The sequence below is a fragment of the Pectinophora gossypiella genome, chromosome 4 (genome assembly GCF_024362695.1).
Source record: "Pectinophora gossypiella chromosome 4, ilPecGoss1.1, whole genome shotgun sequence".
Taxonomy (NCBI): domain Eukaryota; kingdom Metazoa; phylum Arthropoda; class Insecta; order Lepidoptera; family Gelechiidae; genus Pectinophora; species Pectinophora gossypiella.
In genome coordinates this window covers 908,479-969,426 of record NC_065407.1, presented here as the reverse complement: position 1 = coordinate 969,426, position 60,948 = coordinate 908,479, and the positions used below count along the sequence as shown (strand labels likewise).

The 60,948-nt window shown below is 37.5% G+C and overlaps 1 protein-coding gene across 1 annotated transcript; it reads right to left on the bottom strand.

The window, feature by feature from the left end:
* Positions 1-3,633: 3,633 nt before the first annotated feature.
* On the bottom strand, positions 3,634-33,114 carry LOC126366127 (zeta-sarcoglycan-like). Its single transcript, XM_050009071.1, has 6 exons — positions 33,032-33,114; positions 6,896-7,121; positions 5,839-6,028; positions 5,255-5,447; positions 4,891-5,014; positions 3,634-3,828 (listed from the first exon to the last, which is right to left on the bottom strand). Exons 1-6 carry the CDS (start codon positions 33,112-33,114, stop codon positions 3,634-3,636), a joined length of 1,011 nt encoding a protein of 336 aa, XP_049865028.1.
* Between the last annotated feature and the right edge of the window lie 27,834 nt (positions 33,115-60,948).

Here is a 60,948-nt window from a genome sequence, read left to right as displayed (position 1 = left end):
GTCGGGGGTTAAAAACCAGATTTTTTAAGAAAGCATACCACATTTATTTTGATAATTATATTTAAAAGCACGTGAGTGTAATTGCGCCTCAGTCGCCGGTTGGATTGCGAAAATGTGTCTTAAACCCAAATGAAATGATAAAGTTGCAAAGTTATTCTCAGTTCGTTTATAATACAATTAAGTACTTGCCTGTTTGTGTAGGTAGGATTCAATTAAGAAGTTCTCTTACATTTAATATGAGAAATGGTTGTCTTTAAATAGTTGTTTATATTTGTCAGTATTAAATCTAATTATATGAACTGGATTTTAAAAGAATGACGGAAATAAATATATGAAGAGGTAATACGCATATTTATATATTCATATTTTTCTATAAAGTATATTTACAACAATTTCAACAAATTCAACACAACTAATATATGCATATTTATAGGTTTGGTGTAACAGAACAGCTATACATCCTTCATATTTATAGACCTCTAAAAGAATTCTAAATGTACATTCATAGTCATGGCTGGTTTAGCAAACATTTATATCATAAATACTCTATGTATAAAGATAGTGATCCCTAACAACACGTAAGACTCTTTCATGTACCCTTTGTAACATAAATACATCGAAACACAGGAATATTTTAGAAAGAAAGAAGCATTTATTATATAGGGACACCACAGTAACAAATGTAAAACAATGTTTTTAGTTTACGCGGTTACTTATTATCATAATTAAAACTCATAATTACGGGTTCTTACCGCGTTTAAAGCAGGGATATGAGACCGATATTTCGACACTGTTGCAAGTGCCATGATCACGAAATATCGCGAGTCTCATATCCCTCCTTTAAACGTGGTAAGAACCCGTTATTATGTGTTTTAAATGTAAAACTAAACACGGAATAACGCATAACTTACAATCAAAACACGTAATAAAAATAACTTAACACGAGAGAGTAGAAATAGATAGACAGTAAACTCACTCATCCCTAGCATTATCCGGTTTTTCACAGGGTCCGCTTACCTCCAACCCGCGAAGGGAAACCAACCCAATACAGATTAGGTCACATACCACCGAAAATGCATTTCTCGGGAATGTGGGTTTTTTTTTCTAAATATATCAATGGTACTACGGAAAATTTGCCTTAATGTATGGACAGTAAACATTACTGGATTGTCTGTTAAGTTTTTTTTTGTAGTATACTTTCTTTATCGTACATCAATGTATATTACCTATCTATTTGTCTTTATTTCAAACGATTTAAAACTCATTCTATCAACTCAGATTCAAAATTAAAGAAAAGGAAGTTGGAGGTGGCATTGCACATTACCATAGAATAAAGAACAATACTACGTGAACAACAGTAGCTTTCCCCTCGCACCAATTCGTATCGGGCGCCTACCTCACCCCCTCTGCGTCATTCTTTAGTCTTAAATAGACGTAAGCCACTAAGGCAGTGGTTCCTAACCTTTTTTAATTTCACTGCCCCTGTGAACAAGTATGTAAATTGAGTTTACCCCTAATTTAAAATAATTAAAACCACACAAAGTCGAATGAATATATGTTAATATGTAAGTAAGAAAATGCACGTTTAAGTAACTAGTAAAGTAATATATAAATCTCGGAGTTAACTGTGAAGCTTAAAATTGGTTTGCATTCGCAAGTTTGACAATATTAGGTACGGTTTCACTCAACGCGCATCTCATGTCATGCTCAACATTCAGACGGTTTGTGGGTTTTGTTTTTAATGTAACAAGAGTTATAATACTACTTCGTGCCATCCCGTGTTACCCCCCTAGATTCTCCGTTTTACGCCTGAGGGGGTAATTACCCCCAGGTTGGGAACCACTGCACTAAGGAGTAAAGGAGAGAGCGTGCGGACTCTGTTTCGCTCGCATTTACGCGATAGATGGCTCTCGGTAAGAATGTTTTTTTTTTAATGTCCGGGGTATATCATTGCAACAGTTTTAACAATAGAGAAATTATAAGCTAAGTTTAAGTAATCGTATATAATATATCCGTTTACTTAGTAAATTAACATTAAATATGCAAACATTATTAGACGTATTTTTATTTCAATCATTGCCTTTTTCACAACAGTGAAGTGATTCATACTGCATTCGTTATCCAACTTTATTATAAAATATGCAATTCCGAAAGGCACTAGTCATATTTATGTAATATTTTGATACGTTTCCAAAAGTCGTTGTAGTTAAATCGCCAATGGTGCTAATTCCCGAGTACACCATCTAATTCTATTTTATGTTATACTTGTGTATGTATGTGTGTAAATTTAAAAATGAATGAGTGAATGAATGAAAATTCCGGGCGAATCAAATAGGTATCTAACCCGTTTGACGTGTGCTGTGAACTTAATTCTGTCGGGTTATTAAAATTTCTGCCTAAAATTAACGTTACCCGTCCCTTTCCATTTCGGTGGATAAAAAAAATTATAGGTACTTATAACCTAAAATAAAATTACAGATGTGTACTGGAATCAGTACCATTATTCGGTTAATTAAGTAAGATAGCATTCACTCCAAGTCAAGAATACTTATAATTATCACAAAATGTTTCTAAATACAAAGCTACAAGTAACTAACGACATCGTTGTAACTAAGCTTGTTAAATAAGTTTCAATTTAAGCCCGACAACCATAGAGTTCTTATTATAGAGAGGCGCCGCGGGAGCATATCAGTTGGGACCGCAATATGCACAAAACGATCATATTATACGAGGCGACGATCGTATTGTTCCAATTTAAACATCGTTTATTGCTTCTTTGGTATCACACCACCTCAACTAGCGCTTGTGTTACTACGCAATGAACGGCGGGTAAATCGATGTAGCCGTCCAGTTCGAGTTCACACGCGACATGCGGACTCGGCAATTTAGCGAATGGGCATATCTCCCTTGTTTCTATGATCTGTGACGACACTTAAGTAGTTAAAGGATTAACGAAAGCATTTTATTGGTTCCATATTAGTCGTATAATGGAATTCATTTAAGTAAAACGAATAAAAAGCTCAGTAAATTCGGACTTAATTCAACAATATACATGTGACACACTCATGGCATTTTTTACACATACATAGATCTACATAATATATAAAACTTAGGGCAATATTGTATTTATAAATTCATTTACGTTTGATATGACCTCGATACGAGAAGATAAACTGACACTTATGTTAAAAGCACATTGCATCGGAGCCGTCTGTAGCTTCTTGTGTGCTTCCGATTTTTTTGTTAGCATGCAATCCCAATTACTATGTTAGCAGAACATGGATCTTTTGGCACGCAGCCATAATCGGAAATAAAGACGTAATAAATGTATGTAAGTAGAATGTATATGGAGCTGATGCGTACGCGCACCAACAGCCCCTCCTGTTAATGTCGTACAAGTAAGTACCACAAGATCTCCGAATAGAAAAGAGTCTAATTTTTATAAATTACTTATATTTGAAAAAAACAGCAAGTTGCTTACGTCATCGAAATTTCGGTGAGAAAAAACAAAAGAATATCGACCATATCTGTCCTGTGGTAAATCTTGCCAACATCCGGCTCCGATGTATTCAGCGCACACGTTTAAATTGTTAAACGGAGAGCTTCTCCTATCGAGACTGCATTGTGACGTCATCATCGACAGATGAGGCTCTCCTCTCTGGCGGCGCACGCGCCGTGCGGCGGGGCGAGGAACAGCTTCCCGTTCGCGCAAGCGCATAACTGGTAGATGTTCTGGTGGTGGGGGTCGTGCGAGTGCGGTGTTGAGGGGGGCAGCGGCAGCGCTGACTTCAGTTTCGGCATGTATATGCTCGGTGCGTCTAGGCGAATCTATAACAATAGTACAATAGTCATTTTGATGCGAATTAAAAAAATATAATCATAAAAACTAAAACCGTTTATGGAAAAATCACGGTCTAAAAAGTATAAAACAAGATTCTCCGAAATTTTCGGATTCCGAAGAAGTAGTGATGTTTAGAAGATAGCCGTGGTCGTACGCCAATCTGTACCTGTAACTTTCTGTGGCTGTCCGTCTGTAATCTGTAATTCGCTTATCAAGGCACGGCAGCTTTTTGCTTCGCCGAAATATTAAAAAATATACAGGGTTGTGAGTACTTGTGAGGTGGAGTACTAACGAGAGAGTTGTGTGTGTGTTGTGTTGTCGTGTGAGTTGTGTTTATCGTAACGATGACTATGAGGGTTGATTCAGACCATGATTCTGAGTTGATATCAAGTGGAATTTTCCGTCGCAAAAAGTATGGAACGGAAAATAATAAAAAAAAAACACTAAAGTTTTCATGAATTTTTCGATAGGAAAACCCACTTGATATCAACTCAGAATCATGATCTGAATCATCACCCTGAGTATGTCATTAGACCCTGTATTAATAGTAGAATATTCTTACTATCTCATATATTGATGTGGCCTGCAATTCATGTATCAAGTTCTTTCAATCGAAATGCATCAGTTGGGATTGAGGTTGGGATAAAAAGACTAGGTACAGTCATGAGCAATATAATGTACCCACTTTAGGACTCTGTCGCACTAACATATTTGACATTTAGTGAGACTTACAGTTCAATTTGTCAAAAAAGTTAATGTGACATGGTACTAAAGTGTATACTTATTAATGCTCGTGACCGTACTAGGTAGGTACCTAACTTTCAATATTCGTACTTAAGGTCTTATTTTAAGGTATATCCTCAACGTTCTCCATTTGTTTGGCCATGTCGTTAATGCCATATGCAGCAAAGCTACAATAAGTAACGTCAAAAAAGTTTACCCTAACATTTCAAAAGTACGTTTATGTAATTTAATTAATTTGAGGTATTAGTCTAATAAACGTATTATATTTTTTTAATAATATAGACAAACAAAAAAAATACGCTTACCGCTCCAGCGGTGGACTTCAATCTGAAGGTGGAGAGGCAGCTAGCACTGATGTCTCCGGCTCGCGACTCCAGTGCTATACTCTGCGCCGCGTGCATATCCAGTGACCGCGTCGGAGACTCCAAACTATGGGTAAAAAATAAATAATACTCGTAATATTGCGTAGAGAAGGAACACTCTCCGCCCCGTACCGATCCAAGCTACCTCACCCCACCCCCGATATTGGTTACAGCTTGCGTAATCAAAACACAAGGTCACACACACAATTGCAAGTGTACGAAACTTCATCTATGTAGTGTCTGTGTAAGAACGACATTTTTGTTTTGTAGTGTCTAGGGTGTGCTGTCTTAACCATAAAAAACTTACACTAATTGTTTGGAAGGCGGTGCCCTAACGAGGGGCGTCTGGGCCGCAGTGTGGAATGTGGCCCCAGCAGGGCTGGCCACAACCAGAGTGTCGGCCCCCACCGTCACAGAGTCCTGCCCTGCCCCCAGGATCAGGGCTCCCCGCGAGTCGCGCACTTCTAACCGCCCTGCGTTCACCTCCAGGCGATCATGACCTGATGACAAAATGTGTACCTTTATGAAGACCTGCGCAGACGAAGGATAATCCCCGAAGTTATTTTTTTGTTCGTATGTAGATATATCGTAGCAGGATTGTATAATCCGCCGTTTTACATAACGGCTAGCCGGCGGCTACGCCGTTTTGTAATGCGACGGGTCAATTATTAGCCGGATTGAATAATACTTACGTTCTTCAATACTGCTAGCCTTGTAATGTAGGCCGGGTCAATAGCCGAGTCTTTGTAAATTTTTAGTTAAATTTTTTGACACTTGCTGCGCTTTCTACAATACCTTACAACTACAGCAAGCAATACTTACTCATTCTGATTCCAAAAATACTTGCAGATGCCAGATACAGCAGCCTTGATATAATAAGAAAGAACTTACCTAGAAATAATCTACTTTGTAACATCCCATGCGAGTCTCGGGTGGAAACGGAGAAGTTTCTAGAAGACTCTATGGAAATGGGTTGTCCGCGGCGAGACTTGATGCTGGATGTAAACAAGGAGTCCAGCACCAGCGCCTGCCCCAGCAGCTGCAGCCCACCCGGCACTATACGCAGCTGACCCATGCCCTCCTGGTGGGAAATACACAAAGAATACAACGCATAGAACGGTGGCTATCCGCCTCGCACTAATTTGTATCGGATGCGGACTCCACCCCCTCTGGGTCTTACTTTAGTCTTAAATGACCGTAAACCGCTAAGGAGTAAGGGAAAGAGCGCGCGGACTATGTCTCGCTCGCACTTACGTGTTAAGCAACAAACAGTAAGAATGACATTATAGTATGGAGTGCCCGGGTACTGTTAGTTGGTGGCTACTGCCTGCAAAACACATCCACCAAGAAAAAATGTAAAATGTCGCCGCGTTCTACGCTATTTCGTTCCTTCTATAAATATATTTGTTTCAAAATCTTATCACTTTTCTAAAATTGTTTTTAGACAAAAATGTAAAGTTTTTTACTTGATTGGCCTTGTGTCAGCAATTTTGGTTTAATTGAATTATGGCGTACAGCGACTCTCCGAATGGCGATTCCCGCTACGGCGAGTCTCTTTACGGCGGGTGGCTTGCCGTCGCATCTGTCATTTGCTTGTACAGTTCAAAACACAATTTTAATCACGCTACATTGAATATTTTTTTCCACTGAAATAATTGCATTTTCGGTTCATTTTCATTTCATAATATTTTTAGAAACTTTCCAGCCTATTTTATAACTACAGTAATCTTAAGCGATTAAAAACCCGAATAGTTAAATATTTTTCTAAATTAAAATTTTGAAATAAAAAAGGCTCTCTCTCTGCCCACAAACTGCTGTGCAGTTTCGGGGACGATGCCAATGTACATACATACACACCAACATTTATGAAATAAATAATTTTAATATACTTAAGTACGTATTTTTTAACGTAACAAAAACCTTTGCTTTCGATAGCAAGAACACTTACCGAATTGAAATCCAAAACCTTGAGAACCCATAAGGTCAGCGCCAAGTTGATAATCATCATAAGCATGAGAGACATGACGAGGATATAGAGACATTTCTTCCTCCAACCATAGATGCCGACTTTGAACTGACTGTTGTAACTATTTCTGATCGATTCCGCCTTTGTGTCCCTGGCTGTGTTGTTGTTCAGGATTGGCTCCGGAGTTATTTTGTCTGCGTATGGAATCCTGCAATAGAATGGAGTTTTTAAATAAAATTTCATAGCTCGTATTATTTAAACAACTACACTACCCTCAGCCCCATTTGTACGAATCCACACGAAGACAAGTCTATCATCTGGTGTACCCAGGACAGTACGTCATTTTACGTCCCGTCTGGGTGAATTTGCCCCGTCTGAGTGAAATTTGTCCCGTCGACAGGAGCTCACCGCGCCCCAAGCTCGCTGTTTCAAACACATTTTGCTTGCATAAATCAAAACTTTATTTCCTTTAACCCTCACAAGAGGACTTTCCGAGCACTCGGGGACTAAATCGTTCAAAGATTTTACTAAATCATCCAGCAAAAGTGTTTTACAAAAAGGGGATATGCTCGTATATTTTTTATAAGTATATTAGAATTTCTTGAAATAATGGCGTTTTAGTAACTAAAAGTAGCATGGAGAAAGCTAGAAGAGAAGAGCGTGGCTCTCATGATGATGAACTTGTAACTGTGTAATGAAGATTTCATGGGTAGAAACAAGATGATATTAAAAATAAAGTCGGTTAATAATAATTAAAAACTGTTTCGGTCGACGAGTGGTTTCGAACCCGCCCGAGATTCGAACCCGTGATACTGCGATGTAAGTTACGCGTTCTCCAAACAGAACTATCACAGATTTATAACACAAAACAAAATAATATTTGCTTAATACCTTTTAAAACAATATTCTGAAAAAGAACCGGTATGCGTTATTTATAAATTAAAACCGGTTTCAATTAACACATTCCATTGTGATGGAACAACGGCCTCTATGGTCCAGTGGTTGAGCGTTGTGCTCGCGATCCGGAGGTCCCGGGTACTAATCCCTGTGGGGATAAATCACAGAAATCACTTTGTGATCCCTAGTTCTGTTAGCAATCGTATCCCCAAGTGATTTCTCAAAAAGACTCTTACACGATTTTCTCTGTAAGACGTCGAAATTCATATCTATAGGTCCGCCAGCCGCGTCATCAAACGATCAAATGTAGTACCTAGTATCGAGGCTCTTCATCACAGATTTACTGCATTTTTTATAAAAATATAGGACTTCTTCTTCTATCGTGTGGGTTGTGAGGTGGATTGCCAACGTCATCAACTCTGGTGTCAGGGTTACTATTGAGCCTCCAACGCCCCTCAATGATTTTAGGACTGTACAGTCATGAGCAATATAATGTACCCACTTTAGAACCCTGTCGCACTATCATATTTGTCATTTAATGAGACTTACGGTTTAATATGTCAAAAAAGTTAATGTGACATGGTTTCAATTAGTACTCGTGATCGTACATTTTACTTGCGTTATCTTGTTCTTCACGTGGTCCGTCCGGTCTTTTCCAGAGGATTATCTGGATTGAAACTAACGCGTCTATTGCTAGGTTCTGTTAACAAAAATCGTATGCCCAAGTGATGTCGATAGCCATATCTATAGGTACGGTCACGAGCGTTAATATGTATACACTTTGGTACCATGTCACATTAACTTTTTTGACAAATTGAACTGTAAGTCTCACTAAATGTCAAATATGTTAGTGCGACAGAGTCCTAAAGTGGGTACATTATATTGCTCATGACCATGACTGTACGCCAGTCGCGTTACCAAACGATCAAATCTAGTATCTAGTATCGAGGCTTTACATCATAGATGTACTGCAATTTTTATAAAAATGTCGGTAACAGTTGGTTATGCGATGTCGGACGTGTACTTGTCCGTTTTCGCAAGTGGGTAGCGTCAGCACAGAGGGTCATAAATTTGCAAGGATCCCGCGCGACAGGAGCATCGCTTGGAAAATTCTGACCGTCCTTACACCGACATGCGGTTTATCTGTCGGTGTAAAGTGTTGTCCGCTATAGAAATTTGGTAGATTATCGTCAACTACTTTTGTATTTAGTCGTATAATACTTATTGTACGATGTGCAACCGCACATGTCCCGTGTCAGCTATTTTACCTTTTACGCAATTGTATAATTAGTTCACGACTCATCAAGGTAGCATGTACTTCTAGTTATGTATTTATGTAATCCTAGTTATTTAATCTCATTTATTAATCTTGAATATTATTCTTCTTCTTATGTCGTAAGAGTTGTGAGGTGGATTACCAACCTCATTAACCCTGGTGTCAGGGTTACTATTGAGCCGCCAAAGGCCCCTGAGATGACTCATAGTAACGACTACGTACTTACATCAGTAAGTAGTAACCGGGATCAACGACTTAACGTGCCTTCCGAAGCACGGATCATCTTACTTTTGGACAATCAGGTGATCAGCCTGTAACGGTATGTAACCAAACTAGGGATCACAAAGTGATTTTTGTGATTTGTCCTCACCGGGATTCGAACCCGGGACTGGACCACGGAGGCCAGTAATCTTGAATAAATTACACATAAACAAATACATTCCATTCAACTACAATTGTAACAAAACACACATTATTAAAAACAATTTTATATGATTAACTTTAAGAAGAAAGTGATCAATAAAACACACATTTTTCGCTATCAAGATTGTTCTCATTTTGGCTCCACGTCAGTTTATCAAGATTATCAACTTATCATTAAACGGTCATACACGTCTAACAAGAGACTGTACACTTATAGACGATCAAGCCCGTAATCCAAATTAATATTATAAATGCGAAAGTAACTTTGTCTGTAATTTTCACGCTCAAACTGTGAAGCAATTGAAATGTTTTTTTTTTATCCCGGAATTTTCCCCCTAAGGGGATGAAAAGGGGATAATACAAACCTGTCACGTGTAACCGAAGTCCACGCGGACAAAGTCACGGGCGGAACGGCTTGAAGCTTGTCTTTTATTTATAATTTTACTCACCTTACAAAGAAAGAAAAGAAATCAACTTTCTACTTTCTTCGCTTGAAAGAGAAGTAGTCTCGAACTGTAATCAATTCTCGAATTTGAATAATCAAATTCATAATAATATTAGAATGCATCATAATGATTTATCAGGTGATCAGATGAATTTATCAATTCAATCAGGTGGACAGGGATGGCTGTAAGGGGCGGTTGGAAGCCATTCGCGGGGTTTTACCCCATATTCTAACATCGTGGTCAAAAAGCAGACCGTTCGTCCGTGGGTAAAGGTGGTTTTTTACCCACGATGTTAGAATATGGGCAATGCGGGCACGTTGCCCATTTGTGGGTATTTTGCCCTATAGATATTCATATAACTATGACACATTTCAGATTTGGAATGTGATTCAGAATTCAGATAATTCGTGACCTTACATGATTATGTATGGTTTGCGACAACTATTTAATGATAAACTAACCCAATAATTACCAAAACTACAATATTAATTCCTTTGTATATTCAAATTATTTGGTAGATATCATGTAATCCTCGTGTAGCAATGTACGGGGTGTTGTGTGAGCATTATTTTTATCTGTTCTGACTCGCTGCGAGATATTACAACGAGTGTCAACGGTTGCGTCCATCGACAACACTGCCTCTAGACTCCTAATAACAACACAAACGGGTTCTGTAAACACATCTGACTAATAGATTGTATATACGATGCCGCTAGACAATTTTCGACCAAAAGCGACCGCGAAAAATGACAATCAAAATGCAGCGTTCCGTTTCCCTGCACGCATGCATTTTTTGCAAAAATATTAGCCGACTTATTACAAAGCGAAGACTTAAGATAAAACAGATTTAAAATATGGCCAGCACCACGAAATAAATTGGCGGTTCAATAGTAACCCTGACACCAGGGTTGATGGGGTGTCCCTCATTCAGCGCTTATCGCTATCGACCCACTAGGGTCGATTAATTCTTTCAAATATTTTTTTCCTCTCAGACGACGCCCTGAGCGAGAACCTCAGTTCGCGCCCAACTGGGCACCCTCAGGCCTGTTGTCTTAAACGTTGTCCCGGGTGAGAGCCTTCAGCGCTCCCCATTTGTCCGGCTATGTAGTTAATGCCATCTGCGGTAAATCTAAAATAAGACACGTCAACAAAAAAAAAGGTTGATGGGGTTGGTAATCCACCTCACAACCCACACGATATAAGAAGACAGACAAGTCATAATAATTCTAACAGGCAGAATCTGCGGCACTAGCGCCTCGGGCGTGGGACTTCTCTCGTAGTGCGGACTACTTATATTTTAAACCTGGTATTACCTTTGTTTTGTAAGGCGACAAGTGTCTACTTGGTCGTATCGTCGATGTTACAGAGTGTCAACGGTTGCGCCATTCCGCGGGGACACACTGAACACGTTATTGTTATCGTTTTGGCTTCACCTGCATGCAAATTTTATTCCAGAATAGACCACATTATTTGGTTTTAAAAACAATAGAAAGTACAATTGTAGAAGTGCGTTTTAATAATAATAATAATAAAACACTTTATTGAACACAAATTCACAAAACATTTACAGGGTAAACTTATTCTAAGGTGGGCAAAGGCGGCCTTATCGCTAAGAGCGATCTCTTCCAGACAACCTTCGGCAGAGGATATAGTACACTTGTACAGCTGCAGTGTAGCGCGCAAAAAAGTAAAATAGCATAAGAGAAAAAACATAAATAAATAAATAAAATATATATAAATATATACATACAATGATACATATAAGTAAAAATAGAATATTAGTTGCAAGACGATGATTGCGTTTTGTGTAAATGAAAATTATAAGGCGGTACGTAATTGCAGTGTCGTAAAACCTATATTATTTTATTGCTGCAAAAAATACTAGGGGCTTATTGCTTAGTATTAATTTCTCCCAAGTCACTTTATCTTCTTATTGTGACTAGTAAAAACATAAACAGCCTATACACGTCCCACTGCTGGGCACAAGCCACACCTCAATCAACCGGAGGGGGTATGGAGCATACTCCACCACGCTGTTCCACTGTGTCTAGTAGTAAAATATAAATATATTTCATTACCGTTTTGTATAGTTAGTAGTACAATAAGTTTTGTATTATTCATACTCAAGCGGAACCTGTGAAAAACGGGATAACGACGGAGATGATGATGTATTCGACACCATCTTGAAATAATCTTATTCCATTTGAATACCAACCTTAAACAAAACTAACTGTAATTGAACTGTTATTTTTTTTTTAACAAAACGCCGATAATATATTTAAAAGAGTTGACTTTTGCCCGATGTTTTCTCTTTCGGCTTCAAGTGAGCGATTCCTTCCCTTGTTCAAATGTAAACACCACACCGAGTAGGAGCGTCGTGCGCGGGATTTACCTAATCCCGATACAATAAGAGAGTCTGAAGCGAATTGTACTCTTAACTCTCCCCGCTAAACCACCCGGATTTATGGACAAACAAATAATTCTGATTTTATTCACTTTACTAAATTAAGAAGCCTTTTTGTATATAAATTATGGAATGGAAGATAATTAATGGAAGTGTGTTAGTTGGTTTCATTTACTAACGAGACCGCTCGCGCGTCGCTTTTACGCTACTGTTTCACTAGGACACCACGATGGCACCACTAACAAAATGCGCGCAGTTGACGCAATGTACAATTGCACATTTTGTTGCAGCCACGGTTGCGCCACCATGTCATCCTAGTGAGATATGGCTCTTAGTATGTCTTAAGAAAAGCAAATCAATTTATATTTATAGTTTTCTAACCCATAGTACGTTAGTATTCAATGATCTGTGTCCATGGTTTACGACATTTCGTCACGCAAGACCGAACATGAAGACGTGGTCTTAGGAATCTTCCACAACATGGACAGGTTAATGAACTGGATTCTAGAATCTAGATTCGACTTTGTTTTATTCTTGTGAGTTTGTTTTCTTTATATATAATGAGTAATAACGTAAATACGTACCACAATAAAGATTACGAACTTATTATTGATTATAGCAGACAAAAACTGATTGAGACTAAAATTGAAAATTTTTGTATCATTAAATTAAGACCCCTTTTTATCAATTGCATTTTTAAAACATTATTTTCTAAAATATTTTCCATATCGGTCACGAATATAAAATATCGGAAAAATAATACGAATATAAGTACTCGTATAAACCTTACATGTTTGCCAAAGAAAGATGGTTGAAAAAAGGAAATATAAAATGTTGTCGGGAGCTGAGTGCGGGCGTCCGGGCACTTTATCTCACAGTCCACTCTCCCAACACGTTTGGGGGGTTTACGCGGCATTAGAAACCAATTACGCCAATCACGTTATTTACCCAATACAAGATCCATTTTTTCGAGTTTGAAAAAGACTACTCCAACAGAAAAAAATAGATAAGGCGAAAAAAATTAAAGCAATTTTAGTTAGGACGATTCATCGTATCTGTATTTGGACTAAGTGTCATGAGTGGCTAAAATTTGTCTGTTCATTACTTAAGACTCTGCCCGCCCCATGAGGGATTACAGGCGTATTATGTATATAATTTATGTTAATTAGAAAGAGTGTGAACGCTCTAGTAAGGCTAAATAGCAGGCGTAAACGTTACGACGTGTCAGGAATGTAACGCCGTTACATTTAATACATAATAGAGATAAAAGGTAGAAATGGGGGGAATGTAATAAATTCTTGGCGCGGAAGCGCAAACGATGTACGCTGAGACGGGCACGTAGCAGCGTACCGCTCGTAGCCGCGTAGCCCGTAGCTGCTACGCCGGCCGCGTACCACAAATGAGCAATATTAATCATCCCCATCACGGCACGACTTCTGAGCTTCCGTGTTCCCAGATTCGCCTTAATAAGGCCGGACCTCTTTACACAAATAAATGTGAATCGTATTTTGATTTACCTCCTCGTACATTACGAATGCTAAATCTCAAATTTTATTATCTTTTTTTATGAAAATTAGATTTTCTTTAGACCATAATCTCACCTAATGGCATCTAATGATAAGGAAAGATGTGGCCTGATGATGTGGTCAGATGTGGTGGTACACACTTTTCTAGTAAATGCCCATTCGATCTAGTTTTGAATATTGCAAGATTATAACATCGATTGCGGTAGTCCATTCCTTCCCTTTTAGTTCTTTATTAGTGCCAAACAGTAGTTTATTTTTAATATTAACAGTTCATAGTTTTCAATTTTTGCTCGCTGTGACAGTTGAGTGAATTAGCCAACGTGTTGGTGAACACGTATTAACGTGTATGTGTTAATTGAGCGTTTCACCGCGCGGGAGAGCGCCGCCGCACATTCGTTAGCAATATTCCGCTAACGAACCAAACTAATGGCTATTAAGTTGAATAACGCAGCACTTTGCATAGCTTCAAACAGCGAGCGACATATCATTCCCTGCTTACTCTCTTGTAGAACAACATATTATGTTAAGTCAGACGAGAGTTCGCAGCTTACGTCGCGAGACACTCTTGCGGCTTTGCGCGCTCATGTGAGCTCCGCTTAATAATAAATAGTGAAAAAACGTAGTCTCGTATGGTCTAGGTTTCCAGGCATAATAGTTAAACAATGAGGTTTCGATTTTAAAAGAACATTCGGTTTTACGACTATAATGAACTTGTAGTATTAACGCCTTACCGTGGCCTTACAAGTAAATAATAAACAAGCGGTGAACGTGTGTTGTATTTGACGGCCAAGCAAAAGTTAATCCAATCATCAAAAAATTAGATTGAACTTTGTTGGGTTGTCAAGTAAATGTACACACGTTTACCGCTTATTTAATTTTTGGTAAAGCGTTTAGCGTTTCTTTACAGGAAACTCTATACCCAAAAGGTTCGGCTCTATGAATATCATTATACATGGACAATTGGGTCGTGTACTAAGTTCCAGATAAATTATGACATTACGATTACTAAATTAAACAGATATAAAAGTAACGAAACACATTTTCTTTTTTCCATTTAAATAATTATTGTTTTTTTTATATCAGTTATCAACGAAATAAGTTGTAATATCTTTAACAAATAAATTATTATAAAAAAAATAATTAATAAAAAATAAATATTATATAAATATATTTATATTTTTTTCATGATAATTATTATTTATTTAAATTATTTATGATATTTAAGTTTGTATTTGTGACGTATTGTTATATTAATATTTACAATAAATACCGTTTTAATCATTTATATTGACATTATGTATATTAAACATATATTTTTTAAATATAATATATATATTTGATTTTTAATCAAGAAAACCTTAATAATAAGTCCGACATTTTATCACGTTTTTCTATGACGTCACAATGTGCTATTTCGTACAAATTCCATAGTAATCTCGTGTTTTGACTTTTAGTAAAAAGTAACTCATTTGACTGGTTGGAAACTAGCCTATTCTTATTTGTGAAATTTTGATCGCACGAAGGAAAGTGTGTGACTTTCGTATACCTATAAAAAAAAAATAAGTCTATATTCGTTTATAATTAACCCTTGACAATCAACATTAAGTAAGATGGTAAGTATGTAGTCGTTACATGAGCCATGTCAGGGGCCTTTGGAGGCTCAATAATAACCCTGACACCAGGGCTGATGAGGTTGGTATTCCACCTCACAACCTACACGATGGGAATAAGATCAACACTTACACAGCGAAAAATAGAAAACAAACATTAATGAAACTAAAAAATCTCAGTTACTTATTTAAGATGTCCAAAATATTTCCACAACGGTAAAGACAGTATAATCAGCTGTTAAAATAATCCTCGCAAGATAAAACACGAATAACGCAGCATAAATCAAATTACCATTCAGTCTGCACTTAAAATGCAAGAGCAATAACTATAATTAAGATGAGACGATGAAATATTCAGAGCTAATCTATGGGGCGTCTGGGAGCGGCGAATCTCATGTGACTGATTTACAATCTCTGAGGGTTTGAAATTTTGCAAGCATAAATTAATTTTCAATTTGCCTTTGACGTTTCGCTGAGCCGGCCACGTCTCTCGGCTCCACGACGAGGTATTAACTGAACATGACACCCAGATTAGATGGTACTATACGACCTACGCAGCTGCAATTCTTGTAAATAATGCGTGCATAAAATCCTCTTTTGATATGCTCTGTGTACGCACAATTTTTTTTGTGTATTTGTAATATAGCAACACCGCGGTATTGTCTCGGATGGCGCATTTAAAGTATTACACATTTTAAACCGTAAGCATGTGTTTCCGTTTAAATAGAAATAGAAATACTCTTTATTTGCCTTTGAAAAGGGTGCATTAATAGATGGATGTAAGTACATAGAAGTTCCTCCTTATCAGCTATCAACAACAGCATGCAAATATTGTTACAATTTAGGTATACTTGTATGTCATGTCATTTAAATCAATGCAATTTTCTGTTTAATATTAGACCTAAAGATATTAGGCACCAGCTGAGTTGTGGTTTTTCTGAGTAGTCTAAGCGGGTTCCAAATGGTGGGGCGTGAATTTTTTTGGCGAGTTTGCTGTTCTCTTCTCATATAGTTATTATATTTTTATTTGCGAAAACCTACAATTGGCTTATTGTATAGTTATAACATAATCTATTATTTCTTATGCTGTTGGTTTTCCGAAGAAAATAAAAATAAAATAAAATAAATAAATAAATATTACCTGCGACGCACATAGGGCTCCACGATTGAGCAGATTGACTATTTGGTTCCTTAAGTAAGAAAGAAAGAAACATTTACATATTATTTTTGGACACCACAGACACAGACAGACAGGTACATTACATTTTGACCGCCACAGGACATAAACCATACGGAAAATAATAAAAAAGATCACTAAGATTAAAAAAATATTAAAAAAAAAAAAAATAAACCAAAATCATAATATAATAATAATAACAGTATTTAAGTAAGTCATTAGGGTTTTTATACAAAATAAGTGTGCTTAATGTTTCACGTCTATTTATACAGGATGTTAGTGACATCGTAACAAAAACTTTGAGGGATGATTCAGATTAAAATTCTGAGTTGATATCAAGTGGAATTTTCCGTCGCAAAAGTATTGAACGGAAAATGATTAAAAAAAACATTAAAATTTTCATGAATTTTCCGACAGGAAAGTCCACTTGATATCAACTCAGAATCATGGTCTGAATCATCCCACTCAGTATTCGTTACGGTGTCACTAACAACCATATCTGCTTGTATAGCTACTGTATGTACTTGTACAGGGTGTAAGTGCCATCGTAACGAACACTGAGGGGTATGATTCAGCTCATTATTCTGAGTTAATATCAAGTGGAATTTTCCGTCGCAAAAGTATGGAATTGTAAATAAGTAATTAAAAAAAAAACACGAAATTTGCGACGGAAATTTCCACTAGATATTAGCTCAGAATCATGGTCTGAATCATCCCCCTGAGTATACGTTACGGCACTAACACATTACTTAAATACAATCTTAGGTACATTTTAATTTTACTTAAGTACAGGTATATTTTAATGCATTAAAAGCTACACTACCCTCGAAGTGACTCGACAACACCAACATTCCAGCGCAATTACAGACAAAGGGAATGCAGCTACAAAACGCAAGAACAAGTCTGCACAAGTTTACTTCAGAAAGCAGTTTCAATACGTGACTACAGGCACTTGGCACTTGTAACAAATTCAGTATGTCGATAGAAATATAGAGAACTGGGAACACGGCTGTAGTTTGGGTGCAACATGCAAAAGCCATTGAGCGCCGCTGAATGGATGTTCCTCCAGTGCCATCGACCGCCATTGTGACGTCATGTAACTTATGCATAACTCCCGTCTTGGACTCTATTACCTACTATTACGGAGCAATGCAAAACCTTAGTATTAATAGCCCCTATTCGAAATATTTCAGCCACTATTATCTGAAACGAAATGAATATTTTATTTTGACATGGGCCACTCAATTAAGTCTAATATCCATAGCGCACTTTAAAATATGTTTTTAACTTTATTCAGATATAGTATCGGATTTTGAACCTAAAAATAGTTTCATTTGAATTAATAATTCATTGTATATTTTTTTTACAAATAAAAGAGGCGTGGTTGGCTAGTTGGAAGTTCGAAGAACGCTTCACACAACCAACGATTAGCGAATCCGTTTTTGATTTATATTTAGATCTACATGATTATCCGAAGGTTGTCTGGAAGAGATCGCTCTTAGCGATAAGGCCGCCTTTGCCCACCTTAGAATAAGTTTATCCTGTAAATGTTTTGTGAATTTGTGTGCAATAAAGTGTATGATTATTATTATCATTATCATAATATATTGTGCACAGCGGTGAAGAAAGGCCGTGAACTCTGTTTAGTACAAACTACTTTAATGCAGCCATTTTTTAAATATTTTCTGTTTTTTTACTGAAATAGATTATCTTAATTAAAAGCTCACTAAATTGTCTAATTGTTTAGTTTTTTACCAAATCCGTAGTTGGACTAGCTTTGCCTTCAAGTTGGAAGGTCAGACAGGTAGTTGCTTCTGTAAAAAACCAGACCTGACAAATCTTTTAAGTTAGGTAAATGTAACGAACTAATGTATCGTTCTGTATTGATTCCCGCGTGAGCAAAACAACAATAAAGTACATACATACATACATAAACTCACGCCCGTAATCCCTAATGGGGTGGGCAGAGCCACAAGTAATCAAAGACAACTTGCAGCCACTGTTGATACGAAGTCCTAAGCTGGATATGATGAACCTTATGGTGATAAGGGATCAGCCTATCGCCCATAACATTAGTCCATCATGTTAGAGGACACAATCCCTCTGTCGGTTTTTACGACATGCCCGGGAAGAGAAGCAGCTGAACGTGTTCTATGTTTTTTATTTGCTCCCAGAACAGCATAGAAGCAACAATAAAGTATTTGGTTCCGAATTCAAATTCTGATACTCGATAAATCTAATAATTGATGAGCATGGAAATTTGCTTTCGTTTGTATTGGAAAATGCCATGGTAGCCAAGGGACATTGAGAAAATTGAAGCACTGGATCATATACCGGTAGACCGCCGGTAGAACATCGTCCAGTGGTCAAGGAAGGAGGCTTCAATGCATTTGATTTATCGCGCATGTAATGGGCCGCTGCACCGACATGCAACCGGTCCTACATTTCGTTTATTAGCGTTTATGAAGGCTAAGGTAACATTCCACGTGCGATAAAAATGAACGATCAATTTTAACTTCCTTTATGTAGAGAAAACAAATTATGGTCTCAATTTTGCAATGCCTACATGTAGTTTCAAAGTACGTATCTACATTAGAAGTAAATAATAAAAATATATATCTTCTCTACACACATAGATAGATGATCCGTGCTTCGGAAAGCGACGATTGTTGACTTGATGATTTGATGAATCACATTTTATGTATATGTCGCAGGGATATTCCCTAAGGGATTTGATCAAATCACGGAGGATGTTAAAATAACAACACGATTTTATCTTTTTCCTAAACAAATCTAGTGAATTGAACAAATTCCTAAATTGGTTCAGTGAAATGACAAAAATAATTTTTCTTTGGTATTTTAAAAGTTTATTTGTTAAGATATACCTACATAATTATGATAATCAGGTGTGTGTAATACAAGGAAATATTGATATAAAAATCACCATTACTTAGAACAATTATTTTTTTTGAAAGAAAGAACATTTTCTTTAAAAAATAAAAAATATTTTAGTTGCGTGCCTATTTGTAATGAATCACTTATTTAAAACATGTAGCTGATTTGTGGCATCGTGAATTACAAAAAACATTATTTTCTTGGAATTGATCAAATCCCCGTTTTTATCATATCCCTGCGACATACGAGTATATTATACAACAAAAATTGTGCAAGTTAAAATTTCTGGTGCTGGAATTTCGAAACGAGAACAACAGAACTGCGTACGATATACTCGTAGTGGCCGTGCCAGTCCCGGCGGATCCGAGTCTTTGCGATACGTCATTGGCAAATTGAAAAGTTAATTTATGTCTCTCGGTGTGAGCTTACACAGCTTACGCCGTGACACCCCGCTGCTGTGGATTTCTTTGCTTTTACTGAACCGATCGATGCCTTTACGCACAATGCCGATGGTTTTTTGATCATATTTAAAATCAAAAGTCGAAACTTTCAAAATATTGCTTTTGAAAGTTGAATAAAAGAAATATAAAAAATATTCAAAAGAAAAATATAAAAAATATTCCTTATTTTCCTTTTGAATATTTTTTATATTTCTTTTTTACGACTTTCAAAATAATAATAATGACTATATTAAAGAAATTGCACTTGCAATTCAGACCAATAAGGCCGCTTATTTGTACTGTTCTAAATATGTTTTATTTGTGTGCAATAAAGGATATTTGATTTGGTTTCAAAAATATCATGTTGTTGAAAAGTTATTTTTAAGTATATAAAATTTTGATTTGCATTTGACCACAAACTAGAATATAAGAATTATAAGAAAATAAAATATAAGAATGAGAATTTTTAGACTGTGTATAATCATTTTAATCATAGTAATTTCTTAATAACGATATTGCATCACGCCTGTATTCCAAGAGGTGTAAAGTATATAAACCCGCTCCCCGCCAGCTATGTCCAAGTCCCATGGTGAAAGCATAGATGAAGTATGAGCATTATTGGCCTAGCTCAATTGGGAACATAGTCGTATGTGTTACGTTGTCACAAATACCTTAATCGAGACCCTATATCGTTCGCATTGTACCTCTAGACGGGGCAAACTGACACGCCACGGAATAAGTGTAACCGTCTGAAAGCACTCGCGGGAGGCCGGAAAGAGTCGTAAATACAACCTCCCGCCACTTATAAATTAGGACTATAAACCAGTTGCCGAACTTTGTTGGCGCACGACGACCATAAAACAGCGCTTACGCTGGATACGCCACTTGTCCCAGTGTCGCCCCCGGTTGTCTCAGTCTCGCCCCCGCTTGTCTCAGTGTCTCCCCTCGCGATCTTTCAATTTGGCAGGATTCTTAAAATAAACAATAATGAGCGCTTAGCATGGTTATGATTATGTTTATGAGCTTGGTGTAAGTTATAATGATTGGAAGTGAACGAAATAGGAGTTTTTTTAATGGGTTGGTTCATGAACACAGACAGACATATATGGAAACAATGGGTAAAATGGGCCCTTCGGCCGCCATGGCAACCACTTTGCAACTGGTTGCGAAACGTGGTTGCGATGGCGGCTGAAGAGAAAATGGGGGGATACAGGGGTGTCCAAAGGGACAGATTGGCATACGACCAGGGTGTCTTTTGAATATCTATACCTAATACGTGCCTATTGAATTAAAATAAGTAAGTGAGATAAAAGAGAGAGTTTCATAAGAGAGAAGACAGAATGATGAGAGTGGAAGAAGCGAAGGTGGTGTGTCAGTATCGTAGTAAGTAAGTGAAATTCCGTGGGCTCTGTCTACCCCCGCGGGATATTAGCGTGATCTTATGTGGGTATGTATTAAATAAACAAGAGGTCTACTTATTAAGTTTAAATTAACGTTCCTTTCGGATATTTTTTTTTTAGCATTTGGATTGTGATTTTTCCGTAGTCTGGTTTTAGTTTTTAAATTATATTTTTTTTATTTTATAAATATGTACTTAGATTTTATAAATACGTACAATAATAATAAAATATTTTAGCTTATATTTTCTTCATAAATAAAAATAGGTTGCCGAACACGAAAATATTTCTGCAAACGCTCCTTAATAAAATGGCGGTTATGAAATAAAGAGACTATCAAATTATCATCTTAATAATTTCCGTGGTAACGTACGAGGCCATAAAAGAGACAGGAAAAGTGTTAAATTTAATACAAGCGCTTTCTTTGAATAATGACCGTGTGGCGAATTATTATATTATTTATGTTGATGCAGGCTGCCGCGTGCGAATGTGAATCAAAATTTCAACAATTCACGCCAATTTTCATATTAATTGCGTTTTATTGCGAACCATGGTGCTTTTATTAAGTTAGTCATTTATGCATCGCACCGGCTATGAAATTATGTTCGTCAAATTGTCAATACCTTGATGCAGGTAGCGAGTATGTTGTACTTACAATGAGAGTTTGTTTCCGTAAGTTTCAAAACATGAATTTGGTTTTGGATAATTTACCATGAGCGATGACCTTGACTGTATTCGGAGGAACTCGATACAGTTCGCACAAGACCGAGACTTGTGGAGTGATATTCAAGAAGCCTTTTCCCAGCAGTGAGATGTCATAGACAAATAATAAATATATAATGTAACTCTGTACAATAATAGACTACTCTGGGCGCCATCCCACTGGCGTCAGAATACTGCGGACCGGTAGGCAAGAGGGAAACCACCGCCCTATTTTTCCCTAAAAGTAGCATGGAGAATGCTACACCGACAAGAGCGTGACTCTTAAATTAGTGATGAACCCTGTACAAAGCCCTATTCTCAGTCTTAAGTACCAGGCAGGAAGATACCTATGTCCGGCAGCGGACTGGAATGAGCTGACGATGACGATAACCCTGTAACAGCCTAGCGGTTAGAGTGTTGGGCTCAGGATCTGGTCTGGTCCGGGTTCCTTTCCCGATGAGGATTGTCGAAATCACTTTGTGATCCAAACATGCAAACCCCAACTTGAAAATATTGACGCTGGATTTCAACCTGCCACCCCACAAGGAGAGTCAAGCCTTTTTCTACCACGCGTCCCTCACAAACTATTTGTATTTAAAAGAAAATAATTTTAATATCTTTTACTTACGTGATTTGAAAGTGATCACGCATATACGTGTACTAACTAAGTAAGTACCTTTCCTTTTCGGTGGATAAGAAAATGAAAGAAAGAAAAATATGTTTAAAATTACTAGGAGGTTCCTGCTGAAACCAGCACAGCACCATAATCCGCATAACTTTGCCGGCGGTATTTTAATCAGGGGCTGATTTGTCAAAAGTGACGTTTATTTAATTAATGGGAATTTCATTAACAGCGCCGACCAAAAATGCCGATACATAAGCATTACACGATTAATGAGACCTGTTTCAGTGTCTCTCATTGCCCGTTTATTAATGAATGAAATATTTTACTTTTAAATTGTATGGTAACTTTTAATTATAACGGTTTATTGCATACGTATTCGTATTTATAGTCTGTAGCGAAGCAAATTACAAAGAAATAATACTTCGCTGATTATTTTTTAATTTTTACTATTTCTCCTGTCTATCTACGTATGATGCCCGATACTTAGTAGTATCCATACTTAATATTATAAATGTGAAAATAACTCTGTCTGTCTATCTGTTACCTTTTCATGCTTAAACCACTGAATCGATTTAGATGTTTGGTATGGAGATTCAGAAACTTAAGAACATAGGATACTGTACGGTTTGCAACCGCACATGTCCCGCGTCAGCTATTTTACCATTTACGCAATTGTATAATTAGTTCACTACTCATCAAGGTAGCATATACTATTTGTATAATTAACTTTAACAAGAAAGTGATCAATAAAACACACATTTTATGCCAACAAAATTGTTCTCATTTTGGCTCCACATCAGTTCAGTTCATCAGTCATCAGTTATAGTCATAAGCTTAGGTTATGAATTCATTACAACAAATGAACTAAGTAATTTCAAACGTCTCACTCATATAACGTTTCAGTCCCATACGAGCAAAAGCGAGTAAGTTGTCGTTGAGTTTATGAGTGGTACAAGCCAGAGTTGTGAACAAACTTCAGTGGTAACTTGAAGTGCGCTGCGCCGCGGCCGCCGCGAATTACTTCCGAGCGATTTCGCGATCTCTGAATGATCAGTTAAACCGGAGCATCTGTGCTCTCTATTAAAAACTTTCGCCAACACGCAGCCCCTGAAGCCTGGATTTCGGGACAAGGTGGAACCCAAAGTTCAGTCTGAATTTTAAGTCGAATAAATAAGCTTCATTTTTCATTAAATTTGTATTATTTTTTTGGTTTTTATCCTGGTAATAGATGAATGGTGTGGAGATGGTGGTTAATGGCATTAGAGAGAGTTTATGTATACTATACATCTCTGCCTTCTATTCTCCTTTGACTTGTTCGGGATACAGGTGATAAGTACTATGTTTATGCTGTCCTGGTATAGAAAATTGAAAAAATCTTGTCGTCATGCATAACATACTATTATTAAACAGAATGAGCAGTTCAGTACAATTATTGATTCTATTTCAATAAGATAATTTACAATTGATTCAATGCGCGCTAAGAATTCGATCTGTCAAAGCATGTAAGCTAGTTTTTTTTTTTTCTTTTTATTTATTTTATAACAATATAAGTAGTACCGTTTACAATTTTAAACACATTCGCCAAACTGAAAGACAGTTTGTTGGCGAAATCATGCAGTCATTACTTACTTACTGATATCTATTACAGCAAATTTTTAATTCTTACATGCTACAAACCTACCAACTATTCAATATGTTCATCAAATGAGTTCAATAAAAACAACTTTCATTTAGTATTGTGACGTTTATATTATTACAGTCGATATTAGGTCGAACGATTCTTTTCTATCTAACAATACCTACTAACTTAGTAACTTTTAAGATTTTAAAAACTTGGCTAAGTTTGGTCTGTGATTTTTGGCACTGTCCATACGACTTCGGATTAAAAGAACAAGTAACATAAAACATTCATAAGGAAACAAGCTTAAAAAATAATATTGGAACAAAAGAAAAAAGACACATGACAACCAACGCATTGTTTTTACATTTTTATCGTAATGAATTCTGTGAGACATCGTACCGTGGGGCACAAGACGCAGATTGCGACATGAAGATATTTCAATCCAATCGACCTCCATAGGGCAAGCGTCGAAGAATAAAGATTATATTCGGAGGCGCGTCCCCGATGGTTCCTTTCATTCCTTTCGTCAGTGCCGGCGTGCGTGTAAATAATTCAGTCGATGCGAGCTGCTCTCTCGGGCTTTGGATGGAATACCAACATCTGATCCGTGATTGCACACGATAAATCCGTTCCACTCAACACTTGTATGTATCTATCTATAGTTATAATAGGCTAGTTTCCAACTAGTCAAATCAGTTACTTTTTACTAAACGTCAAAACACGAAATGACTATGGAATTTGTGTGAAAAAGCACACTGTGACGTCATAGAAAACGTGATAAAATGTCGCACTTATTATTACGTTTTTCTTGATTAAAACTCATAAATAAGTTAAAAAATAAAAGACAAAAAATAAAAGAGAAAATAAGAATAATAAAGATAATAATAATAAAAGATTAAACTGTCTTAAGGGGCCTCTACGTGTTGGCTTGGGCCCCACGCACGCCTTCCAAAAGTCCGGGCCTCCATAGGCCCGAGATATGAAAAAGGCATACAATAAAAATAATAAAATAAATTGTTTTTTTTTGTGAATAATTGTTTAAGTAGAAAAAAGAAAATGTTTTTCGTTAGTTTTAGACGTGTATTTAGTAATCAGAATTTCATAATTTATCTTGAACCTAGTACACGACCCAATTCGTATCGAGTACGCTTATCACGTCTAGTTTGTCGTGAAAATGGCGGGACGAATTGCTTAATGTTGAAATTCCATACTATTAGATATAGTACTAATCCAGTACTATTTTGTTCCCGAACTAAAAAATCTAGTACCTTTCTCATTCAAAAGATGTACACGTTAAACTGTGAATGTTAGTAGGTACTAGATGTTACATCGTATTTAGTAATTATGAAATTCTGATTCGTAAGTAAATAAAGACAAGTATAAAACTTACTAAAATGTACAGTCATGAGCAATATAATGTACCCACTTCAGGACTCTGTCGCACTAACATATTTGACATTTAGTGAGACTTACAGTTCAATTTGTCAAAAAAGTTAATGTGACATGGTACCAAAGTGTATACATATTAATGCTCGTGACCGTATGTAGTAATAGTGTAACTCCAGTTTGCTCGTTTTGTCTGGTGTGGCCATATTTACGTCACTATGGCGGGACCACAGTTTTAACGTTTAAATTGTTTTGAATGAGAGAGATACTAGATTTTTTAGTTTAGGTACTAAATAGTACTGGATTAGTACTATATCTAACAATATGGAATTTCAACATTAAACTATTGGTTCCGCGATTCAGGCGCTAATAGGCAAACGCCGTGTGTTGTAAAAAGCGTTTGTGGTCTTAATGAGCGCATACGTGAAGCTTCCATTAAGTAGGGGCGCTATCTTGTGTGGAGAGTAAAAAGGCAACAATAATCTGCGCCGCGGGCGCCGGGCGGCGGCAAACAAGCCTTGCACGTGACGTGCACCGCAATCGGGGCCCACAGACCATGCGCCAACATTATCGACAACTATTACAGGAACTAACGAAACAAGAATCAAATCATAAAATCAAAATGTTGTAACTGATGTCCAATAATTTTGTGATCGATTATACAAGTGCCGGACTTCTACCAATGTGTTATTAATGTAAGTTACTTTTTGACTAAAACAGTTAGCTCGACCATTGTAGACGGCGATACGGCTCACCACCTATCAAGTTACGTTAGTTAAGTCACTCTCCTTCTTTTCTATCGTGTGGGTTGTGAGGTGGATTACCAACCTCAGCAACCCTGGTGTCAGGGTTATTATTGAGCCGCCAAACGCCACTGACATGGCTCATGTAACGATTACTCATTTACACCAGTAAGTACTAACCGGGACCAACGTCTTAACGTGCTTTCCGAAGCATTGATCATTTTACTTTCGGACAATCAGGTGATCAGCCTGTAATGTCCTAACCAAACTAGGGATCGTAAAGTGATTTTTGTGATATGTCCCCAACGGGATTGGAACCCGGGACCTCCCGATCGTGAGCTCAACGCTTAACCACTGAACCACAGAGGCCGGAAAGCTCACTAAAGCGTGGGTACGTAGTTCATCTTGTGATGGACTATACCAATTGAGATATAGTCGTGACCTTATGTTATATGCTGGTATATTATACAAATAGAACTTCCGCGTTGGAACTTCGTGACTGCAAGCTGTCTTCTGATCACCTGTGGCTCTCCTTTAGTTATTACAAGCGCGAATTACGTATGTATTAAGTACAAATAAATAATACTTATAATGCCACGTTGCAATTAGCATGCAATTAGCAATATAAACACGACCAACGCATTCATAAATCATAACAAACTGTAATTTGCTATCTCTTGTCGAGTTCCCGGAGTAATCAAATTAACCGCCACTGAAATGATTTCAGTGATTCCAAATAATTTTAATTGACAAACAGAAATTTTGGGCAGAAAATAGCGCTTAAATTGTGCTTGCATTGCGGGATGTTAATTCAATGAATAAATATTGCGTTGGAACCGTATAAATGCTACTTTTCCGCATTTTGTGCATCACTTGGCGAGTTTAAACGATGCGTTATAAAGATTCCAAGCTTGAACGTTAAGTTGGACTTCCCCGCGTTGTGCCTTTGTTTCCAAATTTGAAAATCGTGCTTGCCCTAAAGCATCGTTCGCGTGACTTTCTCTAATTATCACAGATTTCATAAAGCAAATTGTTAGTTTTAGTAAAACTTTCATTCGATTGTATTAGTCAGAAATTGATCGCTAATGTATTTCGAACTTTTGATCATTACCACAGAATAAAGAATAATACTACATATAGAACGGGAACTATCCGCTCCCCACCAGCGACTTAGCTAGATTTACCTCCCCCCGCCCCTCTCACATACACATACACACACACACACACACACACACATATGCGCGTGTACGATAACGTCAATGTGTAGTGACCGTGTAAATCGAGATGTTTTGGATAAAGTGTCCAGTGTGTGTGATTACTCCAGTTCGTCAGGAATTGATTATTTATTATTACGAGAACATTATGACGATATGTTTTGGTTATGCTTTTAGTTTTGAAAATAATTCCATGAAATGTACATGTATGTACTTATGTTGATATTAAACCGCGATTGCACGATTGAATTTCACGTTGTTTATGTCGTTAAGCACCATGGTACACAAGAACATAAAAATTTACATATAACTTATTTGCGCTGGAGGTGCGTCGGCTCGTAAATCTCGCGACGAGGGGGTTCTGTTTGTGAAGTTTCTTTTTTATTTCCACTTTATCTGTGTGAGGTCTGAATACTCCGGCGCAGCCCGCGCTCAACTTCAATAAATCAATTTGTACACTTACCCCTTACTTATAATGCTCGTACCGAGTCGAGCCGGGACGTGGCCCGCCAACTCCGCAAAATGTTCAAGTTTGTCTCAGAATGTACCTGCCTGCGTAATCCAATCCATACAAGGCTCGGCGAAATCCTTCTGTTTGTGAAAACACTAAGCAGATTTCCTCATTGTCTGAATATTAAGTTTATGAACAATCCGCTCTCCTTTTGTGCACGTATTACTCCGACGCTCGGGAAATAAAGCCTATTATCAAAACGTAAAAATTTAAGCTTTAAAATTCACAAAATAATTAAGAGCGTCACAATGGCCGACTGGCCGAACGTCCCGCCGACGTATCCATTTAGCATCACAAAGTTAGATGTGTTTGTCGTTCTATTTCAAACGCGATAACGCCAACTTTCCAGTCCTCGAAATGTGAATACCTTGTTGCGAAAATGTGACTAACGGAAACTGTACAAGTAACTCGGCTGTCCTTCCGCGGCACACATTCAGTCGGCTAACTCTACTCTCGCATTCCTTCTACCCAATTTCAACTTTATACCAAGTTAATATGGTTCCTTCTATATGCCATAAATTGTGCAAGTACACCATAGCCCGGCGGTGGCTCGCCTCGCCGCGGTGGACCGCGGGACCGGTCTATTCAAATTTATTTATTATAACTACTCACTTGGGTTGTGGGAAATGTATTCAAAGTCAAAGTATTGTGATTGCTTGTGTTCTTTGTTGAACATGCTTTGACTGGTCACTTTGTACGACATCGTCGGCTCGCCCTGCCATTTATTACGAAAACTCAGAAGCTAGTTATTTGTACGGAAATACACGATAAAACCACCTAATTTCGTTGTGCATGTAAATAATTCCTTGAAAATGAAGATTATAATAGTAGAAAGTTTATGGCTTGGTTCATACCGACTATAAAACTAGTAGTTTCAGCGACTGTGTTATGAATGAAAATCTCAACGCGGGAATAAACCGTGGAACAGCAACACGTCACAAGATGGCCGCAAATGTAAATGTTCCGGGAGTTATCACGCCCTTCCTTCCACTGTTACAAACTTTCTGCACTTAATTTATATGAAAATTTCTTTCGCTATGAGTTCAACTCATAATTCATACTCAAATAGGAAAAGATTCGTACTTATTCGAAAAAGAACCGCCACTATCTGCCCGTCGGAATTACGAGACGGTATCATTCGCTCGTCATTTTACACATTCGAACATCATAAACATTGTAATAAGTATTTGGAACTATTGGGAGTCTCATATCCCTGATTTTATCGCTTCAAGAACCCGGTATTATGTGTTTTAATTATCATAAACAGATTCAAACATTATCACAGGTTTTAAACCGTTCATCAGTTTTAATCTACAATATTAATTGAAAATTCATACACACCAAATGATATTACATTTTTACGCGCACTGAAAAAGTATTTAGCAAAAACTTTGGTTGCCTATTGTTCACATTACAAAACAGAGTGACTAATGAACTTTGTATGAGTGAGTACCTAACATATTATGATATTTTATCAACGTTTATTAATTGTTACTAAACAGGTATGTTACTTGGTAAAGCAAATATAACATCAATTATATAACAAAACAGTATAAAATAACATTTTACTTAATTATTATACTATATATAGCTGCAAATAAATAAAGTTTAAAAAATAAAACTCGACTACGGAAAAATCGCATTTTAAAAAGTATGAAACAGGAAAATATAATATCTCTGTAATTCTTCCGAATAGTGATATTTAGGAGATAACCAAAATAATAATATAAAACAAAAAAATATAAAAATAAATGTAAATATAAATGTATTTTATATATAAAGTCGTGTATTATTTATATTAATTTATTTATTTATTTAAATTTGGAACTGTCCTATATATTATTCGTGCAAATAAGATTTTTCATTGATTGCAGTATGTTCTGTTATTTGTATTAACAAAGTCCAGCAATCACTCTGTTCTGTAAACAATAAACAAAGTTTTGCTAAATATATTTTTTATGTAATGTGTACAGGTTGGATGTACCTGTAATGAAATACCTGTGCATATACTTGTATGAACGGGATGAATTTTTGAAACTTTTACGGTTTTTCAGTAGCGCAAACTGCATTTGTTTCTTAGTAGGCAACACTAAAGTGTTGGCTAAAAATTAGGGCCTACTCCGGTAAAGGTATCCACAATGCACAATTTCTCTCGCTTTATCGTAAAATTGCGCCACACTAAATTGCATAAAAAGGCACTGCAAAAGTCCACCCAACTCCTGTTTTTGAATTTTATTGTTGAAAGAAAAAAAGCGTATTTTAGTAACTAAGTATTTGTAGTTATATATTTTCTCCGATGATTCAGACCATGATTCTGAGTTGATATCAAGATTTTAGTGTTTTGTTTTTAATTATTTTCAGTTCCACACTTTCGCGACGGAAAATTCCACTTGATATTATCTCAGAACCATGGTCTGAATCATCCCTCAAAGTTTTCGTTACGATGTCACTAACATTCTGTATTGATGCTTAAAATAGCAAGGGTTTTTTTTTGTCCTAATACCAGATCCAATTCTCTGACAAATTCCCTACAGATATCATCGTTTTAGTAGTGACTCTTATAACCATAAAAAGAAAAACAATTGCATAATGTAAGTTAATTTATATTTCCTTTCTACACGAAATTTTGAGGATCTCAACAGGAAACTCCACCACATCAAGATTTAAATCTGTCGCAAATTAAATTCTCTTCTCTTGCAATCATATTTTACTAAACGAAAAAGATTTTAAAATATTTATAAACAATATTTTAGTATTCAACGCGAAACCGTGTAGCAGTAAATTAAAGCAATCTGTCGTACTTCTGAAAAAGTTAAGCCACTAATTTAAGAGCAACAGAAGTGAGTAGGCAGAAAGTGAAAGTGAACTTCTGGTACCAGTGGAAATAATGGAGATTACAAATTCACGGCCATTGAGTGCGCCCGGCGAACCTTCGACTTCGCCATTCGCTTGTTAGACTAAATTGAGAGAAATAATAGGACTCATTAGTTTGGTTTAAAGGGTTATATTGCACCCCAGATAAATTAGTCCGCGATCAAACGTTTAACAAATTTATAGAAACAGTGTATATTGCAATTGTTCGTGTTATAAATCAGTTTGTAGCTCATATTTTTTGAAGACATAATTGGAGAGAGATATGGTGAAAAAAACGATATAGTGACTAAGATTGAGAAGGGAATGTTAAGTTGGTTTGGACACAGAGCGGATGAAGGATAATAGGATTATGAAAGCAGTATATAAAGCGAAAGTTGGTAGTAGGGCTGGCATAGGAAGACCTAGAAGGACGTACATTGACCAAATTGGAGATGTCCTTAGAAAAGGTTCAGTAAGATCTCCTTTGAACTGGCGTGCATGTATGAAACAATTGATGAATATGGAGGAAGCAGGAGAAGTATGTCAGGATCGAAGCAAATGTAATTCCATAATCTCTGCTTCCTCGGTGGGAAATAGGCGTGAGTTTATGTACTTACATACATACACATACATATTTGGAATTTTTAACACGTAACACTAAAGTAGATTATTTTAGTGTTACACAGGCGGCAATAAATCCTAAAATGTCTTCGATACGGACAGACAGTTAACATCAATTGAGGCATATAAACGAGGTACCTACTTAAAAAAAATGTTGATAATATACTAAAGTAGGTAAGAAAAATGTCAATAAAATTCATATAAATGTTATTTTTTGGACATTATTTTATAAAGGTAAAAAAATATTACTATTTTAATTTTATTTTACTATAACATACCTATTCTAAAATATGAAAATATTAAATGTATAAAATAAAGAATAAAATAACTTTAAAGAACAAGTAAATATGTTTTCTCTCCAGCACGAAAAGGGTGCTTTTTTGGGTAAATACAATGAGGTAAAACCGCAATTTTCTTTCGCTTGTGAGACAAAATACATTTTTAAAATAAATACTCATTAATTTTCTTTAACTTTATCATATTTGGTAAACATAAAATATTAAATGGCGCCAATCTAACTTCAAATGCTTTCTTTAAAAATTTTTTTAATCAAATGGGTTTCCTGTTGACTTCATTCTACCCCTCAAAGAGGTTAAGAAACATTATATTGTTTGAATTTACGTAACGAAAGTCTCATCCGCCTAAAACTACTGCAGCTTCTCACAAACTGTATAGCCGGGGCAAAAAGTTGCAAGAAAAACCTCGGCACAGGGCCCTAGATGTTCTTCAAAAAATACACAAAATGTTATGATGCAATTTAGTACCTAATAGTATTTGGCTGCCTGATGTCGGTTCCCAGACAGTTACCTAATACATGCATTCATATCTTCCAAATAATCACTCACTTTATAATAACCACTTTACAAAGTTTCTTTTTAATCACTGTCTTAAAACTCTTCAAAGGTAAGTACAAAAAAATGAAAATGTCAATGAGAATCTCATTGTTAAAAGGCATATATTGCCCCTTACTATTTAGTGATCCTATGCAGTCGACTTACATGTAAAACAAGTTTATTTTTATTCCGGATCAAATCACTCACTGTCTCAATAGTCTATTTTAATCTAGACTACTGCTCCAGTTCGTGATTTAAAGTGGACACTTGCAGAATCTTTTTATCTTTGCCTTCTTGTTGAACAAATAACTATTACCCCTTGCAAACTATTATCAATTACAAGTAAGTCGCTCTACGTACGAAAGGTACAAAAAGGTTTGTGAACATACATAAAAATAAGAAATATTTTAATTCGAAATTGGAAATTATGGTCGTTATGCCATAAACTAAATTCTTCTTTTTAGAAACATTTGAATGTATTCTAAATTTAAAATAAAATAAAAGGAATTGATACTCACTTCCTCCCCTTATGGTCGGTGTAGACGATGTGGTTTCTGGCTGCGGGAGTCTGCCTCGTCCGCCCTAACGAATGGGTCTCCATCGCGACTCATAAGCCGCTATCTCTCTACCGGCCGACTATTTCACAGGCTTTCTGTGTTATTACTCCCCACAGCATACTCCACAACCCCCCAAACTTGTAAACAAGCACACGTACAGATAAATGAATAACTCCTCATAAGTTCACAATTCGGTAGGAATTTTCTCGCGCAAAGTTCTTCGGGAGTTGCTGAGAGCTCTCAGTTGTTCTGATCACTTTTTTACTACTTTTCACTTGGCATTTTGGCGGCGTGGTTTATTTAAGTGACGATTCCGTCACAGTTTTAAAGGATATAAATTTACGTTTTTTTTATAAAACATGAGAATAGAATTTGTTCGTAACATGTAGTTGAATCTAGCGGTGGAAGTCAGGGATCCGTGAAGAGTGTTTCGGAGACTTGTGTCTGGAGTTGCGGCCGCCGGTGGAGTTATTCTGCCGTCCGGGCGCGTTTAACAACTTCGGATGGGCGGCTTGTTAGTACTCTGCCCTCGGTATACGCCGCTCCTTAGCGGACAAACTTCGCCCGCTCCGTTGATTCCGTTTGCTAGACCAGTCAACCAACGTTTAAGTAATTGATGACCTTACAATATATATCTCTTTCAGTTTTCAAACTGCAAGTAATGTGATATTTTTGAAGAGAGTTCCTAAGAACTTACTATTTTATGTTTTATAAATAAGTACGTTTAAGTAGTATATTTTAGTAATAAGTAGTATATTAAGTAGTATGTTTTAGTAATAAGTAGTATATTGCAATATGTTTACTTACTTCTTAAAACATTTTTTTATTTACATTGCGTCTTCAATATAATAGTTCAGCAACGCTACTCTTCTTTTTTTTAGGGTTGACGTGGTTGGCATTCCACCTCACAACCCTCGGGAAAGAAGAAGAAGACGAACGCTACTAATTTTGTAAGAAAACAAATGCTGTATTTTTATTAGACTGATACGTAAGTACTGTAGACAGTAAGCCTCGATTTCAGGAATATTACTACTACTTGATTACTTCTGTGATCTGATATTTTATTTGTGTTTATACCTAGTTACATTTAGACTAAATTAATTAATACTCTAAAAGTTTAAAATTGTCCATGTTTATCGATGTGAACATTTAGCTTCGTTTTAGACAGCTACGATTTCACGTGCATTTGGGGGTTTTACTTTTTCATCATAAAAGTGCAACTACCTATCCAAAAAAACCGCGGATTATCAATTATAAGTACCTACGTCAAGTTTAATATGCTACGATACATTACTAGTGCTGTAATTGATAGTAACGGTTGAATATGACAGCATTTCATATATCCTCATGCCACCGGTTTATCAGTCACATAACGGCCTCCGTGGTCCAGTGGTTGAGCGTTCTGCTCACGATCCGGAGGACCCGGGTTCGAATCCCGGTGGGGACAAATCACAAAAATTACTTTTTAATCCCTAGTTTAATTAGAACATTACAGGCTGATCACCTGATTGTCCAAAAAGTAAGATGATCCGTGCTTCGGAAGGCACGTTATGCAGTTAGTCCCGGTTATAACTTGCTGATGTAAGTAACTAGTCGTTACATGAGTCATGTCAGGGGCCTATGGCGGCTCAGTAGTAACACTGACATCAGGGTTGATAGGATTTGTAATACACCTAACAATCCACACGATAGAAGAAGATCAGTCACAATAGATGTTGGATTCTAAAAGGATACTAAGCCTTAGGACAGTATAGATGCAGTACGCCTTAAGTATATAAATAAACAATTTATGTACGAGCGCTACTGAAGGAAAATATCGATGCGTCTAAGCTTATATCCGAACAGGAAAAGGGCTTCGTACCTTCGAGTATATAAGAGTGTTTACATAAGAACATATTTACCTTCGTCGGGAGGCGGGGCCTGGGTCGGGCGGGCTTATTTGGAATTGACAAGGAGGAGACTCTTGTTTATCAATACCCTGACCTTACAACGAACAACCCACTATACTGACGCGTACAAAATATATATATTAGGTAAGAATATAGAACGTAAATAATGAAAATATATTCACGCTCACATTTAATTTAATTAGCCAGTAAAAACAATATTAACAGCGGAGAAATCAGGCGGACAACAAATAAGTAACCTGAATATTTCCAGCAGTCAAATATTTTGTAAATGGTAGGTACGGTTCCTTATTCCATAAATTATATTCGCCAGACAGTGTACAAATGGGCTTTAATTAACTGTGGAATGTCGGCGAGACGCCGAGTATGCGGCGCGGGCCGCCCGCGCCCGCCCGACGGCGAGCTACCTACGATTTACATCCACTCTTATTTATTTACAAATACACTCAAATGCCATTTACCTCACCTATAAATTTAATTGAGTTCCGCATTCAACGCGCCAAATATTTATTTATACCGGCGAGGAGCACTTGCACAATTCATCGCAAAAATTCCTGAAATCGTTGCTTTGATCGTAGCGTGGATTCATTTACTTTACAACAAAGTATTATGACGTACAATTTTTTTTAGGTTTGTTCGCCAATGTCAAGCAAATAAACACCCTAAATTAAATTAACGAGGAAAAAATGTGCTGTTAATGAAGGTACTGTTTTGAGCCGTCAACTGTTTTATTAATGTTACAAGTCATTTGTTTCACTTTACATCATTTCGCGCTTTAGTGTACTGCTCCGTACCTTTTTTAATTTTTATGAATTCAGATAATTTAACGTCATTTTTTGTTAAACAGTGTTCGAAGTAACACTGGTTTTAAAAGTCACAGTTTATAATTGAGAAGTAAGTAAGCGTTACAAGAGTTGGCAGTTGGTACGCGGGTACGTAATAAGTTGAACTCGCGACGTATACCGCCGCGGAGGCACGTGCGCGCGTAGTCAGGGCTGGCAGCCGACTGCCGAGCTGCACTCCTTGCTCCACTCACATCCTGCACAACCTTCCCCCACAAACAAACCACAACCCTCACTTCACCACCTTTAAGTCCTTTTTCCCCCAACAACAATTCCCAAAACCGAATTCGTGAGATGAGCTGAGAACTCACAGAATACGCTTCGAAATTTAATTCTTCCTCCGCGAACATAATGACGCCTTTAGAACCGAGGATGACGCGGATCTCAAATTTTCGTTAAATGACGGATTTCTGAAGTGAAGGCCTCTATGCTCAAGATCCGAGGGTCCAATTTTCAGGTGATGGGCCTGAAAGGGAGGCGGTCGTAAGGCTCGAGGGGTGGCGCGTAAAACACGCGCATGCGTCTGTCTCCTGAATTATTTCAAAACTCCGAACTTAATACGAAAGCTGAACTGATTAGCGTCCGTTTATCGGTAACAAACATTTTTCCATTAAGCTAGCCTTTAAAATATTTATAGCTTCTCGTATGCCGAGTTAGTAACCTGCCAGAAAGTGGAACTTTTTCAATTTATCTTAAGATTACTTAAGTAAGAATCGAACAAAATTATAAGCAATATAATGTAGTTACTTACAGAAAATATTTTTGTTTTCGTCTTTTATACATGAAACGCCATCAATGACGCATTTCTCCAATTCAACTGATGATTATAATAGTCTGAAATAATTATCTTCATGTATGATTCTTCTTCTTCTATGGTATAGGTTGCAGGGTGGATGACCAACTTCATCAACCCTGGTGTTAAGGTTACTATTGAGCTGCCAAAGGCCCCTGACATGGCTCATGTAACCACTAGTACCACCTTCAGTAACTAGTAAACTTATAAATATTGGAATACGTGCAGCTGTAAGAGACCTCCCACACTAGCGTCTTTCGAGGGTCGTCATCGTGCCAGCGTCTACGCGACGTCTACGCCACGGCGACGCGACGTCAGCGCCGCGCACGCTCAGCGTTCGGCAGCCGCCCAGTGCTGACGTCGCGTCGCCGCGACGTCGACGTAGTGTGGGGGGTCTCTACAACTTACCTCTCTACTGGACTGGGAGTAAAGACCACAGAATTCGCTCAGCTGTTTGCCCTCAGCGCTCCTCATGTCCGGCCAAGTAGTTAATGCCATTTGCAACATCTTCTATCTTCTATCGTGTGGGTTATGAGGTGAATTACCAACCCCATCAACCCTGGTGTCAGGGTTATTATTAAGCCGCCATAGGCCCCTGACATGGCTCATATAACGACTACGTACTTACATCAGTAAGTAGTAACCGGGACCAACGGCTTAACGTGCCTTCCGAAGCACAAATCGCAACAAATCTACAATAAGTCAAGACAAACAAAAAATCTCAAGTTGTTGTTATTGTTGAAAAGTTGTCGTTTCTTAAAAGTTGACATTGGCCATATTGGAGACCTTAAAAAATGTTCAGTACGATCGACTCTGACCTGGCGTGCGTGTATGAAACGATTGAAGAATGTGGAGGAAGCAAGAGAAGTGTTTGAGTGATCGAAGCAAATGGAACTCCATAGTATCTGCTTACCTCGGTAGGAAATAGGCGTGAATTTATGTATGCATGTACCTAAAAATAAGTAATGAGAAGACAATTTCCAGACACTTTTGATGTATTAAACCGTACGATGAGTTCGTTAAGAACTTTCAAGAAATCATCACCCCTAGCATTATCCTGTTTTTCACAGTGTCCGCTTACCTAACCTGAAGATTTAACAGGTCCGGTATTTTACAGAAGCGACTGCCTGTCTGACCTTCCAACGGTGGAGGGAAAACCAGCCCAATGGAGATTAGGTCACATAACACCGAAACGCATTTCTCTGGTATAGGTTCGGGGTTTCCTCACGATGTGTTCCTTCACCGCTGAGCACGTGATAATCCCTAGAGGGTCGATAGCGATAAGCGCTGAATGAGGGAAATCGTCGACCACGCCGGCGGGGTCGGTATCGGGGTCCTGAAGTGTTTGGTGTCGAGAGCTGATACGCTCCCTCTATGGCTAGAGTAATCGGGTCGTCGGGATCGTATATTACGAGATAAGCTATCAAACCACTATCAAGCAAACTTATAAAAAATAATCAATTGTACTTAGTAGATATCCAACAAAAGTTAAAAAATGTAATGCAACGGGAATATGAGTCGACAAAACTTTGTGATAACATCAAAAGTTGAAAGTTTAGGAAGTATCGTCTGCGTTCTAAGTCCCAATATGAGCTTTGTTACCGCCGGCAAGCCGTTTCTTGTGTCACTGCATTGAATATATCGCCGCAGCCTTTGTTCGGGAATATTGCTCGTCCTTTGTCGAATGAACGTTACCCGCGAGTTGTTTCTACAAAGAATCCCGCGATTGCAAAGTAATATTTCCCCTTAAGAATTTCAATGTGTTTCTTTCATGTCGGAGATGACTTTACTTCGGATTATGTTCTGGAAATAGCATTCGCAGTTCAGTTTTCAATATTGATGGGCCGTTGTTGTGTGTTTGTGATTTTGGAAGTTTCTTAGACTATTATGAAGTTTAAAAAAGTATTAATAAATGGATTTATTTCACTTATACCTGTTTGAATGTATATGGCTGAAAAGACAACGAAATAAAGAACAGGTAAGCAGGTAATAATAATTGAATAAACAAGAGAGGAAAGTTATAGTTAAGTTAAAATTATAGTTAGTTAAGTTAGTTCCAAATGACTCACGAACTAGCGAAGTAATTTGAATTATTTTGATTTGAATTTAATAAATTTTTAGGAATAAAATAGTAATGAAAAAGTGAAATACTTTTGATTCGAAGTTCTAAGATATATGTAGAGTTATTGAACAGTAACGGTGACAGGCGATCGGCGCATCATGGAATTTATTCGTAGATTGTGTCCACATAATCTCTGAGTCACCTTATGACATGCCCAAGAATCAACTATGGCCTTAAAAGCACTAATAACGCTGCTAAAGTTTACCAGTAACATCTCACTCCCCGATCGCCATTTCTATAGCACTTTGTCCCCAGTGAGTGTAACATAAAATTAAGAGGGATTAGTATAAATTATGCGAGCAAATCCTTCGCGTGCTAATTGCATTGGGCTTCGAGTCCAATAGTCTTCTGACCACCAATTAGCCAGGATTAGCCGCCACTGGACCGCTGGTTGTATACTCGCTGGACCGCAGCTCACTCCTGAGATTGAATAAAGCTCCCGCTAATTGGGTAACACGATTTGAGGATCCGTGAGTAAAATGTACTAATTATTTTAACAATAAAAACAGTGCTGCAGCTGCGTATGACCTGCTCATCATCTCGCAAGTTAACCTAGGCTAGCTTGAAGGCCATAAGGTTCACCAGGATATAATGGTGGCGCAACCGTGGTCGCAACAAAATGAACGCAGTTGACACCTGTGTAGTTGTGAGAAGCTGCAGTAGTTTTAGGCGGATGAGACGTTCGTTATGTAAAAATTGACGATTCAAAGTGTAACTATGTTACCTACTGAATAAAGATATTTTTGAATTTGAATTTAAAAAAGTCACATCAAAGCAATTCTTCTAAAAAAGTAATATTTGACATTTCTTGCCATTGCGCTCTTACTTTTATATGCGCAAATGTCAAATTGCAATATTACTTTATAAATGAATAGGTTAATGCTACACCGACAAGAGCGTGGCTCTTAAATTAGTGATGTGATGAGGTTATAAGTGGTCTTCTAACCCCCCTGGTGTGTTGTTGGTTGCGATACAAAAAACAACAGGTAAGGTATCTTTTATACAACTTCATACATTTTGTTGGCGACGAGAAGTCGAGCTTGCCCGTAAAGGGGAGTAGAACATAGAGCCAGGCATTTATGTTTGGTATTAAACCATTAGCGACATTATTATTCACCAAGATAAAATAATAATATATTTTAATGTACGGAAATTGAATTCCATAATAATATTTAATTTAATTGAATTTTGTAATATCTGTGTGTGTGTGTGTGTGTGTGTGTGGTGTGTTAATTCGAACATGTAATTATTAATATCAATAAATTACTATGTAATAGTCATAGTACATAGTAGTAGTGTAGTAGTCTTGACTACTAAAACATTCCGTATTATGAGTGAAGTACAATACAGAGCAGAACAAACTATGGCTAATAAAATGATAATAATCTTTCGAGTCGAGAGCTACTCCTCTCTCTCTCTCCTTGAGCTACATTGCCAATGTCAAAAACAAAAGACTGCTGGAAACGTCATTTTTTTTTTATTTAACAGTTTATTGTACACAGAACAGGATGTGTGGGGGCATGAACTAAGTATGTTTTTTTTATCTGTTTTAATCAGTCTTGATCGATGGGGCTGGCATAACAAACTTTGTTAAAAGCCCTTAAGTAAATAAAAGAAAAAAAAGAACAGGATATAAAAACAATTAGACTAACACAAGACAGACAAACGGTTCAGCTTATTTCTAGTATAAATAAATAAGCGTTAAGCTGAGCTGTTTAATCTTCTTCTACCGTGTGGGTTGTGAGGTGGAATACCAGCCTCAACAACCCTAGTGTCAGGGTTATGATTGAGCCGCCAAAAGCCCCTGACATGGCTCATGTAACGATTACTCACTTCCATCAGTAAATAGTAACCGGGACCAACGGCTTAACGTGCCTTCCGAAGCACGGATCATCTTACTTTTGGACAATCAGGTGATCAGCCTGTAATGTCCTAACCAAACATGTTTTTTTATCAGTTTTAGTCAGTCTTGATCGATGGGGCTGGCATAACAAACTTTGTTAAAAGTCCTTAAGTACTTAAATAAAATAAAAACAAGAACAGGGTAGAAAAACAATTAGACTACGACAAGACAGACAAACGGTTTAGCTCATTTCTAGTAGAAATAAGCGTTAAGCTGAGCTGTTTAAATATGGCACCATAGGTAATTCAACAACCTAAAGATTTGTAAGTCAGTTTTTTACAATTTAGTATGTTTGACCAGTGGGTGATAATCATTTTTTTAGCTTGACCTACGGAACTTCCATGACCTACTGACGATTAAAAAAATAGTTTTTAATTAAGAATGACTTTTAAAAATAGTCGTTGCCAATTTAAAAGCTCTTACGAGTATGTGTCGCTCGCACCAAATCTCTTTTTTGTCAGGATCGAATAATATTTTGCTCCTAAAACATTCAGTACAAACTCTTATGTACGTAAATATCAATTACTTATCTTTTAATATTTTTAACACAGTCAAACAAAAAAATTTCAAGCGGCAGTTTTTTTTTAATTTCTGTAAAATTTACCCGATTGCACATAATAGATTTTAAATAAGCAACGACGAAATATAATAATAAAAGACTTATATAACAACAAGAACATGATTTAATACGTTAGTTTAATGACCTTAGTTTTTACTTGCTATAAAGTATACTTGTAAACAGATTACATTTTAAACTTAATCATAACAGCCACCTCAATCATACTGTAAGTAATATAACCCGTGAATAATCAAGACATCTCCCATCAAGAGGATTGCAGGCTACGTAGATGTCTAGTTAATTCGCACGGGTAATAATCATAATCCGGTTACAACAGTGTTATAAAGGAACGCCTAACAAAAGCAATCAGCGTAATTTGTCCTTAAGGTAATTACGAATTCGCGGTACATTCGGCCGTACGACCTGATAACGCCCAATCGTATGCGCTGCGCGTCTCACCCGTACTTCCAACTCGACACACCACTCTATGGTTCCACGAGCAAAACTTTTTTTTTTTTGTTTTTGAAATCGTGCGACCTTGTTAGAAGGGAGAAGTGGATGTTAAAGTGAGACAAAAGTCGTGCCATATCACGTTTTGTAATCTCTTATACCACGTTATTACTCAAAAACTTTAGTAAGAAATTAAAATATCTTATTTATATACCACTTTTCGGCCAATGGTCTAGGAACCAGAGCCGCAATAAATTTAAATAAAATCTTTTTCAAGATACTAGCATATAAACCCTATTTTAGTATTTATTATAACGCCATTATTTTTTTTCCATAATCTGGTCTCTTTTCTCTTGCCAATCAATTTGATTAACCATATTAAAATCTCCTTTGTTAAATTTTATTTCAAAAGCTCTTAATTTTTTTTCTAAACTCTGAACATTTTTTTTTAAATTACCTATTTTTATAAATATCCGTGATTTTTTAACTATCGATTAAAAAGTTCGACTATTAAAAACTTTTGAACTATAATGCTTTACAACAAAATGTATTTTTATTAATTTACTTATAGCCAGTTTTTTCGCAATAGTAAATTCTCCTTGATTACAATCTTGTAAGGATATTCATATTATTTCACATTTTTATGTTCAGTTTGAAAATGCCATAAGGAATGTTTCAAATGGTAGACTTAGCAGTAATGTGTAAAGTCGTTTTTAACCGACTTCAAAAAAGTCGAGGTTCCATGTCCGATGGTTTATTTTTTATGTGCCGACGTCCGCCGATTTCTCCGTCAATTATGGATTGATTTTCATAATTCTATATGACCGAAACGCGTGTATGGCCGAAAGGTCAGACAGACCCACATAGTCCAAATAAAGAAAAAAAAATATTGGTAGTTTGTTTCGACCATGTGTATCAGTGGCTTGTTGGAGCAACTGCTAATTAACACTGGATTACGCCGGTCCGCGGCTGCTTACTGTTCACAGCCGGATTCGAAGACAGAACAAATAATGTGCGGCCAGCGCCTTTCATTAACTGTACTGGAGCTAAAAATACAGCGAACGAGTGGAAATGTTTTGAACTTTATGTCCATTTGTGTGATAGAAATACTAAATAGCTGTTTGGTTATCTGTTATGGTAGAAGATGATTACGTGCTACGAGTACTACTGGGTACTAGTGTCAATCAGCGGAGAAATAATTTTAAACACTAAGCTACACTATACTATATTACACTACACTACACTATATCTATTCTCTATTTCCGAAGGGTTATGCAAGAGGTGTTGTGAGGACTTCGCCAGCTATGTTTCACTCTCAGGGGACACTGAGAAATAGTAATTAATTTAAGTAACAAAATTTTTTAATTTAACTAAAATCTAAAGTCTGTGTTAATTGTATCGATTCCTTCAAAGTTAATCTTACTAAAGCAGTAAACACACAACCGGATTACATTAGTTAAGCCAGCTCACATCGCAATACAAAAAGTCGACACAGTTCGTGAAAAAACTACAGGTGTTGTAATAATTAATGAAACTAAGCGACCTTCCTCACGGTGCGACGTAATCCGTGCGATATCGAAACCGTTAACGAAGCGAATGTGAGGTAGATGACAACCTAAGTACATAAACATTTTACAAAACATCAAGGCGTGATGCTATGGGGTTGTGTTATGTTGTTTCACAAAATAAACAATGAATTACACAGAGGTTTATCAACGGAATAGAAGAAAGAAGTTGGAAAGGCCAAGTGAACGTGCCATACAAATATGAGCAAATAGTTCATACTTCAACTTTGGAGCTACAGTACTACAGTATACATTATAACCTGCAGGTTTTAGCTCAAAATGCGTACAATCTTTCTGCATATATTTTATTCAGATATTTTTTTATTTATTTAAGTACACATACAGCAATACATAATATATAAAATGTTTACAGACAGCATTATAAAAAGAAAGACTTGGTATATATGCTTGCCAATTACATGCGTACACAGCATTTACCGTAAATGAAAACAAACAAATTATATAAATTATAAACTATAAACACATACACACAACACATATAACACAACACACACACACACACATATTAACACATTTTATTATGAACAATTTTAACAAAATATAAATATAAGTACAGTTTAACGCCAAAGTGATTTAGCACTTTACTTTTGTAGCATCGAGATATACTACATAGGAGGTCCTAACGTTCACCAATTGTTGGCTTTATCTACCCCATACGAGCCTATAAGGCGTAGTGTAACAGCGTGAAGGCTCGTTGTTATTCCCGGCGAGGCCCCAGCTACCCGCAAATAATAGAAAGAGCAAGTCCTCGGGGCATCGCTTTAGCTTTTCAATTTCCCTTTCGGAATTATTCGTGCTAATCGAATACGACCGCCGGCCGATGATTCATTCATGAGACTAATGTCGCAGTCCCGGCCAGAAACTAGTATTATTGTGCTCGCTCCGCCGCACCCGGCCACCCGGACACCCGCTCACTGCTGAATTGATAGTCGATTTGCAGTTCCGCCCGTACGAAACGCTTTACTGCAGCTTATACTTCGGTCTATTTTATTAAAATGTTAAACATATTCATTAGGACGGAACTGCGTCGCGTCGTGGGGAGGGTTAATTGTTATGTGCGCTACACTTTCACTATGCGTCACCTATGATATGCTGAAGGCTACCAATGATGCTATAATTCATTTATTTTAAGATTTTCTATCGACAAGAAAAGAAGAAGACAATAACATCGTTTCATAATTGTAAATCATAGACGGCCTCTGCGGCCCAGTGGCTAAGCCTTGTGCTCACGATCCGGAGGTCCCGGGTTCGAATCCCGGTGGGGACAATTCACAAAAATCACTTTGTGATTCCTAGTTTGGTTAGAAAATTACAAGCTGATCAATTGATTGTAAAAGAATATACAGGTTTCAGTCACAGCGTAACGAAAGCTTTAAGGGATGATTCAGCTCATGATTCTGAGTTGATATCAAGTGGAATGTTCCGTCACAAAAGTATGAAACTAAAGATAATTAAAAATATGAATTTTCAAGCAGGAAATTCTATTTGATATCAACTCAGAATCATGGTCTGAATCATCCCCAAAGTTTTACCTGTACGTACTTGTACGGGGTGAAAGTTACATCGTAACGAATGCTGATGGTTTAGCTCATGATTCAGAGTTAATATCAAGTAGATTTTGCTATCGCAAAAGTATAGAATTGAAAATAACTACAAAAAACATGAATTTTGTGATGGAAAATTACACTTGATATTAACTCAGAGTCATGAGCTGAATCATCCCCCTCAGTATCAATAACACTCTACATGTAGGTACCTAAGTGCTTATAAATATAATAAGTAATAACGTTTGTCCATGTATTATAACTTACTTTTACGATTAATATTGCTAGAAGAAACCACTTTTTTAAATTTTATTTGTCCCCCTATCTTATTTCTCACGGGGTCCGCTTATCAACCTGAAGATTTAACAGGTCCGGTTTTTTAGAGAAGTGTCTGCTTGTCTGACCTTCCAACTCGCCAAGGAAATACCAGCCTAATACAGGTTAGGTCTCATACCTCCGTAAATACATTTCTCGGAAATGTAGGTTTCCTCACGAAGTTTTCCTTCACCGTTGAGCACGTGATAATTTTAGTAATAATAAAGAAAAATCTTACTCGTAAGCTTTTCTAATTTTAATTTCCCTGGAAGATACCAATAAATAGTTGGTGGTATTTGCGTTTGGTTCGTTAGAGGCGCGGAAGGGTATTGTTTAGTCGTCAATGTCGCTGATGAGCGCAACGCCATTGTGACGTAATGAGCGCCGGCGCGGAAGAGGAAAATTAAACTCCTGGGCCTTGAGCCGCGGGGCCTACACTAACTACTGCAGATACGATATATGATACTATATATGACACATTACAATCGGTAAGTACTCTAGGTATATCGAAAATAATACATACTTAAGTTTTTTTTATGGATTTGCTCTACAGTGTTATAGAGTGAGAGGTTTAGATTAGAACGAACAATAAAACCAAAAGCCTTCTACCGTAGTAACAATAATCATAATACAGGGTGTTAGTGACATCGTAACGAATACTCAGAGTGATGATTCAGACCATGATTCTGAGTTAATATCAAGTGGAATTTTCCGTCGCAAAATTCATGTTATTTTTTTAGTTTTTTTAAATTATTTTCAATTCTATACTTTTGCGATGGAAAATTCCACTTGATATTAACTCAGAATAATCAGCTGAATCATCCCTCTCAGTATTCGTTACGATGTCACTTACACCCCATACAAGTACATACAGTAGCCATACAAGTAGGTATGGGTGTTAGTGACACTGTAACGAATACTGAAGGGGATGATTCAGACCATGATTCTGAGTCGATATCAAGTGGAATTTCCTGTCGGAGAAGTCATGAAAATTTTAGAGCTTAATTAAATTATTTTCCGTTCCATACTTTTGCGACGGAAAATTCCACTTGATATCAACTCAGAATTATGGCCTGAATCATCCCTCAAAGTTTTCGTTACGATGTCACTAACACCCTGTATATTATACATTAATGTATTAACGGCGTCTGTGGTCCAGTGGTATAGGGTTAGATTCACGATCCGGAGGTCCCAGGTTCTAATCCCAGTGAAGACATATCACAAAAATCACTTTGTGGTCCTCTGTTTGGTTAGGACATTACAGGCTGATCAGCTAATTGTCCGAAAGTAAGATGATGCTTCGGAAGGCACGTTAAGACGTTGGTCCCGGTTACTACTTACTGATCTAAGTAAGTAGTCGTTACATGAGTTATGTCAGGGTTCTTTGACGGCTCAATAATAACCCTGATATCATGATTGATAAGGTTGATCTTCCACCTCACAACTCACGCGATAGAAGAAGATTATTTACTTATATTTTTTATATTTACTTATTTTTTTATATAGATATCTGGAAAAAATGAATTTATTATTATTACTGTAATATTACATAACATGACATACAATTGGTATTATAACTTACGTATAATAGATTTTGGAGTCTTCAAGGCTAAAGTGAGTAGTCATTTGCTAGGTAAGCGTGATCCACCCTAGACCACATCTTCACTTATCATCAGGTGAGATTGTGGTCAAACGTGAGCCTATATTACTTATTTAAAAAAAAAATATAGACTTAGTAGATCCGACACAAAGCATTTTAATTTTATATAAAAATATTTACAAACGTTTGCAACAAAAACGATCGTACTTAACTTAGCTAGGTTTATAAGTACCAACATTATCACAGCACCGATACCTACTCAGATTTAATAGCTTCTTTTTAAAAATAAAATTGATTTTGTTGTCCAAAAATAATCTAAAATTAAATTAGTTTTCTTTTTCATCGAATTTAAATACAAATTCGAATTTAAAAATTGTACCTTTTTAAATTGGAATACTTATTAAAACAACGAGGTTCGTGTGACAGCGATTTATTAACAATCTTTGTGTTATTACTCAAATATGATCTGCAGATTACAGTTTCAGATTAATTATTAATTACTAATATAAATTTGGATTCGTTACAGTATTAACGTTCACCAGACAAACGTGTTAATCGGAAAATAGAAAGAGAACAGGAGACAGATGTCAATCGAATCACAGAATGAATAGACAAAATGTTGCCATATAGAATAAGTGTTTATGAGAATAGTTACATCTAATTCAATAATACTAACAATTTCCAACTTGACATTGCCAGGAAGTAAGGTTGCTGATAAAACAAGCAGTAATTAGTTTAGCACCTTCATAAATTAGAGACTAATTTTATCAGACAATCCAAGCGGTTTTGGTGACCCTTTTTCACGGGTAGGTAGTTACTCTCAACTACATATAACGCAGAGTAATGTCCTGTCTGCGATATTAGTGTTACTCTATGCATAGGCCGGCTAACGTTCATTGCCGCACGCACGATTACTTCGGAGCAGACACATGTGATCAGTGACACTATACAGGGTGTTTGTGACATCTTATCGAATACTACGAGGAATAATTCAGATCAATCATTTTGAGTTGATAACAAGTGGAATGTCCTCTGGGAAAATTCACGAAAATGTTTATGTTTTTATAAATTATTCGAGGAGCTCGGTGGCGCAGCGGTAAACGCGCTCGGTCTGCGATTGTTGACGTAAAGCAACTTTCGCAGAAGCCGGTCATAGGATGGGTGACCACAAAAAAAAAGTTTTCATCTCGAGCTCCTCCGTGCTTTGGAAGGCACGGTAAGCCGTTGGTCCCGGCTGCATTAGCAGTCGTTAATAACCACCAATCCGCACTGGGCCCGCGTGGTGGTTTAAGGCCCGATCTCCCTATCCATCCATAGGGAAGGCCCGTGCCCCAGCAGTGGGGACGTTAATGGGCTGATGATGATGATACTTTTGCGACGGCAAATTCCGCTTGATATCAACTCAGAAACACGGTTTGAATCACCCATCAGTTTTCGTTACGATGTCACTAACACCCTGTATTATGTACATTAAATTATATCTATTAATTTATATGTGTGTGTATTGATGTGTATGAGAAGTTGTGTGTAGGTATATTGTTTATGTGTTTGTATGTAATTTATATTTATGACAAGAGCCTAACTCTTAAATTTTCAATGAATTTATATAAACATACTCGTGAAAAAAGTGACAAACCAATAAACATGATGGGACAATGGGACTTAGGATATCATCATAATATTAATAGTGGATGCAAGTTGTCTTCTGATTACTTCTGACTCTGCCCACCCCATAAAAAAACCATAAAGGATTATGGCGTATCTTTTAAAATTAACCAAACCAAAAAAATAACAAATTCCAAAAACTCTTCACTCTGCTTTCTACTGCGTATAACTAACAACACATTTCATTTATAATTAAACTAAATTATAAAAGAAAACAATTTCAAATCTCATAGCTCTCAGCCAGCGCTCTGATAATTGATAGAGTACCCTCCACACGTAAATTGAAAGTTCTGTTTTGTTCTGTTTTGCTAGTTGCTCAGTGCTACAAATATAAAGTCCGTGGGGCATTGCTTTAAGATTTCAATTTCCTTTCCGGAATTACTTGTGCTCTAATCGAACACGCGTCAGGGGACGGCGGGGCGGGGGGAGCGGGCGGAGGGGCACGGGTACTCACCACCGCAAATTACTCCCGCACTCTGCGTGCGAATGTTTAAAATGTATTATTGAGATACCTTCTTACTGTAGGCACCGAGTAAACGTGTCACAGCCTTTAATTATTCAAATATCTTTGAAAGCACGCGAAAACGTACAACTGCGACTACACGTAGGTACGTATACCTTATGCGAATGTATTTAGCGTAATAAAAAACAAAAAAATACATTTATTTTCTTCCACAAACAGTCTTACTAACTACCAAATAAGTAACCGTAATAAGTTACTAAGCTAACATATAGACTATACTTAATTGTCTTACGAAAGATCTTAACCTCTCATCTGCCGAGATACCAGACACGATAAATTTTACATTGTGTCTGATCGAGATCTGCATTTGAAAGGTTAATCACTTTTTCTTCAATTGTATGAGTAATAAACCCGCCCGTCGTACCTGTGTTTGTTTATCCTTATTTCTGTGTCCTGTGGTCTGTTGTATGTGCTCGTTGTCTTATCATGTGGAACACTTGCATGTAGATAGTAGAGAAATTTGGCAACAAAAGTAATTGTAGTGCGAATGAAATCGTCAAAACGCGTTAATATGCAAGGGATGGGGAGTAAGTTATACGGTCGGCGCGCCGACGCGGCGTGGAGTCGGCGCGGGCGGCTGCTGATTGTAAAGCGCTCACAGACGGAGCCTATTCGATTTCACGGCTCGCCGCGCCCGATATTTATTGTCATCGGTGCAGTTGTACGACACGGCGCCTACTGAACCGCGCTGAAAAATCTCCAACCCCGAAATCGGACGGAAAACATTCCGGTCCCCGAGCGCCATCAAAGTTTTGCCCTGCCCTATGCAAAACCGACAAAAACATGTCGACACGCCGCTAACAATCGTTCCTTGAATATGTTTGTAGCACGACACCTTGTCTCGTTAGTAAAAAGTGATGGCGCGGTGCGATTTATCACCTGCACTCGACACGCCGGGCGTCGGCCCCGGAGCCCGAGAGCCCGCTTCCTTCGCGCCGCCGCGCTGCCACGCTGTCACCCGCTACAAATGAAAACAAACGCGAGAATTCGCCAACCCTGCCCTGTCTGCGAATTAGCCGCTCACTAGACAATACGAGAGAATATTAAAATTTCACGATTATACCTTTTGCCGTGCAGTAGCGATAAAATTCAATAATTAACCGGTACATTTACTACCACTGCAAAGGTTCTTTCGGATAAAAGTACATCTGTTTTCGTGGAAATTGAAGGCTATATTCAATTAAACTATGATATCGCTTTTAGAATGTTCGATTCAGGTCAACCGGATGATTCAAGGGTGCCAATAGCCACGATGGAATTGAATAGACCATCAATGAAGTCATTTTCAGCTAAAAGCGTAAATTGTGGCCGGTAACTCAATTGTGGCATTGATAGTTAATTGGTGCCGTGCCAACTCGACGGATATCGTTGTTTTAATTCAATTGTCTCGTGGCTAATGCACTCGCCGGAGCAATCTTAACCCTGTCCCGACTTATTACGACCACTTTTCAGTTACACTTACTTTGACTTTTGCTCTCTTAAACTACTTCTGTCTCAAGTTTCGTGAAGCAAACGTTTGTAAACAAAATTGTATGTTTAGCTTAAGGATTTTACTTTTAAGTATGCACGCTAGCATAGCACGTAACTATTAAATAATATAACTCAATTTACGCGAACTCAACCAGCTCGAACATAATCTTCAACTTATTAAATTATGTCGCGTTCTGTCCACACACAGTGCAATGTTGCCTCTCATTTAAAATTCCATGCAATCCTCCGGTAAGTATGTGTTTAACTCCGGTGAATGAGGACACAACTTGTGTGCAGTGCAAGCGGCCGCCAGTTGGCGGTGAATGCGTCGCATCTCCGGCTGTTGACACTCCACGTCACGTGATTACCGGTTTGCTCAGGTTAATCATTCCCTTTATACGGTACGTGCTCTGAGCCCAACCCAATACCCGACCAACTACTGCTCAAAATTTACGGCCTTTGTCTAGACTAGTAACTGCGATTCGACTCTACATTATACATAAGTAAACGTTCAGTCAAATGCGAAGTTGGTACAAAATTCGTGGGATTCTTTTGAAATTCCTTGTCTGTTAAATGTTGCAATTTATTTAATTAAATCCAAGTGAATGTTTCTGTCGAAATGTCCAATATAATATAACGATATTCATGTAAGTACAATCGAGCGGGTTACTTTATGACCGGTCGCCTACAGTCGGCCCGCTTACAGCCTGATTAAATTATCATTGCAAACTCCGACTGGTACTCTCCAGTTATTTCACTCCCATCTTTCGTCGGATTAGTTCCACCATTTTATTGTTATTATATTCAAATGACTCTTTAATAAATCCGAAATACATTACATTAAGTAGAGTTGAAATAGCATCGTTTCAAATGGAATTACGAATATAAAACATTGTAATAGAGAAAATAAAGGATTTACGTTGTCTGTTCTGGTTGAAAACTTTTGTACTTTTGAATCTTACACAGCGTTCATTCATTCAAGTGTGTGCCTTTCATTATTTAGATATACTTACAGGAAAACGAGAACAGCGAGTTTTGATTAAAATTCGTATTTGGAACCTGAAAGGAATCTTACGCAAGCTTGCGCACGTCGAGAATGAATTATTTTAATATTTAGGCCGGCAGGAAATAATGTTACTGGCTGTTCCCGGCGAGATTACGAACTAATAATATTACAAAACAAGCTCTTTGCGGGTAAATTATGCATGCACTCGCGGGTCATTACCGCGCCGGCTCCGCAGCCGAGACGCCGCCGCCCGCGGGCAACGGACAAATCCCAGAAAACAATTTATCATTTTAATTTGCTACGGTAGCTTTGGCTGTTTTCAATCAATTTGTAAAAAAGAGCAGCTTGAACTTCAATATCGTGTACTTTATGTAAAGATTGATTTAATTTCAATAACAAGAAGAGTGAGGCGGTAGGAATGCATATCTGAGCTCCGCCGGGAGTGGCGAGATTAGCTGGATCTTTTCCGAATTGAGGGTAAACATGCGGCGGTCCCCGGGGCAATGGCGCCGAGCGCGGATCCCGGGCAGCGGCTAAGGTGAGCGAGTGTTTGCTACAAATCGCATTCGGTAACTATTATTCCTGACATCTCAATATTTACTTTAAACATAGGTAACAGATCTGACCGCTTGGAAGAAATTACTGTAGAGCAATAAGGCCGCCAATTATACTGTAATATTTATTGTGTAACTATGTTTAATTATCTTGTATGCAGTACATCATATTTTGACAAAATAGTGGTAGATTCAAGTTTTTTGTGCAACGCACAAAAATGTTTTCCGGTAGGTATTAGCCATACATACATAAACTAAAGACATGGTGTTGTCTCGATGTAAGGTTGAAACATTCCGCAAATAAAAGTCTACCTACCGGAGAAAAAAAAACAGAACTATAGTCAATTAGTCGAATTTCTAAAGCCCGTTAAATACGTAAACACAAATCCAATTGAAAATCCTGACATGTCTATGATGGCGGCGGGCAATACATCCGCCATGAATGTAATGCAGTTCACTAATTAGCCACGCGCGAGCTAAAATAAAAAAAAATGCACAAAACACGCAGCAAGGGATAACAGCGCAAATTCTTCTTCTTTTCGTGTAGTTGTAAAGTCGATGACCAACCACACCAACCCTGGGGCCTTGGCCAAGTTGCAAACGATTGCGACATTCAACAGTAACAGTGATAAAAATATACATAGGGTAACTATGTTACCTACTGAATAAAGATATTTTTTTTGAATTTTTGAACATGTCTATCCCATACGATTCATTATCGAGCCTCAAAAGGACCTTAACATGGGTAATGTGACGACTACGTACTTACTTAAGTAAGTTCTTTTCCTTCCTTTTCGAACAACCAGGTGATTTCAGTTTACAATAACCAAACTAATGACAACCTAACAAAGACATTTTTTGTTAGATATGTCCCCTTTGGGAATCAAATCCAAGGCCTCCGGATCGTGAGTCTAACGCTCTAACCACTAGACCACTGAAGACGCAATGAATGTGCAGTTCACTAATTGGCCACACGCGAGCTAACATAAACAATTTGCGTAGAGATCGCTCGCTACGCAGCAAAGGATAAAAGCTCAAATCCTCGGCTCAAATTCTTCCGTGGGAACCGTCTTCGCCGTCGGCCGGTAATAAAAACGGCTTAAATAGGATTTTAACCGCGAGTTCCTCGCTTTAATTAAATTGGATCTGAGTGAAAGAAATATACGTGAAAAATTCGTGTCGATTATGTCAGCCGAATGAGTTTTGGAATCCTTTTTAGTAAGCGGATTAGTCACGTTCTCCCAGATTATTTTCAGCATTAAGCTGAGTTTCAGAGCATATTTTCATTTTAAATTACATTACAGACTAGAATCTTTTCGGAGTTTTTCCTGTTTCATATTATATACCTATATGCAGTTATATTTTACAACATAACGAACAAAAATTCATTACAAATATACTGACAGAGAGGTTTGTACGAAAACAAAATTGTTTATCTCATAGTAAGTAAGAATTCGTAAGCGGCGTAGCAGGAGGCAGACTTGCTACGGAAGCGACAGCCGGCGCTACGCTTGCTACACGCTGCGAGACGCTACGTGCTACGGTACCGTAACCTTTTGACGCCTTCCTATTTGATTTCTTAGTACATTTTACTGTAATTAATTCAAACTTTTGAGTTTTACAAATACTAGTCTTAAAATACAATGATTTTACAATTACGGCTTTATTTCTAAAATACCTGCTGAATGAGTATAATATACCTAAACAAGATATTCAATGAAGTATAAAAACATATATAATTTATTAGCTTACCCATTTAGTACTTCCTTATTTTTGTTATCCTCAAAGTAATATGTTTCCTATCCGCTTATATCCCCGTTAGGTATTACTGAAGCATAATATTAAAACGCAGAAGTGACGCCAGCAACAGCTGTAGTAACGGCGATTTAATTATCACTTACAACGCCTTTCAGCCGCGGAAAATTACTCCCATAAACCATTCGTAGCCAGAATAAACGATTTAGTAGCCGCTTATTACAATATTGCTAGGAAATTCCTTGAAAATACACCACTACGGTATACGTACCGAATGTACCTTAAGAGGTCACATGGCGTCAGCTTTGCGTCGTTCAAGAGCTGTGTTTAAGTTCCAGGTAATAGGAGACGAAATCTATTGACAGTATTCCGGCACAAATCATGGAAACCACGTGATATCAATAACGTATATATGATCTAAGGTATGTCAGTGGATCCAAGCATGAATTCAAACTCTAACAGTCTTATTTACAAAGCGAAGACTAAAAGATAAAGAAAAAAAAATAGTCCCGCCGCGGCACTACTGCCGCAGATTTTTCATGAAATTATTATGATTCCGATGGTGGAGCAGCGTGGTGGAGTATGCTCCATTCCCCCTCCGGTTGATTGAGGGGAGGCTTGTGCCCAGCAGTGGGACGTATATAGGCTATTTATGTTATGTTATTATGACTCGCCAATTAATTATTATATTGGGGTGGTTTTCCCTTCACGGGTTCGAGGTCAGACAGGCAGTCGCTTCTGTAAAAAACCGGACCTGTCAAATCTTCAGGTTTAGGTAAGCGGACCTTGTGAAAAACGGGATAATGCTAGGGAGATGATGATGTCAATAATTCTTCTTCTAATCCTTTTGTCCTCTGGATATAGAGCTTGAATTACAGATTTCCACTCCTCGCGATTTTTTGCAGCCTCTGTAGCTTACTCGATATGATATGCATGATGCATGATATGCCGAGAGTTTTCAACAATGATGATGATGATTTCAATTATTTTAATGAAAATCCATCGACTTCTTTCGTAGCGCGGATTATTATTTTAAACCCAGTTTATCTTTAGTCTTTGTTTTGTATTACAAACAAAAAAAATTTTTAATCTCCAATAAATTTTAATGGCCAATTTTTAATATCCCCGTCAAACGTAGGCAAATTAATCGGCGGCAGTTTAAGACGCGGTTTTCCATTGATGTTGATCTCAATTGATCTACTGATACTTGCAGTTGTTTCAAAGAGTTTTTAATAGAAGAATAAATATCTTCAAAGGCGAGAAAAGACGAGTTATCAGGCTTATAAGTGGAATCATATTGTATTTTAGCGATATTTAAATTATCTAACGCGGTTAAATATTCAGTAAGTACATACAAAAACTCACGCCTATTTCCCACCGGGTAAGCAGAGACTATAGAATTCCATTTGCATTTTTGTTTTGTAATAACACTGATAAAACACATAACAACGGGTTCTTACCGCGTTTAAGGCAAGATGACACCATCGCGTAATCATGACACTTGCAACAGTGTCGAAATATCGGGAGTCTCATATCCCTGCTTTAAACGCGGTAAGAACCCGTTATTATGCGTTTTAGTTATGATAATAACCGCGTAAACTTAAAACAATGTATAACACTGATAAAGTCTAGGTTTACAGTCCGACTCGGAATTCGAACCCGTGACTAGATGGTGCGATGCGATGTATCACGGTTTATAAAAAAATGAGGCATCAGTAATTGTATTAACTTTGACCAGATTAACAAAGAACACATCGGGGAGCGATAATCAAATTGGGCTTTAGACATTTTTCTTTTTTGCAACGGTAATTAAATCAAGCGCAGCTATTGAATAACATTATCCCTGAATTAACATTCGGGGTCGATTTTTAAGGGGCCTGTAAACCGCCATCCCTTATCCGTCATTCAGCCCTTGGAGATTTCTTCCAAACGCATAATTTACGTTGATCGCAGAGGGGGCGAAGCCTCACTGAAACTTTAAGCCTTCATTCAAGACGATTCCAGTGATCCAACTTCAAGTAATAAATTGGTTTCAATAGAACATTAATAAGGTTCCTTGTGGATCTTTTTAATTCCTTATTGTACATTAAAAAAGGAAAACAAAACGGTGACTCGTATTTTTCTTTTTACCGGGAATTGAAATCTGAACGTGTTTTTTTAAAGACGTTTACGTCTTCACCATAAAGCCAAGTTGTTTGTAAATGTTTGTTTCCTGGTAGTCGTTGCCTAGAATAAATTTCTCTAGAGCAATAAGGCCGCCCAAATTGTACTGTATTCATGTGTTATATCTGATTGTTGAAGTTTAGTTCTGTGCAATAAAGTTTACATAACATAACATAGACAGTCTATATACGTCCCACTGCTGGGCACAGGCCTCAGCCGGAGGGGGTATGGAGCATACTCCACGACGCTGCTCCAATGCGGGTTGGTGGGGGTGTTTTTACAGCTAATAGCCGGGACCGACGGCTTAACGTGCCGTCGGAAAAAAGCAATAAAGTATATTTGATTTAATTTCATAAGGCGATGAAGTAGTTTATCGCATTTAGAGAGTTACATAACATAACATAAACAGCCTATATACGTCCCACTGCTGGGCACAAGCCCAGTAGAGAGAGAGAGAGAGATATATATATATATATATATATATATATATATATTTTTAATTGTACACATACATACATAAACTCACGCCTATTTCCCACCGGGGTAAGCAGAGACTATAGAATTCCATTTGCTTCGATCCTGACACACTTCTCTTGCTTCCTCCACATTCATCAATCGCTTCATACACGCACGCCGGTTCAGAGTAGATCGTATTGAACCTTTTCTAAGGACATCTCCAATTTGGTCATCGTAAGTCCTTCTCGGTCTTCCTCTGCCAGCCCTACCATCAACTTTTGCTTTATATACCGCTTTTGCAATTCTATTATCCTTCATCCGCTCTACGTGTCCAAACCAACCTAACATTCCCTTCTCAATCCTAGTCACTATATCGTCTTTTACACCACATCTCTGTCTAATCACACTGTTTCTCACGCTATCACTCAACTTCACACCGCAGATGCTACGCAGACCTCATTTTACGGCATTTATCCTACTTTCATGCTTCTTCTGCCATACCCAACATTCACTACCGTACTTCAGCGTAGGGACAAGCACACACAAAACACAAAAAATAAATTACACAGCAAATAATAATTAGATTGAGGGTGTAAAAAATGTCAACCGGCGGTATGGCGAGTGTTTTTGATTTCACAGAAGCGGGCAGCCTGATGGCGTTACGTGTCGATGGCTGTGAATAAAGCCTTTGACGCCTTTTGCCGCGTGCATTTCACCGGCCCACTTCAATTTCAGTTTACACGCAATCCCCGCCACCTACACATTTTGTTTTGAATATGCACGTATGCCTTTCTTTATTAATTCGTCACACACAGTCGGCCATTCACTGCTGACGTCAGACAGCCTTTGTCTTTGGCCTTTAGTAATGAAAACCAGATTGCTATACATACATACAGGGTGTCATTGACATCGTAACGAAAACTTTGAGGGACGAATCAGACCATGGTTCTGAGTTCATATCAAGTGGAGTTTTCCGTCGCAGAATGATTAAAAAAAAACACTAAAATTTTCATGAATTTTCCAACAGAAAGTTCTACTTGATATCAACTTTCATCGTGGTCCGAATGTTCTCCTTCAGTATTCGTTACGATATCACTAACAACGATACGTACTCTTATGGCTGCCTGTACATACTTGTACAGTCATGAGCAATATAATGTACCCACTTTAGGACTCTGTCGCACTAACATATGTGACATTTAGTGAGACTTACAGTTCAATTTGACAAAAAAGTTAATGTGACATGGTACCAAAGTGTATACATATCGAGGGTTGAAAGGCAAATGGGTTTAAGCGACATTTTGTGAACTTTACAGGAGAGCCATTTAAAGTTTTATTTTTTCGAAAAAAATTCATATAAAAAAAACTACTGAATCAAAAGTGTTCAAAATGCTAAGAATTATTTTAAATTAAACGTTGCACAATTCTGTATTTGTTTGGTTCGAAAAACACATCAGTTATAGATTTTAGAAGTCGCTTAATACAAAATGCCTCAATTGAACTAAATTACAGTTGAAGGAAAAACGGTTGATATCCATTAGAGCCAAATATTGGCTAAAAGCAAAATGCTTTAAGAGACCTCTCACTTATTAGTTTGACTAAAGCTAAATGAGTTAAACGACTTCTTAAAAAAAGAAGACTAGAGGCAAATCAGCTTAACCTCCATAAAAGGTTATATGACAGGGAAGGAAAATATCTGAAGTGACCATCCGCTACTAATTTCAATTGTATGAAATCCAAATATTAGTAAGATCGGAAATAAAGTCGGTCCTTAAGCCGTTTTTCCTGGGAGAGATTTTAGTCGGGCAAGGCATTTACAGATATTTGTACCTTACAATATTAGGAAAAATCACGGCGGATATAATGAGTAAATCGATTTCATTAAGAATCAGGATCTAGAATATAACCATAAAGATTGTTACACATGCTTAATTCGACTTTTTAAGTATATGGTAAACCGCGTATGATGGCGGATGACAGATGACTGTCACCAACTGAATGCGGGCAATAAAAGAAACAAATAGCTTTGAAAAAGTCTTAATATGCTTATACTCTGTGCTGAGTTTAATCTCACTATCACAACCTGTTTCCGATTTACTGAAAAATTTAATACCACGTGGCTGGATGCAATTTCCAAGCACTGGCTCCTACTAAATGGTACGCGGTACTAGGACAGACTGCAGTGAAGTACTGATTGCTCTCATATTAAGAGGCGGCCAGGGGTGGATAGATCCAGCGACTTGTTTGATCAAAATTTCTGATACATTTGCGCATAAGACCTCCACTTCGAGCTGGCCATAAGATACCGTCGAAGTTGACAAACAATAACAGAACTCGATCATGCTTTTAAAACCGAGATACGTCGGACATCGCAGCAGACACATCTGTCGATGAGATAATATAGATGATAATAATAATAAATAGATGGTGTTCCTTTGCCGAGAATTTTTATAGCTGTGCTCTCCTCTACCGAAGTTATTGGTTGGTAAACCAGACCGCAAAACTAAGATTGGTGCGATGGTTCTAACGTGAAAATCAGCTCGTGGGGAACTACAGGCGGGCTTTTCTGTCACCATATGTCTCAAAAACAAATGCCTGGTGGAATAAGCTTGTGAAATTCAGCTCTATGCTGATTCCTATCAATCCAGTTCCGGTAGATTTTCGACAGCTTCAAGACTGTTTTCGGCCACAAACTTTGAAGAGAGTTTCAATCTACAACAAGGAAAAGACCCAACGCCTCACTGATCAGAAGGACTTATTAGCAGCGCTTTGGACACATTTTAACGATGTCTTAAATCCCAATAGTAATACCAGTGACTTGTTTGTTACAACATATCGGTCGAGTTTGTTACAACAAGGTCGGGGGTTTCGCTTAAGATCTAGCGGCACCCCCGACCTTTGAAGAACTTCTTACCGCGCTAAGAAGGATGAGGAATACTAACACATCAAAAATACCATCTGAACTGTATAATATGCCTACACATTGGTTATACTGGTTATACAAACTCATCCTGAAGATATGGGAGTCAGCTGCTGGAATGATTTTAGCCTTCTTCCTCTTTGCGAGTCGATTGCGATCGATATTAAATTTTAGCCGTAACGTTATTCTATCCCGTGATGCTGAAAAGGTACTTCCGGAAACCCAATGATGATTTTGTCCGGACAGAGATATGGGGGTACGGTTTTGTTATTAAACAGATTCAGGCCAAAAGGCTTGAACAACATCGGCCTTTGTTATGTGCTGCGTGAGGCTTCACGCGGCTTGTGGATTGCTCTAAAGAAAACAGATTGTCCTGAAAAGTTATGACTTATCCTGATACGACAATATCATGACGACATGATGACGACAGTTTGATTTAGAAGTAACTTTTCAGAGCTATTCGTCGTTACCTACGGCGCGAAACAAGGCTATGTCATAACACATGGAGCCATGGTTCCTAGTCTATTTTCTTTATATATCGCTTGTGTGTCACGCATAAGTGGGATACTCTGTGGAATTGTTATTTATAGCTTAATTGAAATTAAGGCTAAAATGAATAAGATCATTTTTGATCTCTCACGTCTCACATCTATGCGTCAGTTAATCAAACTTGCCGAGGAATGGCCGATTCAATTAAGTCACAAACCAGAATATTTATAGTTTTGTGTAAAACCCTTTTAAAATAACCATCCAGAGGATGCTCCGAGGATGTAGCTTCTTCCAATGTTGCTTTAAAGGGCGCTGAGCTGGAGGAAGTTTCGAAATTAAAATATTTGGGTTCTCAAATATGAAATGACTCCAAAGTCATCGGAGTTGCCAGCCCGGATAACAGGTGCGGTGGCAGCCTTTGGAAAACTTAAAATATTAGTGTACAAAGTCTCAGCGGCGTACTTGATACGTAACACTTTAAATGTCTAAGGTCCATCCTTCGCATAAAGCGGCAAGATGGTTTTCCAATAACAGAAGTATTACGTCGTTCTGGCATATTCGGAATAGAAGCTCTCATCATAAAACATCACCTACGATGGTGCGGTCACGTCATGCGAATGGATGACAGAAAGGTTTTCTATTTCGAGGTGTCTAGAAGGAACTGTAAACAAGGTGGACAATACCTGCGGTACAAAGACGTACTCAAGCGCAACCATGTGGCTTTCAACATGCCAACTGATAGTTGGGATGAGTGTGTCTGAACCTGGAATAGCGCGTGATATAGTCCTCGAAAATCTTAGTCCAAGACGCCAAATACGGAAAACTCAACGGAAACCTTCCTACAATTACACGGTAAACTCGGCTGGCCAGCTTGATTGTATGCCATGTGACCAGATCTTCAATTCGAAGTTCGGTTCCGCTAGCCACGTCAAAGTCTACCACAACAACGACTTGGGATAGACACAAATAGAAGTCACCTTCAACGGATACGGCTTGGGTGACATGATGACACGCACACTCCCGGTCTTCCCAATCGTAATTTTTAGCTGTGTCAACCGCCCAACCAGGACCTGCCCATACTTATTTTGATATGTTGAAGTGATGCGGGCACAAGGTTTCATACAAAATTGCGATGACTGAAATGTTAACATTATTTCTTTTTTGTTTTGGAAAAACGTTTTAAGTCCTTTCAAAAGAAAATGATAGTTGTTTTATACGATAAAAAAATTAAAAATAATGTAGCATAAATAGCTGAA

Coding starts and splice junctions, on each gene's coding strand:
- LOC126366127 (XM_050009071.1), bottom strand. CDS start 33,114: ATGGAGACCCATTCGTTAGGGCGGACGAGGCAGACTCCCGCAGCCAGA. Junction 5,015..5,254: donor CCGCCTTCCAAACAATTAGT/GTAAGTTTTTTA, acceptor TTTTACCCATAG/TTTGGAGTCTCCGACGCGGT. Junction 3,829..4,890: donor TGAAGTCCACCGCTGGAGCG/GTAAGCGTATTT, acceptor CTATTGTTATAG/ATTCGCCTAGACGCACCGAG.